This window comes from Dendrobates tinctorius, unplaced genomic scaffold, assembly GCF_039654945.1.
Source record: "Dendrobates tinctorius isolate UK_male_01 unplaced genomic scaffold, ASM3965494v1 ptg000059l, whole genome shotgun sequence".
Classification (NCBI taxonomy): domain Eukaryota; kingdom Metazoa; phylum Chordata; class Amphibia; order Anura; family Dendrobatidae; genus Dendrobates; species Dendrobates tinctorius.
In genome coordinates, this window is record NW_027361727.1 from 9,071,512 (window position 1) to 9,132,459 (window position 60,948).

Consider the following 60,948-nt stretch of genomic DNA (forward strand, 5'->3'; position numbering starts at 1 on the left):
CTGGCTACATAAGGCCTCGAATGCTTAGTTTTCTAGGAGTTGGCAAACCGCTTTTAAAGCCAGAGCATCAGGAAAAAGTTTTGTCTTACATTGCTGACTCAGCCTCCAGCTCTATCGCCTCCTCTTCTTCAGTTGTAAAAAGTAAAAGCACTGAGTCGTCATTGGAGGCTCATGTTCATGAACCACACCTTTCCTTGTGTCCTTCACCCCAACCAAGATTGAAGGATGACGCAGGCCATACTACTGATTACTCCATGGAGCTGTTTTCACATACCATGCCTGGATTATCAAGTGAAATGGTGAATTACCCAGGCCAAGATGAATCTGACATGGAGTGCACTGATGCACAGCCGCTGATGGATGATTCTGTTGGTACATTCACTCAGAGCACTACATTGTCCTCGCAGTGTACAGAGCCAGATTCTGACCCTGATGAGACTCAGGTGCCCCTTCCCGCACACTATACCACCATACACGGTGACACAGAGGAAGGTGCACATGACATAGAAGAGGAGGTGATGGATGACCCAGTTGTTGACCCAGATTGGCATCCATTGGGGGAAGAGGGTGCTGCTTCCAATAGCTCAGATGAGGAGCATCCACAGCAGACATCGACATCGCAACAGCTGTTATCTGGCAGGCCCGGAGCACTCCAAAGACAGGTTCCAAACATCAAAAGAGTTGCTGGACAGCGTGCTAGGCCGCAAAATGTCTGCCAAAGTAGGAAGAGTGCAGTGTGGCACTTTTTTGAACAAAATCCTCATGATCAGGCCAAGGTTATCTGTAAGAAGTGCGCAAAGACCTTTAGCCAAGGGAAAAATCTGAAAAATTTGAATACCAGTTGCATGCTTAGACATTTAACCAGCATGCACTTGCAAGCATGGACACAACACCAAACCTCAAGTGCCACATGTGCAACTGATCACAACGAAGGTAGTCAGCAATGCTACATTGTTTCCCCCACTGTAAGCCCACCGGTTAGCACAGCAGCAAATGTTGAGGTGTCGGTGCAATGCCACAGCAGTCAGGGAATCCCACTGTTATATCAACGAAAGACTGATTCTAGGCCATCAGAAAGAACACCAACTCCATCACCATCATCAACCCTCTCTCAGTCCGCCCTGTCCACCGCTACTTCCACCATATGCAGCTCTCAAGTCCAGCTCACCCTCCCAGACACTATGAGTAGGTCAAGAAAGTACTCAGTCTCTCATCCGCGTACACTAGGTTTGAACGCCCACATTGCCAAACTAATCTCGTTTGAGATGATGCCCTTTCGGTTGGTGGAAAGCGCAGCTTTCCGCGAACTCATGGCCTATGCAGTACCACGCTATGACCTACCCAGTCGCCACTTCTTCTCTCGCAAAGCCATCCCAGCCCTCCACCATCATGTGAAAGACCGCATTGTCCATGCACTCAAGCAGTCAGTGAGCGGAAAGGTGCACCTCACAACTGATGCATGGTCCAGTCGGCATGGCCAGGGCCGTTACGTGTCCATCACTGCGCACTGGGTTAATGTGGTGGATGCAGGGTCCAAAGGGGACAGCGGTGGTGGGACAGTGCTGCCTAGCCCACGGTATAGGAAACAGTTGGCTGTAGGCGTTCGACCCTCCTCCTCCTCCTCCTCCTCCAGAATCGAAAGCTCGTCCACAGAGCGCAGTCGTACGAGCACTCCATCTGCAGCTACCACTGTTGCACACGATGTGTCCCCCTATCGAGCAGCTAGTGGAAAGCGTCAGCAGGCTGTGTTGCAGATGATGTGTTTGGGCGACAGACACACCGCCGAGGTACTGGCCGAGTACTTGAAGAGACAAACTGAGTCATGGCTGGGCAGTGTACATCTTGAGGCAGGCAAGGTAGTTAGTGATAACGGCCGTAATTTTGTGGCAGCCATAGCCTTTTCAAAACTCAGCCACATACCTTGCTTGGCTCACACCTTGAACCTGGTGGTGCAGTGCTTCCTCAAAAATTATCCGGAGTTAACAGCCCTGCTCCAGAAGGTGCGAAGACTGTGCGCGCACATCCGCCGGTCGCCTGTACACTCCGTTCGTATGCAGAAGCTGCAGCGATTGCTCCACCTTCCCAACCACCGCCTCATTATCGACATTGCAACAAGGTGGAACACCACCCTGCACATGGTGGAGCGGCTGTGCGAGCAGAGGCAGGCCATAATGCATTTGTGGGAGGATACACGGCCAGGCACTTTGAGAGCAGACATGGAGTTGACAGGTGTGCAGTGGTCGAAGCTGAAAGACCTCTGTAAAGTCCTTCAGTGTTTTGAGGAATGCACACGGCTGGTAAGCGCAGACGATGCCATCCTAAGCATGAGCATCCCACTTATGCGTCTGCTCATGCAAACTTTGACGCACCTTAAGGAGCAGGCGTCTGCAGCCAATGTTGATGAGGAGGAAGAGGAGGAGGGAATCCTTGATGACATTCAGCCATTGTCTGCTCAGGGACCTCTCCTGGACGAGGTGGAGGAAGAAGAGGAGGAGGATGATGATGGGGATGATTACTTAGGGGAGGATGCATCTCGTGGGGCAAGTGAAAATGTTGGCGTGGCAAGGTCTGGTACAGGGTTTGTGCGTGACTGGAGGGATGTGGATTTGCCAGAAAGTGCTCCTCCAACCAGCACTCGCAGTGCATCATTGACACCGGGAACATTGGCCCACATGTCAGATTATGCCTTGCGGATCCTAAAAAGGGACCCCCGCATTGCCAAAATGATGAACGATGACGACTACTGGTTGGCCAGCATCCTGGATCCACGCTATAAAGGCAAATTACAAAACATCATGCCACAGGAGAACCTTGACCTAATATTGGCTAATAAACAAGCAACTCTGGTAAATCGGTTGCTTGAGGCATTCCCAGCACACAGCAGCGGTGATGGTTCTCACACGAGCCGTACGGGCCGGGGGCAGCTTGGCAAAGGTGTTCGTGGTGCACACAGCAGAAGTGGCGTTGGAGACAGGGGTTTCATGACAATGTTGTGGACTGATTTTTCAAATACCGCTCACACAACTGGTAATACTGCATCGATGGAAAGTGACAGGAGACAGCAGTTGTCAACTATGGTTACAAACTACTTTTCCTCCCATATCGATGTTCTCCCACACAGGTCATTCCCCTTTGACTATTGGGCCGCTAAACTGGACACCTGGCCTGAATTGGCCCAATATGCCTTACAGGAGCTCGCTTGCCCAGCTGCAAGTGTGCTATCGGAAAGAGTCTTCAGTGCAGCTGGATCAATCCTGACAGAAAAAAGGACCCGTCTGTCAACCCAAAATGTGGATGATCTAACCTTCATTAAAATGAACCATGCATGGGTTTCCAAGGATTTTGTCCCACCTTCCCCTGATGACACATAGGGTGACAGAAAAATGGCTTGCTTTGGTCCACCTCTTCCTGGGACTTGACCTATTTCGCCTTTTGCATCAGCTGAATGTCCAACATCAACATATGCCACTTTCTAAAACTCCCTAACTGTGCTGCCCCCCCCCCCATGGCCGGGGTCACCACCTAGCGCACGACACCGTGCGAGTGCCGTTGCCCTGGACAGGTGGGTAGGCCAACTCTTGGGCGCGGGCACTGGCACAGGGTCCCTCATAGTGCAATCAAGTGTCTCTGACGGTGGTGGTGCACACCCGCCGTCAGACACACCGCTGTACTATGAGGGGCCCAGTGCCAGTACCGACGCCCACGAGTGGGCCCCCCTTGCTTGGGCAGGGCCCCAGCATTTGCAATCTTTACCTCTCCCTGCTCCTCCGCTGTGTAATCTGGGCCGTCAAATCCATACTGTGCCTGACACCGTCTGAGCCTGCCTCCTGATGTATAGACATATATTTTGAATGTGTACGCTATCCATACATGTTATCCGGGGATACGGTACCCTTTCTCACCTTTGTGCAATCACGTGCAATCCATACTGGGCCTAACACCGTCTGAGCCTGCCTCCTGATGTATAGACATATATTTTGAATGTGTACGCTATCCATACATGTTATCCGGCGATACGGTACCCTTTCTAACCTTTGTGCAATCACGTGCAATCCATACTGTGCCTGACACCGTCTGAGCCTGCCTCCTGATGTATAGACATATATTTTGAATGTGTACGCTATCCATACATGTTATCCGGGATACGGTACCCTTTCTAACCTTTGTGCAATCACGTGCAATCCATACTGGGCCTAACACTGTCTGAGCCTGCCTCCTGATGTATAGACATATATTTTGAATGTGTACGCTATCCATACATGTTATCTGGGGATACGGTACCCTTTCTAACCTTTGTGCAATCACGTGCAATCCATACTGTGCCTGACACCGTCTGAGCCTGCCTCCTGATGTATAGACATATATTTTGAATGTGTACGCTATCCATACATGTTATCCGGGGATACGGTACCCTTTCTCACCTTTGTGCAATCACGTGTAATCCATACTGGGCGTGAGAACGGCTGGCGAGCTGTTAAGCAAGCTACAGCACCTGTGGTTTGCACACGTAAGTTTTTCATTTTTTCAGGAATGACGGTTAGGCCTAATTCCGGAACTGCGGTTGACCTGCACTTACTGGGAAATCATCGTTCGCGGGTAATAATTGTAATCAGTGATCCCCATCACTAACGTTGTTCAGCGGGTTATCTGCACCTGTAAGCGACAAACGCTGGCCTTTTCAGTGTAGCGCACATGCAGCCACGGACATGTAAGGGCATGACACACCAGTTATTGGCCAATCTCATGTGCCAGAGCCTCACGTGTCCCTCTAGTAAGCCGGACTCGGACCGCGGGGCATGACGGAGTCTCGTTCGTTAACGGAATTAAGCTTGCAATGTGTGCATCTGTTCTGTAGCTGGCATGGTTGAGGTTTCCCAGGTGGAGGCAAATTTAACCGTAGGCTCCACTCCTGGTGGTGCCCTTCTGGACATTCCTTTAAGGTTCAGCTTTGCAACCATACTGCCCACGTAAAACAAACACTTTGCCTTCATGAACGCTGTTTGGAGGGTCATGACTCGTGGGAATAACGCCGCCCAATCAGTTAACCTGCTAGAGAGATCCTTCGTTGCTCCCAAGCATGACATCACACTCCCTAGAAGGAAGGTAATGCCACTGTGGCGACCGTACTCCTGGGGGCGACACAAGTGCACTGATGCCCAGCCACTGCTCGATGAATCTGCTGGTACATTGACCCAGACCACTACATTCCCCTCGCACGCTACACGGCCTGAATCTGACCCTGATGAAACTCAGGTTACCCTTCCCATATACAGTTCCATCTTACACGGTGACAAAGAGGAAGCTGCAGATGAAAGTGCAGGTTCGGCCCACCCGCCATCAGACACACCACCGTACTATCAGGGGCCCTGTGCCAGTGCCGTCGCCAACGAGTGGGCCCCCCCTGTTTGCTCAGGATCACAGCACTTGCAAGGTTGAAATACTGTGCAGTGAGATGGAAGATGGGGACGAGGAGGAGTCCAGACTAGTACAGGGATTCCCTAGCGAGGAGACTTATTTGATTGTTTTCAATGTTGGGACAGCAATTTTTGGGGAGCACTATACTCTGGAGAATGATAGATGGGGCCCACCATACACTGGAACATTCCAAAGGTGGACATCAGACACTGGAGCAGCATTTACAGGGCCCATTATACACTAGAGCATTAGAAATGGGGCCCATTATGTTTGGAGCATTATTTGGGCCCATAAGACAGTGGAGCTTCATCCATGGGGACCAACATATACTGTAGCATTATGTGGAGCTCATCATATACTGTTTCAAACATTATATGGGACCAATGATTCTGTATGGAGAAATAGATGGGCCTCGTCATGAGATGTAAAAAGTGAAGTATTTTTCATTGTACTATACCGCTATTTCTCTGCCGTATCGGAGCATGATGAGTTGTGGTATGTGTTAAAGGGGCGCTCTTTCGCCCAGGGCACATGAAAACCTGCAGCCAGCCCTCCCCCCCCACAACTTTAGCCAAATAACCCCCATTTTTCAGTGCGTAACTTGTATTATGAAGTTAATTAAGGTTGACAAGCTTAAGTAAGAAGAATTGATGCTTTTGGCATTCAAATGGGCACTGTAGGTGTGTTTCCTGTCCTCCTCTCACTGCCGACTTTTATTCCCCATTGACTTACATTGGGTTTCGTGTTTCGGGACGACCCCGACTTTTCCCTATAATCGGACGATCTTGCTTGACCCGACTTTTGGAAAAGTCGGGTTTCACGAAACGAAACTCGACCCTAAAAAACCAAAAGTCGCTCAACTCTAATGTACACAGTGACTGCATCAGCAGAATATTGAGTGCAGCTCTGGAGTATAATACAGGATGTAACTCAGGACCTGTGCAGGATCAGTAATGTATGTACACAGTGACTGCACCAGCAGAATAGTGAGTGCAGCTCTGGAGTATAATACAGGATGTAACTCAGGATCAGTACAGGATCATTAATGTAATGTATGTACACAGTGACTGCACCAGCAGAATAGTGAGTGCAGCTCTGGAGTATAATACAGGATGTAACTCAGGATCAGTACAGGATCAGTAATGTAATGTATGTACACAGTGACTGCACCACCAGAATAGCGAGTGCAGTTCTGGGGTATAATACAGGATGTAACTCAGGATCAGTAATGTAATGTATGTACACAGTGACTGCACCAGCAGAATAGTGAGTGCAGCTCTGGGGTATAATACAGGATGTAACTCAGGATCAGTAATGTATGTACACAGTGACTGCACCAGCAGAATAGTGAGTGCAGCTCTGGAGTATAATACAGGATGTTACTCAGGATCAGTAATGTAATGTATGTACACAGAGACTGCACCAGCAGAATAGTGAGTGCAGCTCTGGGTTATAATACAGGATGTAACTCAGGATCAGTAATGTAATGTACGCGTATGTACACAGTGACTGCACCAGCAGAATAGTGAGTGCAGCTCTGGGGTATGATACAGGATGTAACTTAGGATCAGTAATGTAATGTATGTACACAGTGACTGCACCAGCAGAATAGTGAGTGCAGCTCTGGGTTATAATACAGGATGTAACTCAGGATCAGTAATGTAATGTATGTACACAGTGACTGCACCAGCAGAATAGTGAGTGCAGTTCTGGGGTATAATAAAGGATGTAACTCAGGATCAGTAATGTAATGTATGTACACAGTGACTGCACCAGCAGAATAGCGAGTGCAGTTCTGGGGTATAATACAGGATGTAACTCAGGATCAGTAATGTAATCTATGTACACAGTGACTGCACCAGCAGAATAGTGAGTGCAGCTCTGGTGTATAATACAGGATGTAACTCAGGATCAGTAATGTAATGTATGTACACAGTGACTGCACCAGCAGAATAGTGAGTGCAGCTCTGAAGTATAATACAGGATATATCTCAGGATCAGTAATGTAATGTATGTACACAGTGACTGCACCAGCAGAATAGTGAGTGCAGCTCTGGAGTATAATACAGGATGTAACTCAGGATCAGTAATGTATGTACACAGTGACTGCACCAGCAGAATAGTGAGTGCAGCTCTGGAGTATAATACAGGATGTAACTCAGGATCAGTAATGTATGTACACAGTGACTGCACCAGCAGAATAGTGAGTGCAGCTCTGGGGTATGATACAGGATGTAACCCAGGATCAGTAATGTAATGTATGTACACAGTGACTGCACCACCAGAATAGTGAGTGCAGCTCTGGAGTATAATACAGGATGTAACTCAGGATCAGTAATGTATGTACACAGTGACTGCACCAGCAGAATAGTGAGTGCAGCTCTGGGGTATAATACAGGATGTAACCCAGGATCAGTAATGTAATGTATGTACACAGTGACTGCACCAGCAGAATAGTGAGTGCAGCTCTAGAGTATAATACAGGATGTAACTCAGGATCAGTAATGTATGTACACAGTGACTGCACCAGCAGAATAGTGAGTGCAGCTCTGGAGTATAATACAGGATGTAACTCAGGATCAGTAATGTAGTGTATGTACACAGTGACTGCACCACCAGAATAGTGAGTGCAGCTCTGGAGTATAATACAGGATGTAACTCAGGATCAGTAATGTAATGTATGTACACAGTGACTGCAGCAGCAGAATAGTGAGTGCAGCTCTGGGGTATAATACAGGATGTAACTCAGGATCAGTAATGTAATGTATGTATACAGTGACTGCACCAGCAGAATAGCGAGTGCAGCTCTGGGGTATAATACAGGATGTAACTCTGGATCAGTACAGGATCAGTAATGTAATGTATGTACACAGAGCCTTTAATATTTGTGTAGATTATAATTGTATATCATACTCTTTATGCCATTAAATGTTTTGCTGCAGTTTCAGTCCCCTCCTGTTTCTTGTGTCTGAATATTTATCTAATGAAGCATCATCCCCCTCCATCCCCCCCATCTGTTCCCCATCATCAGACACAGTCCACATGTTGCTGCTGTCTCTACTAAGGAAAATCCAGCAACAACACAATGATGAGTCACTCACAGGATGGTTTCTTGTCTGAGCGGCTTGTGTACATATTGGCAGATATATTAGGGCATAGTCAGATACAATAATGTTACAATTAGCATAGACTTTCTCAATTATAATATGGGATGTATCACTATGGAGTTTTTTACAGTGCATTTCATCGGCAAAAGCCTTGCCAAAATCACATGAAAAAGGCACATTTTGCCTTTATTTACATTCGGAAAACACGTCATAGAATTGTCATACAGCTTTTTTTTCACACGATTGTAATAAAAATTGTTTAATTTCCATCCAGACCCACGTCTGATCTAAGTGTCAATTTTTACGATCATTTATGTGTCCGTTTTTCTCATATTAACTGAAAACATTTGTTCTCTTCTCCTGGCTGTTAAATGGTAAAATACGAATAGAATCCCATTGTCATCCTTTTGTTATCCATTTATATTTATCATGAGGCCACTGACTTGCAGTAGAGAGTTTGATCTGCCGCAGGGATCAATGTACAACTTGTCTCTATCTCTTCATGTATTCTTGTGGACTATCGGTCTGCAAAAAAAGACAGGTGAAAAGGCACATTCATTGCAAGGGGTCCGTGACCTAGCCGTAAAAATAATGGATAGCGCACGTGCCAAAAAAGAAAACCCGGATATGTGATAAAGCCTAAGGGTGTGTGCACACGTTGCGGATTCTGCTGCGGATCCGCAGGCATTGTACAGTACAATGCAAATCAGTGTGATTTCAAAAGCGCAGTGCACATGCTGCAGATTTTTCTGCGCGGATTTGCTGCGGTTTTAAATCCGCAGCATGTCAATTCTTTCTGCGGATTCCGCAGCGGTTTGACACCTGTTTCATTGTCCAGGTGTAAACCGCAGGCTAATCCGCAGGTAAACTGCAGGTCATTTTACCTGCGGTTTTACCTGCAAACTCCACAGCTCAGTTCGCACTTAAGGGTACGGCTCCTGTTAATAAAAAATAGATTGAGTCCATAATAAAAAGTATAAACCATAACGTTTATAGTAAAAATATGAGGGAGATAAATACAAATATGTCACGGTTTGTAATGTTCCAATTTTGTTCCAAAAAGTTGCCATCCATAGTGTTATATTTTGTCTGGTCTTATGTTAGGGGACAAGCCTCCAAGATTGGGGGATCAGCAGATGCGTTTATTAGGCCGGGGTCACACTGGCGAGGAATACGGCCGAGTGAGAGGCGCTAAAAGCACGCATTACACACGGACCAATGTTTCTCTATGGGGTCCCTCGCACCAGGCGTATATTTCTCATCCGTATTCTACACTCCGTACCAATCGCTGCATGCTGCGATTGTCAGCGTACTACGCCCGTAGTACGCCAATGCAAGTCTATGGGTGCGCAAAAAATACGGAGTACACACGGACCACACACGTGACTTGCGAGAAATACGCACCCGGTGTCTTTTAGCAAAGCCGGCAATTCAGTGCGCTATACAGTAAACTCACACTGACAGGTTTAATAAAGAAACGAAAGAATAGATATAGACACATAGAATACATATATATATATTATGCATTCTATGTGTCTATATCTATTCTTTGGTTTCTGTTATAAACCCTGTCATAGGGCTCCATTATATGTCCATTTTGCAAGCCTGCGAGAAAATCTCGCCATACGGATTACATACGGATGCTTACATGCGCAAAATATGCGACCACACCTTGATTACGGATGACATACGGAGCACTGTTTAGGGGCCATTCATCCGTATTACGCATGTAAAATACTGACCGTATTTTGCGTCGGTTAGTGTGACCCCGGCCTTAGTCACCTGTCTGTTGAATCTAAGGGGATTGAATCAGCCCTGAAACAGAGGAGGAAGCTGCGGTACAGAATGGGCCGCTCACCCCCTGGGGGGAATTTACCTTTTATGGTTACGCTGCACATATTTCCTAAACTTACAGTAAATCTGAACAGACCCGTCTACACACCCGTTTTGTCCTATCCTGGAGCAGAAACTGCACTGTACTCTGCAGGTGACATGCAATAAAAAATGCTGACAATCCAGGTCACAGGTGGGATGGGAGATGGCTTTGGGGCGGAATGATACACTGTATCAAAGTATAAGTATATGTGCACACGATGTTTTGTTTTTTTAGACTGAGTTTTTTCTAAGCTGTAGAGTTTTCGAGAGGAAGACTCTTGAGGATATGCCTTTATATTTATACTTATTTTGCTACTTATTGTAAGCATTTTTCCCAAACTTTTTGTGTTTTTTTTTTTTTTTGGGGGGGGGCATTTATTTTGCTACTGTTTCTTTTTAACTCCATTAAACAATTAAGAAATCACTAGCAGTTTCTGAAGGAAAGGCACCGGCGCGTCCTCCTGGCATATTTTCCACCTTCTCATTGATTAGTATTGTATTTGTAAATACAAAAGTTTATCAAGTACAGGTGATCTTTAGGCTAATGTCCACAAGTTGCATTCTTGCTTTTTTTTATGCAAATGCTCAGCTGCGTTTTACAGTACTGTGACATTTCCGAAATCTCATGGGCACGCATTGTTTTGTTTTTTTTCTGAATTGGAAAACTGCTCCGTTTTTGTAAACTGCAGCCTGTCACTTGTTTCAGCATTTTTTTTCAGAGTTTTTAATAAGTGCAAAAACTCCGCAAAAAACACAGCTATCAGGAGTTGCTGTGTTTTTGATGCTAAACCTAAGGAGATTGCATCATATATATATATTTTTTTTGGGGGGGTACTAAACTATCAGCATGCACAAAAGACAATAAAAATGAAAAAAAAAAAATCAGCAAAACCTTCTTTTTGTGAGCAGCTTCTTTACTGCCAAGTGAGCAGGTTTTGCCAACAAAAAAAAAAATGCAGTAAGAACGCAACATGTGAACATTGTCTTAAGGTGGAAACCACCAGGAGAATGGTCCACGCATGGTGCCTGGAAACCTGAGCAGTTAAAAGACGCTCAAAAGACTGAACATATTAATAGCAAGTAACTTTTACATAGAAATATGTTTTGAGCGTTTTGTTAACACTTTTTAATAGGCTTTCAACATGGAATCTGCCTGTAATAGGCATCGTGTGAACACGCCTGAAAGGGGTCAGGACAGGAGAGATTTGTGCCGCTGCTATGGTGGACTCACAGAGGATTGTCTAGACATGAACCCATTGTAACAAACCCTCAGCTGCGAGAAGTGTTCCATCTGAAGAAATGTAAGGATTTGTTTTCACTTACTAATATCAAGTGGTTTAAAAAAAAAAAAAAAAAGTATTGAAGTGTTCAATGAAGTCTATTGGAAAGTTTTTGTACTTCACAAAGAAATCGTTCAGTGACACTTGAGCTCTGCTACATCAGGGTAAGGCTGCACAGAATGAGTGTTGTGACCGTCCATGGGTTTCCCCCCAGGTCCTCCTGCCCTCCAGATGACGCCTAAAGCTCGGCTTTAAGGATCAGCCTATCAGGGATCAGTATGCAGATTGATGGGTGTGTCCTGAGTGCTTGAGGCTGCTGCTGAGGATTGTGCATCCAGGATCGGTCAGCTGCAGATTAGTGCGGAGATCATCATAGGAGCGAGGAGGTGCGTACGTGTGTGCTATAGATGTATATAAAAGTGTGCGTTGCATGTATAAACAGCTCTGGCGAAAATTAAGAGACCACTGCAAGATTTTCAGTTTGTCTGATTTTTCTTTTTTTAGGTATATTTTTAAAATGTAAATTGCTCTTTTATTCTATAAACTACTGACAACGTCTCTGAATTTCCAAGCACTAAATTTTGTATTTTCAGAAAATGAGAAATGGTCAAAAGAACAAAAAAAATGCAGATTGCTTGCAGACCTCAAATAATGCTAAGAAAACAAGTTCTTAATCATTTAGAAACAACAATACTAATGTTTTACCTCAGGAAGAGTTCAGGAATCAATATTTTGTGGAGTAACCATGATTGTTAATCACAGCTTTCCTGCGTTTTGGCTGCTTTCCACCAGTCTCTCACACTGCTTCTGGGTGACATTATGCCACTCCTGGTACAAAAATGTAAGCAGTTCTTCTTTGTTTGGTTGCTTGTGACTATCCATCTTCCTCCTGATTACATTCCAGAGGTTTTCACTGGGGTTCAGGTCTGGAGATTGGGCTGGCCATGACAGGGATTTGATGTGGTGGTCCTTCATCCACACATTGATTGACCTAGCTGTGTGGTATGGCGCATTGTCCTGCTGGAAAAACCAGTCCTCAGAGTTGGGGAACATTGCCTGAGCAGAAGGAATCAACTGTTTTTCCCGGATAACCTTGTATGCAGCTTGATTCATACGTCCTTCACAAAGATTAACCTGCCCAATTCCAGCCTTGCTGAAGCATCGCCAGATCATCACCGATCCTCCACCAAATTTCACAGTGGGTGCAAGACACTGTGGCTTGTATGCCTCTCCAGGTCTCTGTCTAACCATTAGACCAGGTGATGGGCAAAGCTGAAAATTAGACTAATCAGAGAAGATTACCTTTCTCCAGTCCTCTATGGTCCAATCCTTATGGTCTTTGGCAAACTTCAGCCTGGCTCTCCTTTGCTTCTCATTGGGGTTTTTTTCTAGATTTACATGACTTGAGCCCTGCCTCTAGGAGCCTGTTACGAACTGTTCTTGCCATGAACTTCACCCCAGCTGTAGGTGAAGTTCATGGCAAGTTGGAGGTCACTTGATGTCATCCTGCAGTTGCTGAGTGACATTCGAATAAGGTGACGGTCATCCTGGACAGTGGAGAGTGGTTTTCGCCCTCTGCGGGTCTGTAGCTTCGTTGTCCCCAATGTCTGCTGCTTGACCTTGTTGTAATGGACTGCCGTCTTAGAAAATTTAAGGATGGAGGCAACATGACGCTCCCTGTATCCCTCTCCTAGTAGAGCCAGAATTGAGCCCTTGTTTTCCTCACTCAAGACTTTTCTTTTCAACTCTTTGGCATGGTTAGAAGTTATTTTTTCATTCCTACTACTTTTGGGATATTACTAGCACTTGTTTTGCCATCCAGCTTGTCCTATTGCAAGAATATTGTGATCACCACAGCAGGGTTTTTTTTATACTTTCCTTTGTTAAATAAGATTTGGTTCAGGTAATTACCTAATCAGAAGCACATTAAGTAGAATGAGGTGTACTCTGGTTGGAATTCAACTGGAATGGCTGTCAGACATGTAAAGAAGCTGATTTTTATAAAACTGTGCAGTGGTCTCTTAATTTTTGCCAGAGCTGTATATATGTGTGTGATGGATGTATAGGTGTGTACATGTGTGCTATAGCTGTATATAAATGTGTACATGTGGGTAATATATATGTGTACATATGTGCGTTGGATGTATATATGTGTGTATAAAATGTATGTATATATGTGTATACCTGTGGGCAATGGATGTATGTGTATTATACATGTGATACGTGTGTTAAAGATGTACATAAGTGTACATGTGTGCAATGCATGTTTATGTGTGTTAGGCCGCTTTCAAACTTCAGGCTTTCGGTATCCAGCATGGGACGGCGAAAAACCGGACTGCCGGATCCGGCCGCATACGCAGACACCGGATCCTTCTTTCTGCCGGATATATTCCTGGCAGAGAAGGTTTCCGGGCATGCGCAGTGCGAAAAACCGGTCCGGCGTTGGGAATAAACGTTGCATGCAACGTTTTTTCCAGACGGCGGACTGGCTATTTTCTCCGGATCCGGAAAAAAACGGACACGCCGCATTGCCTTCTGGCGCAATGCGGCAGCAATGAAACAGCACGGGGAGAAAGCCAGATCTGGTCGTAACAGGCCCCAGATCCGGCAGTACGGTTTTTCGCCACACCATGCCGGATACCGAAAGCCTGAAGTGTGAAAGCGGCCTAAATGTGTACGACGGATGTATAGATGTGTATGTGAACAATCACACACTTGTATTAGTCTATGGGATGATACATGTACACATATGTGGAATATTGTGTGGGTATGTATACTGTGTGTGCATTTTGTATGTATGTGATATTCTGTGTATATTGTACATGTGTATAGCGTGCATGCAGTTTTGGTGCGTCTGATATTGTGTATGTACATGCTGTATGTGATCGTGTATGAACTGTATGTGTTTACAGTGTATTTTCCATCGTTGTATGAGTGTGTGTATATATAATACTAGCTGAAGAGCCCGGCGCTGCCCGGGCATAGTAACTAACTGTGGTTAGTTATAGCAAATTATAATTATCCTCCATCCCATAGTCGAGTGCCCATATACCCATCACACATATCCAACATCCCATAGTCCCATGCCCATATACCCATCATACATATCCTCCATCCCATAGTCGAGTGCCCATATACCCAACATACATATCCTCCATCCCATAGTCCCATGCCCATATACCCATCATACATATCCAACATCCCATAGTCCCGTGCCCATATACCCATCATACATATCCTCCATCCCATAGTCGAGTGCCCATATACCCAACATACATATCCTCCATCCCATAGTCGAGTGCCCATATACCCATCATACATATCCTCCATCCCATAGTCCCGTGCCCATATACCCATCACACATCCACCATCCCATAGTGCCATGCCCATATACCCATCATACATATCCAACATCCCATAGTCCCATGCCCATATACCCATCATACATATCCTCCATCCCATAGTCCCATGCCCATATACCCATCATACATAGCCTCCATCCCATAGTCCCGTGCCCATATACCCATCATACATATTCGCCATCCCATAGTCCCATGCCCATATACCCATCACACATCCTCCATCCCATAGTCCCGTGCCCATATACCCATTATGACATCATCATCACCATTGCAACCTATTAAGACATCATCGTCACCATGGCAACCATTGTGACAGCATCTTCGCCATTGCAACCTATTATGACATTAGCGTCTCCATGGCAACCATGACATCATAATGAGGGGTGGGGCTTGCAACCTATGATGACATCAGCGTCGCCATGGCAACCATTATGACATCATAATGAGGGGTGGGGCTTGAAACGCACACACTTTTTCCCCATTATGTAGATAGGGGCAAAATTGCTTGGTGAATTGGAACACGCGGGGTTAAAATTTCACCTCACAACATAGCCTATGACGCTCTAGGGGTCCAGACGTGTGACTGTGCCAAATTTTGAGGCTGTAGCTGCGACGGTGCGGATGCCAGTCCCGGACATGCACACACACGCACATTGAGCTTTATATATTAGATATACACTCACTGGCCACTTTATTAGGTACACCTGTCCAACTGTGTGTTAAGACTTAATTTCTAATCAGCCAATCACATGGCGGCAACTCAGTGCATTTAGGCATGTAGACATGGTCAAGACAATCTCCTGCAGTTCAAACCGAGCATCAGTATGGGGAAGAAAGGTGATTTGAGTGCCTTTGAACGTGACATGATTGTTGGTGCCAGAAGGGCTGGTCTGAGAATTTCAGAAACTGCTGATCTACTGGGATTTTCACGCACAACCATCTCTAGGGTTTACAGAGAATGGTCCGAAAAAGAAAAAAAATCCAGTGAGCGGCAGTTCTGTGGCCGGAAATGCCTTGTTGATGCCAGAGGTCAGAGGAGAATGGGCAGACTGGTTCGAGCTGATAGAAAGGCAACAGTGACTCAAATTGCCACCCGTTACAACCAAGGCAGGCAGAAGAGCATCTCTGAACGCACAGTGCGTCGAACTTTGAGGCAGATGGGCTACAGCAGCAGAAGACCACACCGGGTACCACTCCTCTCAGCTAAGAACAGGAAACTGAGGCTACAATTTGCACAAGCTCATCGAAATTGGACAGTAGAAGATTGGAAAAACGTTGCCTGGTCTGATGAGTCTCGATTTCTGCTGCGACATTCGGATGGTAGGGTCAGAATTTGGCGTAAACAACATGAAAGCATGGATCCATCCTGCCTTGTATCAACGGTTCAGGCTGGTGGTGGTGGTGTCATGGTGTGGGGAATTTTTTCTGGGCACTCTTTGGGCCCCTTGGTACCAATTGAGCATCGTTGCAACGCCACAGCCTACCTGAGTATTGTTGCTGACCATGTCCATCCCTTTATGACCACAATGTACCCAACATCTGATGGCTACTTTCAGCAGGATAATGCGCCATGTCATAAAGCTCGAATCATCTCAGATTGGTTTCTTGACCATGACAATGAGTTCACTGTACTCAAATGGCCTCCTCAGTCACCAGATCTCAATCCAATAGAGCATCTTTGGGATGTGGTGGAACGGGAGATTCGCATCAGGGATGTGCAGCCGACAAATCTGCGCCAACTGTGTGATGCCATCATGTCAATATGGTCCAAAATCTCTGAGGAATGCTTCCAGCACCTTGTTGAATCTCTGCCACGAAGAATTGAGGCAGTTCTGAAGGCAAAAGGGGGTCCAACCCCTTACTAGCATGGTGTACCTAATAAAGTGGCCAGTGAGTGTATATATGATGTCTTTATTCGCTCTGTACATATAATATACATATGATATACAGTATGTCACTGGTGTGTGTACATTATATATGTAATGTGTTGGATTGCTGCTCATTTATCGACAGTTTATCAACGACTTCAGTTTCTATAAGATAAGGGTGGACACAGTAGCAGGGCGCGGTGTGGACACAGTAGCAGGGCGCGGTGTATCGGTATGGAGAAGATGTACACTCGTGTGTCTACACTTGTGACGTGTGCGATGTATGGGCTGTGTATGTGATGTGTACGGGTGTCTGTGTGTGATATATATGTATTAGTGATGTAAGTGTGCATTGTGCTGTACCTGATTTGATGTGTATGACTATGCTGTACCCCACCATATACGTGTGTGATACGTTTTTGTTCGGCCATCCTCATGAGTTGCAGGTATCGATCTCCTGCGGACGTTTCTTTCTGTCGCTCATTATATTGCTATCTCTTCCCTCCTTGTCTTTCGATGTTTGCGGATATTAATACATGAGCTCGTGCGCTTATCACAGATTTTTCACTTTTTTTTTCACCTTGTGCAGATTTTCGCAGTCTCTGTTTCCCTTGAGTTACAGTTTGGAGATTGCGCCATGTGGATGAGTGACGCCACAATGCTCCTTGTGGTCCTGGCCATGACTGTTGGCCTTGTAGTCGCCTCTCCAATACAATCCACCCCATTCCCAGACCTTGATGATGATTATTTGGACACCGTGGAGCCCCCCTCTGTAGTTGACGGCAGCCTCATCGGTATAATGCAGGAGGTGGAGAAACTGATGAAGGACACGGATGCCAAGCTGAAGAATGCTGTGAAAGAGGTAAAATACAAAACTGCAATACCAGATACATCCATTGAGTGGCGCTGTTTATGGGCAAAAATAACCCCAAAAGTTCATTCTAATCTCTGACATCTCCTTTGATGACCCCATAATCAGTGCGGTCGCCAAAAGAAAAGGGGGCCCCTTAGCAAACATCAAAATGGGCCCCTGTCATGGTGCAGAGTTGAGTCACCTACAGTAGGACAGAATAGACTGAGCTTCTTTGCTCTCTGCACCCTTTCAGCAACCCTTGGGACTTTTGTTATACCGTTAGTTCTTCTAGAGAGAAGTATTATGCACAGGGAATGGGACCAGCCAGGTGCATGCCCCCCTCTTACTATGGTTTGCAGACTCTTGCCCACGATACAAGATATTTTGCTGTTATGGGTTTTCGATTGGACTGATCCTAAATACTGGGAACAAGGGTCCTAATTACAAGAAGAATAAGGCAACCGTGTTGTACGGGCTGGTGACACAACTTCCTTGGACTACTATGGGCCCATGCTGGATACGGGGGTAGCAATCGCACTGGGCCCAGGAGCAAAAGGCGACTTTAAAGTTCCGATAGTTGGGGTAGCGATTTGAAATTTTGCATTCGGATCCATGAGTTTCAAGCTTCGCCTTTAGGTGGCGTGTTTCATCAGATGCAAAAATACAAAGGTTTTCTTCCACGGAAGGATCTCTATTGCCCCTCAATCCCATAGTCAGGCCAGTCCACATATTACTAATGCAACTTTGAAATAGGAAAGCTTGGGGTGTCCGGGAGAGTCGGACCCCCTATATCTCTGTACATGCACAATGACACCGTTTACTGCTTGTATAGTGGAGATAAAGTTCTCGCCTGGGCAGCTGTTGGAGCTGCATGGTCTTATCAGATCCAGATCGGCTCTGCAACCTTGGTCAGGATGATATTTTCCCCTGTAACCGAGGCACCAGTGTGTCAGTTCTGGTCACAGGGACAAATTGGCAACGAAACTGATAATTTGTTGTAAAGGTCTCACATGACTATACTGTATCTAAAAAAACAATGCAAATAATTACAAGAAAAATCAAGAAAAATAAAGAAACAACTAGCACAAAATACAGATATAGATCGATTACCAGTGATCACAAACTATACATATCTTGTAATGGAACTTAGGCAATGCTCACATAGGAGCTGGAAACATCCATCATAGATCCGGACAAAACAGCCCGGAATGTTGTACTAACGATAACTCTATGTGGGAGCTACAAATATAACGATTAATCCTGGTATTCAGTTTTCTACCCTTATGGGGCTATGTGCACACACTGCGGAATCACCTGCGGGTTTTTCCCAGCGGAACCGCAGGTAAAGTGACCTGCGGTTTCACACCTCTACTATGTTAATGGTGTGAAACCGCAGCGGAATCCGCAGAAACAATTAACATGCTGCAGTTTATAAACCGCAGCAAAACCGCAGCATGAGCGCTGCGGTTTTGAAAACCCATAGGGTTACATGGTACTGTACCATGTCGGCGGAACTGCTACGGTTCCGCAGGGCCGGAACCGCAGCAAAAACCGCAGCGTGTGCACATAGGGTCTGTGCACACATTGCAGATTTGTCGCATTTTTTTTTTTCTGCTCAGAATTCTGATGCCAGCAAAGGGAGTGAGAAGCTCGATGTCTAAGGCACACGTTGCTCTTTTTTGACTTGCAGATTAGTGGGGCAAAATCTGCACCCAAAATGCGTGTAATAAACGTAACAACTATTTTACGCAGAATTTTTCCTGCCAAGAGATGCAGAAATTTCTGTACCGAATCCTTAACGTGTGAACAGACCCTTATGTCTGGTGTCCAACAAGAATGCTACCGTTCTCTGACAGCAAAGAGAGGTCTTGAAAATGACAAAGGACATTCGAACGTCTCATTAGACAATAATTATTGAATGGCGTATTAATGAATGGCCATGTGTTACATTTTGTATGGCCGTTAATGGGTTAACCCCGTCCTGACTTCTGCAGACTCTGGGTTTTCTGTGCAAGACTCCGGAATGTTATCTTTTCAGCTCTGATTTTGTCACGTGCTTCCATATAACCGCAGATCCTTTTTTTTTTTTTTTTTTTGGCAACGTGTTATATAAAAACATAGAAGACGTCTAGGATGAAATAACGGGGCTGAGAATTTCCAGAAAAATCGCCGCATGGAAAATAACCACAAAAAAACCCCCAGCTCATTTCTTTCCATGAAACAAAACCAAATGTCTGAAAGAAAAGTATGTCTCTTAAAGGGGCAGCGCTAACTTGACTTAAAGGAAGCCTTCACATTTATATAGCATGTTGTACTTTTAGGTTATCTGGTTAGACCTGCTATAAGATTTCCAGGGGTAAAATTGGGTTAGATGGGTTGGCAGACATACATTAGAAGCTGGCTTTGATTTATCTAGGGTCCTATGCTCCAGTCCCTACCAAAGCAGCTTCTGTTATTTACTTTTAATGACTTGTGAGCAGTGACTAGTGGTAGCCATATAAGCATTAGGTCACATATCGGGCAATGGGGTAAAACTTAGTCCATGTCAGTTTCCAAAGGATTATCTGTAGAACTGAATATGCAGCTTTGGATGTGATTGGAGTATAATACACAAAGCGTAAAATTGTATTAATTTCTCGGCGACTAGCAGTTATTGAAGGCATCACCCATATTTCTCATTATTGGCTTCTGGAAAAGCTGGGTGGACCTTGTTCCGGAAGTGAGCAGTGGCGTACTGATCGCAGTCGCAGAGGGTGCAACTGCAAGCCAGGCCTGAGCTGGAGGGGGGCCTGCTGAGGCCAGCAGCTATTTAACCTGGAAGTGCGTCCGAGTACTCACATTCACCTGAAATATAATGTGGAGCAGAGACCCGCCGGGTTCCTGCACTGCAATATAAGCTGCCGGCCAATCAGAGGCCAACAACTGGCCTTGGCGTGCAAGTTACTGGCGGTGCACCAGTGACGTCATGCATTGCCTGTTGCTTGCACAGTGAAGTCACCTGCCAGCTTCTGCGCCGGCTATAGAAGAGGACACTGCATGTCGTGGGAGCAGAGAAGGTGAGAAGAATTGTTTACATTTTAGTTTACATTTGTTGGAGATGAGATGCAGAACAGGGACATTATTACTGGGAGAAGTCCAGGATAGGGGTCATTGTTACTGGACGAGGCTTAGGATGGGGACATTATTACTGGAGGGGGACCGGGATGGTGGACATTGTTACTGGAGGGGGACCGGTATTGGGGGACATTGTTAGTGGAAGAGGCCCAGGATGGGGGAAATTGTTACTGGAAGGGGACCGGGATGGAGACATTGTTACTGGAAGGGGACTGGGATGGGGGACACTGTTACTGGAGGGGGACCGGGATGGGGGACCCAGTTACTGAAGGGGGACCAGGATGAGGGACATTGTTGCTGAAAAGGGCCCACAATGGAGGGCATTGTTACTGGAAAGGGCCCACAATGGAGGGCATTGTTACTGGAAGGGGCCCAGGATGGAGGGCATTGTTACTGGAAGGGGCCCAGGATGGAGGGCATTGTTACTGGAAGGGGCCCAGGATGGAGGGCATTGTTACTGGAAGGGGCCCAGGATGGAGGGCATTGTTACTGGAAGGGGCCCTGGATGGTGGGCATTGTTACTGGAAGGGGCCCGGGATGGGGGATACTGTTACTGGAGGGGGACGGGGATGGGGGACATTGTTACTGGAAGGGGCCCACAATGGAGGACATTGTTACTGGAAGGGGCCTACAATGGAGGACATTGTTACTGGAAGGGGCTCAGGATGGAGGACATTGTTACTGGAAGGGGACCAGGATGGAGGGCATTGTTACTGGAAGGGGCCCAGGATGGAGGGCATTGTTACTGGAAGGGGCCCAGGATGGAGGGCATTGTTACTGGAAGGGGCCCTGGATGGAGGGCATTGTTACTGGAAGGGGCCCGGGATGAGGGATACTGTTACTGAAAAGGGCCCAGGATGGGGGACATTGTTACTGGAAGGGGCCCACAATGGAGGACATTGTTACTGGAAGGGGCTCAGGATGGAGGACATTGTTACTGGAAGGGGCCCAGGATGGAGGACATTGCTACTGGAAGGGGCCCAGGATGGAGGGCATTGTTACTGGAAGGGGCCCAGGATGGAGGGCATTGTTACTGGAAGGGGCCCAGGATGGAGGACATTGTTACTGGAAGGGGCCCAGGATGGGGGACATTGTTAATGGAAGGGGACCAGGATGGGGGTCATTGTTACTGGAAGGAGACCAGGATGGAGGACATTGTTAATGGAAGGGGACCAGGATGGGGGTCATTGTTACTGGAAGGGGTCCAGGATGGGGGTCATTGTTACTGGAAGGGGACCAGGATGGTGAGCATTGTTACTGGAAGGGGACCAGGATGGTGGGCATTGTTACTGGAGGTGGGGGCCCAGGTCCAAATATTGCATTGGGTCCCATCAGATTCTAGTTATGATACTGGAAGCAAGGGTTGCACTACTACTGCCTAGGCATTAGGCAAGTTGGGTGACCGCTCCTGTGGGAGCACTTTTTGATTCTTCTTTGAAGAGACTGGTGACTCAGGAGCCTCAGAATCTTCATGTACTCCGTTCCCGGGAGCTGCTGTAGTTTTTAATGTTTATAAATTATGGATGAATCAGCGGATTCAGAGTATTTTAAGCTCAATTTCTCATCTGAGGCAGAATATAAATTACATGAGCTGATTGGCATGATGGCGGCACGAAAATGAACTTCTCACCCTCAATTATTACTGTTATTTCAAAAGTCGTCAATAAAAAAACCCACGAGTCTCCATCTTGGTTTCTGTTACTTCATTGTAACATATTCATGTTTTCTTTAGCTGGATGCAGAAAAACTCGCAGAAGACAACGTCTCCCTAGAAGACCTGCCACCCAATTATCACAATGAGACAGTAAAAGAAACAAAGGTGGGAAATGCCACTATTGTGACCAAGGAGGAGATCATCAAGGTAATGATATGGATAAACTGATACAATTTACAAGGGTGGGGGATCAAGTTTTAGTTTCTGCAGGAATCCACTGTGGCATTTTTGGGTTCTGCTGTAGTATCTTGAGTCTAATTTTGTTCTTTTACAGAAGTTTGGATCCTGCCGGTCTGTTCTACAATAGGTTGGGTCTTAATATGTTGTGTTGCAACATTTGGGTCCCTCTGGACTCCATTGTGGTAGTTTGATCCCTACTGGTTTCTGCTAGGTTGTGTTCTAATAGTTTGAGTCCTCCTAAACATTTCTCCATTAGATTGGGTCCTTCTGGATTTTTCTACAATAAGTTGGGTTCTAATAGGCTCTTCTGCAGTCATTTGGGTCTTGTTGAGCTCTCTTTTCATACCTTAGTTTCTGCTCGGTAATCCTAAATTCTGGTATGCTTTATTGGGATACTTCAGCCTTGCTGAGCTCTACTGATGTAGGACCAATGTTACTTTAAGTTTAACCCCCCCGAAATTCTTAGAAAAGTTATGGAAGAAAATGAAAACTTTATACAGCAGGATATTGATAATTAAGGTGTGTCCCCCCCCCCCCCCCCCCATATAGATTAGATTACACTTTTTATCAATAACTTATCCTTCAGGCTTTGTAAAATTCAGCATTTTTGTAATATGTCATTACCTTATTTTGTTTCCCTCTCTTCCAAACACTGTGCTGCAGTGCTGTTTCAATTCCCAGTTCATGCTCCTTTCCAAAGCTGCTCAGCAAAAGATCCGTACACCGTATTCAAACAATGAACCCCAATTTCAGGAGAAAATGCCTTGGTAATCTACAAATATAATCAGGGCTTAGACTGAAAGAAAATAGGACAAAAACCTACAGAAAAGATAAAAAGGGCAAAAAAACAATTGCAAAAATAATTATATTTGATATTTAAATCAATTTCTATATCTAGTTATAAATATGAAAAGAAAATTTCTGTACACAGAATGTTTGAATATTCTGAAAAAGAAAACTAAAAAGATATAAAATGTGTTGTTTTGCAGTGTTGCTTTGTCAGAGTCTTTGACAAAGTAACATATTGAAACACATGGAGTGGTGATGAAGGGGTTCAGGCCAGGTCAGTATTAATTGATTAACCTGAGTGTCATTTAATTCAGTTTTTATTATTTTTTCACTGTGAGCAATTACCGCTTTTGCTACTTTTCACTTTACAATCTTCAATCGGTGGTCTGTTATTAGTTTTGCACAGTGGCTCAGTGGTTAGCACTGCAGCCTTGCAGCGCCGGGGTTCTGGGTTCAAATCCCACCAAGGGATAGCGCTATATAAATGATTAAAATAAATATTTATTCAAATATATTCCTATGTCCAATTATACAGGTAGATGCAACTAGATGTGTGTGTGTGTGTATATATATTATATACTGTATATATTATACAGTATATACACTGTATATTGTGAGGCAGTGACTGGTGATGCGAGGATCGTTACGTGTCCCCCAGGATGATGATGGAGTCCTATTAGACCCCCTGAAGTGCCTTGTGTTCACAGCAGGATGCCTGTGAGTCACAAGGCAGAGAGAAAAGTGAGCATGGACCTGGTCAGGTTATTTGGCCAAGGCATTATTCAGTAAAAACCCAGCATGGTCTTTTATTTTTGGAGCGATCTACAGGATGGTAGTGGGCTGGGTCTTACAAGTGGCAATGGCCACAGATTCCTGTTTAAACCCTGCAGTATAGGGTTTTCGGTGTGTGAGTGTTGGTCTTGGAAGCAGACCGAGCAGGAGGCTTCTGCAGAACGCTTTCTGTGTGAGGTAATACAGAGCCAGCTGAGCCTGAAGCATGGCACCACGGCGTACACGGCGGTGCCATCTCTCACGACAGCGGTCCTGGACTGTATTTGATTTTCCCGGCTGCGATCCGGAGGATACAGCGTGCTGTGCACTGTGTGAGTTTTTTTTTTCTTTTTGGACATTAAAACACGTTTTGTTGTGGACTTGCTTTGGTCACTGCCTCATCACTGCACCGCGTGGACACCGCTGCACTACATATGGTTGGAGAATGCGGGCAGTGTGAATTGAGGCATACCCCAACGCCAGCTGCATGGCTGTCATTAGGACTGCCACGTTGCAACCCAAGGCCTGCAGACAAAATTTAGGAGATCCTGAGGCAGCTGGTCCTCAAACAGCAACAAACTACAGAGGTACTTTTTGAGCGTATTGCGATTGATCTGATAGGGCCAATAGTAAATCCCCCACGGGGTCACCAACACACATTAGTAGTCGTAAGACTACGCCACCCGGTATCCAGAGGCGATACCACTCCGCCACACCTCAGCTAAACTAATAGCCCGTGAACTATTTGCCATGTTTTGTCGCCTTGGGCTACCCAAGGAGATCCTGACAAATCAGGGAACTCCTTTTATGTGTAAGGTGACCAGAGAGCTATGCAAGTTGCTCCAGATTAAACTGCTACATACGTCAGTGTACCATCCACAAATGGATGGGTTGGTGGAGAGGTTTAATAAGACCCTCAAGGCCATGCTCAAAACGGTAGTCGCCAAGGATGGGAGGGATTAGGGCAGTAACATGTCCTATCTAATGTTCGCCATCCGTGAGGTACCGCAGGTGTCTACAGGGTTCTCCCTATTTGAGCTCTTGTATGGCAGGCACCCAAGGGGACTGCTGGATGTAGCCAAGGAGATGTGGGAACAGGAGCCCACTCCTCATAAGAGTGTCATCGAGCATGTGGCAAGTATGCAGGACCAGATTGCTGCCGTGTGACCCATAGTAAAGAAGCATCTGTTGGATGCCCAGGCCGCTCAAAGCCGCATGTATAATAAAAGGGCCACAGTCAGGACCTTTAAAGAAAGGATTGCGTGTTGGTCCTCGTGTCCACCACAGAGAGTAAGCTAATGGCCAAGTGGCAGGGGCCATTTGAGATACGGGGGAAGGTAAGCAAAGTGAATTATAAGTTGTACCAGCCCGGGAAAAGGAAACCCAAGCAAATGTACCACGTAAACCTACTAAAGGATTGGGAATGTTTGGTCACGGAGGCAACTCCGGTCATACCAACAGGGGTCCCTCTGAGTCTGGCCAAGGACACAGTAGGGAGTCAGGTTAAGATAAATGATGCTCTCGCCGAACAGCAGCGGCGGGAGGCTCGGGCCTTGGTGCAGCAGAATACGGACATATTCTCAGAGCTGCCGGGACAGACCACTGTGATACAACATGACATAGTCACCAAGCCCCATGTTAGGGTACGGATGAAACCATATCGAGTGCCAGAAGCCCAAAGGCAAGCCATCGCGGCTGAGGTGAAGCAAATGCTCCAGTTGGGAGTTATTGAGGAGTCCAGAAGTGAGTGGGCCAGCCCCATTATCCTAATTCCAAAACCAGACGTGTCATTACGCTTCTGTAATGGCTTCAGGAAGTTAAATGAGGTGTGAAAATTTGACCACTACTCCATGCCAAGGGTAGACTAGCTAATTGAGTGACAGGTGAAGGTCCAGTACTTCACCACGTTGGATCTCACAAAAGGTTACTGGTAGGTTCCCTTAACAGAGTCAGCGAAAGAAACCACTGCTTTTATAACACCAGAGGGGCCCTTTCAATATGTTGTCTTGCCTTTTGGGTTACATGGGGCTCCAGCCACATTACAGAGGCTGATGGACATTCTGTTAGCACCTCATCGGGATTACCCGGCAGAATATTTTGATGACAGTCATCTTTAGTATTGACTGGGATGCCCATCTGTCCAAGGTACAAGCAATACTGGAGTCTCTCAGAATCATGGGGTTAACAGCAAACCGAAAGAAATGCGCAATAGGACTCACAGAGGCCTGGTACTTGGGGTACGTGATCGGCCGCGAGGTTATCAAGCCCCAAGTAAACAAAATTGAGGGCATGCAAAACTGGCCTAAGCCCTTAAGTACCAAACAGGTAAGGGCATTCCTTGGCATCAATGGGTACTACGGCCGGTTTATACCCAATTTTTCTGGGAAATCAGCACCCCTAAAGGACCTGTTAAAAGGTAAGAAGACGATGGACAGCCCCGACTTCAAGAAAACCATTGTTGTCCAAACTGATGCCTTGGAGGTAGGCCTAGGAGCTGCGTGCTCACAAGAGGTGAACAGGGATGAGCATCCAGTCACCTACTTGAGCATGAAATTGACCCCGGCAGAGAGAAATTATAGCGTACTGGAGAAGGAGTGCTTGGCGATTATATGGGCCTTGGAATCCCTACGCTACTATTTTCTCAGACGTCAGCTTTGTTTGGTAACAGACCATTCACCCCTCGTCTGGATGACAAACGCAAAAGAGAGGAATACCCGAGTCACCAGGTGGTTCCTGTCCCTACAAAATTTCAGTGTCTCAGTTGAACATCGGGCAGTGAAATCAGAGGGGAATGCAGATGCCCTGTCACGGGCCCCCTGTATGGTGACAAATGTTCAACCCCACAATTTGAACAGGGGGGTATGTGAGGCAGTGACCGGTGTCATATGCAAGGGTCGCTATGTATCCCCCAGGATGAGGGCGCCTGGCGTGCCATGTGTTCACTGCAGGAAACCTGTGAGTCACAAGGCAGAGATAAAAGTGAGCATTGACCTGGTCAGGTTATTTGGAAAAGGCATTATTCAGTAAAAACCCGGCATGGGCTTTTATTTTTGGAGCGATCTACAGGATGATAATGGGGTTGGTCGCTCCACTCCAGAGCTGGGTCTTACAAGTGGCCATGGCCAGAGATTCCTGTTCAAACCCTGCAGTATAGGGTTTTGGGTGTGTCAGTGTTGGTCTTGGTAGCAGACTGAGCAGGAGGCTTGTGCAGAGCGTTTTCTGTGTGAGGCAACACAGAGCCAGCGTTGCCTAAAGCCTGGCACCTCAGCGTACACGGCGGTGCCATCGCTCGCGACAGCGGTCCTGGACTGCATTCGATTTTCCCGGCTGCGATCCGGAGGATACAGTGTGCTGTGCACTGTGTGAGTTTTTTTTTCTTTTTGGACATTAAAACACATTTTTTTGTGGACTTGCTTGGGTCACTGTCTCATCACTGCACTGTGTGGACACCGCTGCACTACAAAATATATACAGTATAGATATATACAGTTCCTTGCGAAAGTATTCAGCCCCTGGAACTTTTCAACCTTTTGCAACATATCATGCTTCAAACATAAAGATGCCAAATGTTAATTTTTGGTGAAGGATCAACAACAAGTGGAACACAATTGTGAAGCTGAATGAAATTTATTGGTTATTTTAAATTTTTGTGGAAATTTAAAAACTGAAAAGTGGGGCGTGCAATATTATTTGGCCACTTTAACTTAATACTTTGTTGCGCCACCTTTTGCTGCGATTACAGCTGCAAGTCGCTTGGGGTATGTCTCTATCAGTTTTGTACATGGAGAGACTGAAATTCTTGCCCATTCTTCCTTGGCAAACAGCTCGAGCTCAGTGAGGTTCGATGGAGATCGTTTGTGAACAGCAGTTTTCAGCTCTTTCCACAGATTCTCAATTGGATTCAGGTCTGGACTTTGACTTGGCCATTATAACACCTGGATACGTTTATTTGTGAACCATTCCATTGTAGATTTTGCTTTGTTTGGGATCATTGTCTTGTTGGAAGACAAATCCCTCCCCAGTCTCGGGTCTTTTGCAGACTCCATCAGGTTTTCTTCAAGAATGGTTCTGTATTTGGCTCCATCAATTTTAACCATCTTCCCTGTCCCTGCTGAAGAAAAGCAGGCCCAAACCATGATGCTGCCACCACCATGTTTGACAGTGGGGATGGTCTGTTCAGGGTGATGAGCCATAAAGGCCAGATTTGTGCAGTGTATGTCTGATTGTTGTCCTATGGACAGAATGTCCCACCTCAGCTGTAGATCTCTGCAGTTCATCCAGAGTGATCATGGGCCTCTTGGCTGCATCTCTGATCAGTCTTCTCCTTGTTTGAGATGAAAGTTTAAAGGGACGGCCGGGTCTCTGTAGATTTGCAGTGGTATGATACTCCTATTTCAATATGATCGCTTGCACAGTGCTCCTTGGGATGTTCAAAGTTTTGGAAATCATTTTGTATCCAAATCCAGCTTTAAACTTCTCCACAACAGTATCACGGACCTGCCTGTTGTGTTCCTTGGTCTTCATGATGTTCTCTGTGCTTCAAAGAGAACCCTGAGACTATCACAGAGCAGGTGCATTTATACAGAGACTTGATTACACACAGGTAGATTATATTTATCATCATTAGTCATTTAGGACAACATTGGATCATTCAGAGATCCACAATGAACTTCTGGAGTGAGTTTGCTGCACTGAAAGTAAAGGGGGCGAATAATATTGCACGCCCCTCTTTTCAGTTTTTGAATTTCCACAAAAATTTTAAGTAACCAAACGTTTCGTTCAACTTCACAATTGTGTTCCACTTGTTGTTGATTATTCACCAAAAATGTACACTTGGTATCGTTATGTTTTGAAGCATGATATGTGGGAAAAGGTTGAAAAGTTCCAGGGGGCTGAATACTTCACAAGGCACTGTATATATTATAGTGTGCATCTATCCCTCTCTGAAACAGTATAAAAAAGTAACTGAAGTAAATGACACCAAAAATAATCAATTCATACTGACCAGGTAGCATAGTATGGCCTGATCCACATCACTGCGATTCCCTACGTGTTTCGCCATGTTGCTTTGTAGGGGACTCTGATGAAGCATTGTAGCGAAACTCACATTCTTTAATTGAATATTCTAAAAATAAATCAAACAGTGTGTACAGGAATTTTCCATTCGTATGTATAATTAGATATAGAATTTGATTTGAATAAATAATAACATTATTTTTTGCGAGTGTTTTGTCTTTCATAGCCTATTTATTCACACTGCAGAATTCTTTTACCCAGACTGTGTGACTGTAGGGAATGGATCTTGCTGAGCAGCAAATGAAAGCCGCTTCTAAAGAAGTGTGAAGTGGGCATTGATACAGCGCTACATCATAGTGTTTGGGAAAGACGGAAGCAAAATAAGGTAATTAAATTAAATATATTACAAAAATTCATAACTATACAATGCTTAAAAGTTTAGTTAATCTTTAAAGTCAGTCTGCTTCCCAATATCCGCAGGATCGACTAACCATCTAATGTGTATGGGGGCTTCGCAACTCTGCCCAGAAAGAGGTTTTCTGTGGAGATTAAGAGATGGGCAGTGTGAATCCTAGCGCCTGACTCTTTGTTTTTTGTTTTTTTGCAGAAGATATAAGCAGCCGCCAGGTGTATCTGGCAGCGGCTTTCTCCTCTCTCCCCATTGCAATCACATTAGTGCTCAGTCAAGCGTTCATGTGTTTGGGGGAGCTCGGAGTGAGCATTGCCAGCTACTTGTGTTCAGCAGACCGCTGTCATATGCTTTGACTGCTAGAATTGTAAAAATTACTTGGTTTCCACCAGGTAAGGCTGGTTTCACATTTGCGTTTTTTAGCGCTGGAAAAAAACGCTAACCTGCGCATGCGTTTTTTCCCCTATCTTTAACATGGGTGCGCATACTTGCGCGCTTGTAAGCGCATGTATGCGATTTTCATGCGCTGCGTTTTTTTGGGGTGTGCGATTGGATTTTCCAGACGCATCATGTTGCATTTTTTGGCCCTGCAAAAAAGCGCATGCGCACATATGCGCACGTTTTGTGCTAAAAAGGGCCATTATAGCCTATGGATGCGCATATGTGCGCACTGGCATGCTCATGTAAGCGTTTTTTTGCATATGCGTTTTTTTTTTTTAACCATGGAATTTAGGGGTTTGAGTTAGAGTTAGGGTTAGTTAAGGGGGTTTAGGGTTAGGGTTAGGGTCAGGGTCAGGGTTAGGGTTGGGTTTTGGGTCAGGGTTAGGGTTTAGTATGGTTTGGTTAAGGGTTAGGGTCAGGGTTAGGGTCAGGATTAGGGTTAAGTATGGTTTTGTTAAGGGTTAGGGTCAGGGTTAGGGTTAGGGTTAGGGTCAGGGTTAGGGTTAGGGTCAGGGTTAGGGTTAAGTATGGTTTTGTTAAGGATTAGGGTCAGGGTTAGGGTCAGGATTAGGGTTAAGTATGGTTTTGTTAAGGGTTAGGGTCAGGGTTAGGGTTAGGGTTAGGGTCAGGGTCAGGGTTAGGGTTAGGGTCAGGGTTAGGGTTAGGGTTAGGGTTAGGGTTAGGGTTAGGGTCAGGGTCAGGGTTAGGGTTAAGTATGGTTTTGTTAAGGGTTAGGGTCAGGGTTAGGGTTAGGGTTAGGGTCAGGGTTAGGGTTAGGGTTAGGGTCAGGGTTAGGGTCAGGGTTAGGGTTAGGGTCAGGGTTAGGGTTAGGGTTAGGGTTAGTTAGGGTTTAGGGTTTGGGTTAGGGTTAAGTATGATTTGGTTAAGGGTTAGGGTCAGGGTTAGGGTTAGGGTTAGGGTTAGGGTCAGGGTTAGGGTTAGGGTTAGGGTTAGGGTCAGGGTTAGGGTTAGTAAAGTCATGGTTTGGGTAGTGTGAGGGGCCACCTAAAAATGTTGGAAAAAAACGCAAACGCGGTAAAAACGCGCTAAAAACGCATACAAACGCATAAAAACGCTGCGTTTTTTTCATGCATGCTCATAAAAATGCTTGAAAAAAACGCAGCAGTTGTATGCTTATGTATGCGTTTTTTCAATGCGTTTTTTTGCGGGAAAAACGCGCTGCAAAAAAAATCAAGTGTGAAACTAGCCTAACAGAGCGGATTAGAGGACAACTATGGAGCAATTAAGACCATTGCCTATCAGTCTCATTATACATTAATATTATTTCTTCCTGCAGAAAGTGGACAATAAAACCGGATCCATTTTCATCTCTGAGACTATTATATCATCACTGAGAAGTGGGGACAAGCCGCAGCATGTAAGTCTGTGTATGTGTGGACTGCACTATGGCGCTATATGAGGTGCGCAGCTCTGCGGTGATCATGGCCATTCCTATAATACTGCTCGGAGGGCACTGCCCGCTTCTGTCTGCATGTCTTAGTATGGCAGCCAATGGCGTATTACAGGTACAGTATCTATTATGGTGACGGTTTGGCACTTTTGCTACACGTTGGTGCTGTGCTGGGGGAGTAGGTTGAGCAGTATCTTGCCTTGTCAGTCTAATTTGAGTACCACCATTCTTTGAGGATGTAAATCTGGCACCATCATGGGAAAAGGTTGTCCTATATACTCTAGGCAATGCCCGTGTATACGGGGTACTGCCTGACTTCTGCTTATATACAGCTCTGGCAAAAAAAAAATTAAGAGACCACCACATCAAATCCCTATCATGGGCAGCCCAATCTCCAGACCTGAACCCCAGTGAAAACCTCTGGAATGTAAACAAGAGGATGATGGATAGTCACAAGCCATCAAACAAAGAAGAACTGCTTACATATGTGTACCAGGAGTGGCATAAGGTCACCTAAAAGCAGTGTGACAGACTGGAGGAAAGCAGCCAAGACGCAGGAAAGCTGTGATTAACAATCATGGTTATTCCACAAAATATTGATTTCTGAACTCTTCCTGAGGTAAAACATTAGTATTGTTGTTTCTAAATGATTATGAACTTGTTTTCTTAGCATTATTTGAGGTCTGCAACCACTCTGCATTTTTTTGTTCTTTTGACCATTTCTCATTTTCTGAAATTCAATACAAAATTTATTGCTTGGAAATTCGGAGACATGTTTATAGAATAAAAGAGCAATTTACATTTTACTCAAAAATATACCTATAAAGAGGAAAAATCAGACAAAATGGAAATGTTGCAGTGGTCTCTTAATTTTTTTGTCAGAGCTGTATACTGGGTACTGCCTGACGTTTACCTACGGTATATATGGTGGGTACTGTGTATCCTCTTCCGGGTAGTACCGGGAGTCTTGTACGTCATTGCTCTGTGCTGGTGATAGCTTTCTGTTTCCTCTGGCTTCAAAACAGAATAATGTTCTGCCATCTCATCAAATAAACCTCTAACTGTTTACGTCCACAGCTAATTTTTCCTAGAAGGAATTCCACTAGGTATGAAGATATAAGCTGGTTTGTACCCTTGAAAAGGTTCCATAAGCTGCTCTCTCACATCAGGAGACCAGGACTGCAGTGATGAGGAGTAAGAGAATATGAGACCTGGATAACGGAGGGACATAATGAGAACAGAAGCAAGGCCAAATAAAGCAAAATGCCTCATGCTTCACCAATAAATAGAGTGAAATGAAAACTGCGTCATCATCATTATACTGTATTTAGTATTAATGGTATAATGATATTATGGTGACAGATGTAGTTATATTCTTGTACATAGGAGCAGTATTATAGTAGTTATATTCTTGTACATAGGAGCAGTATTATAGTAGTAATATTCTTGTACATAGGAGGCAGTGTTATAGTAGTTATATTCTTGTACATAGGAGGCAGTATTATAGTAGTTATATTCTTGTACATAGGGGCAGTATTATAGTAGTTATATTCTTGTACATAGGGGGCAGTATTATAGTAGTTATATTCTTGTACATAGGGGCAGTATTATAGTAGTTATATTCTTGCACATAGGAGCAGTATTATAGTAGTTATATTCTTGTACAAAGGAGCAGTATTATAGTAGTTATATTCTTGTACATGGGAGCAGTATTATAGTAGTTATATTCTTGTACAAGGGAGCAGTATTATAGTAGTTATATTCTTGCACATAGGGGGCAGTATTATAGTAGTTATATTCTTGCACATAGGGGGCAGTATTATAGTAGTTATATTCTTGTACATAGGGGCAGTATTATAGTAGTTATATTCTTGCACATAGGAGCAGTATTATAGTAGTTATATTCTTGTACATAGGAGGCAGTGTTATAGTAGTTATATTCTTGCACATAGGGGGCAGTATTATAGTAGTTATATTCTTGTACATAGGAGGCAGTATTATAGTAGTTATATTCTTGTACATAGGAGCAGTATTATAGTAGTTATATTCTTGTACATAGGAGCAGTATTATAGTAGTTATATTCTTGTACATAGGAGGCAGTGTTATAGTAGTTATATTCTTGTACATAGGAGGCAGTATTATAGTAGTTATATTCTTGTACATAGGGGCAGTATTATAGTAGTTATATTCTTGTACATAGGGGGCAGTATTATAGTAGTTATATTCTTGTACATAGGGGCAGTATTATAGTAGTTATATTCTTGCACATAGGAGCAGTATTATAGTAGTTATATTCTTGTACAAAGGAGCAGTATTATAGTAGTTATATTCTTGTACATGGGAGCAGTATTATAGTAGTTATATTCTTGTACATAGGGGGCAGTATTATAGTAGTTAAATTCTTGTACATAGGAGCAGTATTATAGTAGTTATATTCTTGCACATAGGAGCAGTATTATAGTAGTTATATTCTTATACATAGGGGGCAGTATTATAGTAGTTATATTCTTGTACATAGGGGCAGTATTATAGTAGTTATATTCTTGCACATAGGAGCAGTATTATAGTAGTTATATTCTTGTACAAAGGAGCAGTATTATAGTAGTTATATTCTTGCACATAGGAGCAGTATTATAGTAGTTATATTCTTGTACATAGGGGCAGTATTATAGTAGTTATATTCTTGTATATAGGTGCAGTATTATAGTAGCTATATTCGTGTACATAGGGGGCAGTATTATAGTAGTTATATTCTTGTACATGGGAGCAGTATTATAGTAGTTATATTCTTGTACATGGGAGCAGTATTATAGTAGTTATATTCTTGTACATAGGGGTCAGTATTATAGTAGTTATATTCTTGCACATAGGAGCAGTATTATAGTAGTTATATTCTTGCACATAGGAGCAGTATTATAGTAGTTATATTCTTGCACATAGGAGGGAGTATTATAGTAGTTATATTCTTGTACATGGGAGCAGTATTATAGTAGTTATATTCTTGTACAAGGGAGCAGTATTATAGTAGTTATATTCTTGCACATAGGGGCAGTATTATAGTAGTTATATTCTTGCACATAGGGGGCAGTATTATAGTAGTTATATTCTTGCACATAGGGGGCAGTATTATAGTAGTTATATTCTTGCACATAGGGGGCAGTATTATAGTAGTTATATTCTTGTACATAGGGGGCAGTATTATAGTAGTTCTATTCTTGTACATAGGGGCAGTATTATAGTAGTTCTATTCTTCTATGTAGGAGACGGTGTAGCAGTAAAAATTAAGATATATATAGCTACATCACTGTCCTCCATGTTTATGCATTTTTAGTGTTTATAGTTTGACTTTTAGTAGATGATGAGATTTTTAAACATGAGTTTCCAGGCATAAGGCTGAGTGCAGACGGACTTTTTGGCCCTGCGGATCTTTCCGCGCAGAATGGAAGAAATCCGCAGGTCAAATGACCTGCATTTTTCCTGCGGATTTCTTCCATTTTTCATGCGGTTTTCTTGCGGTTTTCCATTGCAGTTTTCCCCCTGCGGATTTGGTGACAGGGGAGATGGAAAATCGCACAAAAGAAGTAACATGCTGCGGATTTTGTACCACGGGAAAACCGTGCGGAAAAATCTGCAGCGTCTGCACAGCGGTTTTTTTTTCCATTCATTTTAAGGCTACTGTACATCACAATGCGGATATGCAACGTTTCTGTGCGGTAAGATCCGCTGCAAATCTGCATCGTGTGCACACAGCCTAAACTACGGGCTGCTGCAAGGCGAGAAAGATGATTCTTTCTCCAAATCAGATGCAATGAAAAAAAAAAGTATAAAACATTCATGTGGACTAGAAATGATAAGACTCATGTTAATTTAAGTATTTTGAGATGATGATAATTTCAGTTTCTCACATATAGTGTCACTATATGTCAGGTATGAAGGTAACAGATTAGACAATGATCTCTTATCTCCAGACTTAGGTCATGATGTCCCTAGCTGTGATCACTTTGTAATGAGCCTTCAGGATGTGACCCTGCCATATGTGAAAGTAGTGACGGTAATGGGTGTGTTCTTTTTTCCCTTGGATATTCACTAGATGATACAGGAAAGATGTATATCTTTGTACCGTGTTAGCCAGTAGATAGAAAAATATTCAGAACTGAGAGTCCTCAGTGGTTGATACCTTTTAATGGCTAACTGAAAAGATGGGAACACATTGCAAGCTTTCCAGACTACTCAGGTCTCTTCATCAGGCAAATACTAATACAAAATCTGAAGAATCACATATATATGCACAACACAGAACAGAAAAAATGCAATAGATAAGACAAGTGATGTGAAGCAGCAGAACTATCATTATGGGAGAGGGAGAAACATAAATATTGGACCAGTTCATAGATAAGGCGTCTGGATGTTTTATTGTCCTCTGATTGGGATCTCCTAATGTGTTGTGATGCCCCCACAAGGTCTTAGGAAGAGAAGAGTCTGTGAGTACAAGCTCATGATGACATTTGACACTCTCAATCATGGAATGAATGTGTCGCATGGATTTATGTCTTTTTACATCAATTAAGGAATTTGCTCCTAAGACCTTGTGGGGGCATCACAACACATTGAGTCCTTTACCCCGTGCACAACAGACTAGAGTACTGGCCGCATCTTTCTGCTTAGATTTTAGGGCTCATTCAGACATCGGTGATTTCTTTCGTATGAGAAAATCTGTCCAAGTTTCAAAAGTGATTTTTTTTTTTTTCTTTATCAGAGTTTGGCTCGTGCGTCAGTTTTTACCGTATGAGTTTGGTCCAAATCTCATCTGCTTTTCTCTGATGAGAAAAAAAAAAATTCTGTCTTCTCCTTCCTAGCCTCCGTGAAAAATGGACCTATAGACTTGCATTGCCGATTTAGATCTGACACCTGTATAAAGATTGGGCATGTCTCTGCAATTTTGCACAAAATGTGGGTACTGTGAAAAATTACAGACATGTGAACGACCCCATCCAGTATTATAGGTGCGAGTGCTATCCATGAAAAACATGGATTATAATTGTACACAAAATTATGACGTGTGAATGAGCCCTTAGTCAGATCTGAGTGTAAGATACTACTTTATTCACAATTTGATCTTTTCTGATGGCTTTTACACGTGTGACCCCGCAGGGAAGCAAAGAAATCACATGAGAAGGTTTTCTATGGATCAGTTTGTGTGAGTTGGGCCGATGAAATACACTCCATGATGTACTGACTTTCCGCGGGTCTCCAGCCCAAAGCTAAACTGCCTCTGTGGGTAGCCAGACCTGCGGACAGTACATCATTGACGTAATGGTGGGGGAGTGACTTCTTGGCACAGCCTGGCTCCACCTGACACCTGTGGATGGACGATTGGACAGTAGGGTTCACCTTGGCTTTATGGGGAAAATAGTTCACCTTCATTGTAGCGGTTTACCCTTTGGAACAAGGACAATGCACCATGCCACAAGGGTCATATGGTCACGGATTGGTCACAGGAACACGTTTGAGGGTTTTCTTGATTCCAGGCCTTTGCGGTCCTCAGATCTTAGTCCTATAGAGCACACCTGGGATGACGTAGACTGAGCTCAGAGCTTGTCAGTGTTTCCATCTAATTTGCAATTGCAAGAAGTTCTCCTGTCCGCATGAGCCAATATGTGCCAATATTCCTGCAGAACATATTCTACACCATCATGTTACTCTGTTACGGGTGTCTCCAATAAAGTGGTCACTTAGTGTGGTGTGGTCCGCATTGTATGGGCGATCTGTGTAAGAATGATCACATCACTGTTCTTAGTGCCAGGCGGGTGACTTGGATGGTTTGTTCTTGCACAGGAAGCCCCGCAGCTGCTGCCAGGTTGTGTTTGTTCATCTCTTGTGACAAAGAATGACTGTCAGGGTTTTGCCTTTTTGTCTTTTTTTTTTTTTAGTTTGTTGCATTTCAGGAGCTCAGAAGAAACTCGCAGATCCAAGGAGACAGAGAAGCCGTGGATGATGCATGACAATATTCAGTGCTCCATTCCTCTTGTCATCCTAGCATATAATGTCTTTATATAATGTGGCGGATCTGTGCCAATACAGTGCTTTTCTGATCTTGAGTTACAGCTTGTCTAATACTCTAGTCACATACAGAGCAGCATTCACAATTACTTCTCAGGCTGCATTAACGTGTCATACACTGAGCTGAGCCCCATATGATCATTGCCCTGTCCTGCTCGGAGCCTCATCTAATCTTTATCCTGTCCTGAACCCCCATGTGAACATAGCCCTTCCCTACGCCGAGCCCTCTTGTGATCTTCGCCATGTTCCCACCCCAAGTCTCATATGATCATCTCACTGTCCTGAGCCGAGCCCCCATGTGATTATTGCCTTGTCCTGAACTCCCATGTGAACATAGCCCTTCCCTGCTCCGAGCCCTCATGTGATCATTGCCCTTTCCTGCGCCAAGTCCTCGCGCGGCCATTGCCCTTCCGTGCAACGAGCCCTCGTGCAATCATTGCCCTGTCCTACGCCGAGCCCCCGAGTAATCTTCTAACTGTTCTGAGCCCCCATGTGAGCATAGCCCTTTCCTGGGCCTTATTCTCGTGTGATCATCGTCCTGTCCTGCACTGAGCACTCATGGAATCATCCACCTGTCCTCCACCAAGCCTCCGTGTAATCATCGCTCTGCTCAGTGCACCCATGTGGTCATAGCCCTTCCATGCACAGAGTCCTTGTGTGTGATCTTTGCCGTGTCCTACACTGAGCCCCTCTTTGATCTTTGCCCTGTCCAGCACTGAACGCCTTTGTGATCTTCGCCCTATACTGCACTGAACCCCCGTGTGATCTTCGCCCTGTCCTACACTGAGCCCCTATGGGACTTTGCCCTGTCCTGCGCAGAGCTCCCTTGTGATCTTCACCCTGTCCTGCGCAGAGCCCCCGTGTGATCTTCGCCTTGTCCTGCACTGATCCCCATTGTGATCTTCGCCCTGTCCTGCACCGATCCCCTTTGTGATCTTCGCCCTGTCCTGCACCGATCCCCTTTGTGATCTTCGCCCTGTCCTGCACTGATCCCCTTTGTGATCTTCGCCCTGTCCTGCACTGATCCCCCATGTGATCTTCGCCCTGTCCTGCGCAGAGCCCCCGTGTGATCTTCGCTCCGTCCTGCACTGATCCCCTTTGTGATCTTCGCCCTGTCCTGCACTGAGCCCCCGTGTGATCTTCGCCCTGTCCTGCACTGATCCCCTTTGTGATCTTCGCCCTGTCCTGCACTGAGCCCCCGTGTGATCTTCGCCCTGTCCTGCACTGAGCCCCCGTGTGATCTTCGCTCCGTCCTGCACTGATCCCCTTTGTGATCTTCGCCCTGTCCTGCACTGATCCCCCATGTGATCTTCGCCCTGTCCTGCACAGAGCCCCCGTGTGATCTTCACCCTGTCCTGCACAGAGCCCCCGTGTGATCTTCGCCCTGTCCTGCACTGAGCCCCCATGTGATCTTCGCCCTGTCCTGCACAGAGCTCCCGTGTGATCTTCACCCTGTCCTGCACAGAGCCCCCGTGTGATCTTCGCCCTGTCCTGCACTGAGCCCCCGTGTGATCTTCGCCCTGTCCTGCACTGATCCCCCATGTGATCTTCGCCCTGTCCTGCGCAGAGCCCCCGTGTGATCTTCGCTCCGTCCTGCACTGATCCCCTTTGTGATCTTCGCCCTATACTGCACTGAACCCCCGTGTGATCTTCGCCCTGTCCTGCACAGAGCCCCCGTGTGATCTTCACCCTGTCCTGCACAGAGCCCCTGTGTGATCTTCGCCCTGTCCTGCACTGATCCCCCATGTGATCTTCGCCCTGTCCTGCGCAGAGCCCCCGTGTGATCTTCACCCTGTCCTGCACAGAGCCCCTGTGTGATCTTCGCCCTGTCCTGCACTGATCCCCCATGTGATCTTCGCCCTGTCCTGCACAGAGCCCCCGTGTGATCTTCACCCTGTCCTGCACAGAGCCCCCGTGTGATCTTCGCCCTGTCCTGCACTGAGCCCCCGTGTGATCTTCACCCTGTCCTGCACTGAGCCCTTGTGTGATCTTCGCCCTGTCCTGCACTGAGACCCTTTGTGATCTTCGCCCTGTCCTGCACTGATCACCTTTGTGATCTGCGCCCCGTCCTGCACTGATCCCCTTTGTGATCTTCGCCCTGTCCTGCACTCATCCCCTTTGTGATCTGCGGCCTGTCCTGCACTGAGCCCCCATATGATCTTCACCCTGTCCTGCACTGAGCCCCCATATGATCTTCACCCTGTCCTGCACTGAACCCCTTTGGAATTGGATGAGACTTGTGGCTTCAGATTCACATGTTTGCAGTGGCCGCCTTCCCTGGGGCCTATAAATGACTCAGTGTCTGCTCTTTGGATTCTCGCTACATCCTGCATGATCCTCCCAGCAGCTAATCATCTGTTGCCGGACAAAAATAGAAGGATATTCTCAAAGGAGAATGGTACCTGTCCCTGATATAAAAGTGTCACCCTAGTCATACTCCACAACTTAAGTCATAGTCAATCAAGAGGAAGTGGAGGCGATATATTATCAACCATTTCAGGATGGGAAGAGCTAGACAATAGGGCAGGCAAGACAGTTTACTGCTCCCTGTTATCAGCATTTTCAGGTTAGGTAAAGGTTGTAGGACTTGTCGGAGAGGAAACAATACAGAATACTCTTCCCTAAATACAAGGGGATTGCAGAGAATTATTCACCCTGGTGAATATATATATTTTCTCTTATCGGTTCCCTCGCGGGGTTTTTATCTCATCTCTGCGCTGCCACGTCCAAATAATAGGAGAATCGTAATCACATTACTGTGCCTGGTACATTGTGTACTTGGCGATTAGATAAAACCTGAGGGATATAGGAATCCTTTTATTTCACTGCTCATCCTTCATAATGAGCCGTCAGCTGCTCGCCTCTCATCTTGGCAGCGAAAGTGATGGATAGGACAGGTCTGTGCCGCCGCTGGAGCCAAAAAATGTAACGGATGGGACAAAATATGGAGCTGATAATGGTGGCACAGCGGGCAAGCAATGGAGCTGTGCGTTGTGCTGTGAGGCTTCAGGCCAATGGTAGCGAAACTTACAGGGGGCACAATCCAGACCCTCATTAATGCTTTATCGGAATCGAGGAGGAAGATGGTACCGCTGCCTCCTGGTGCCCGAGTTACAAAGTTGGGTTGCAACTGCCAGGCTCGGCGCCATAGCAGTGACTGCTACAATTTGTACTCCTCTACAATAAACTTAAAGGGGCAGTGCACTTCTGTGATATTGATCTGGAGATCTGACCACCAGTGCCCCCACCGATCAGCTGTTTTTTTCTAGCTCATTACACTGGTAACATCCGGAACAGCACTGACTAGTGGCCATTCCCAGGTACTGCAGATCAGATATTGAACACTGAAATAGGAGCTGAGCTGCAGTACCCGGGAACGGCCACTACGCAGAGTATGGAGCTGTGCTGTTGTGACTTCTTTCACCATGCACAGGACTGACTGACCTGGATTATAGTTGTGTGTGTGTGTGTGTGTGTGTGTGTGTGTGTGTGTGTGTGTATATATATATATATATATATATATATATATATAATATATATAGCAAAACAACACATAGACCAGCTAACCTCGCAGCTCTGGATGGTACAGTCATATGTAAAAGTTTGGGCAGCCCTATTAATGTTAACCTTTTTTCTTTATAACAATTTTGGTTTTTGCAACAGCTATTTCAGTTTCATATATCTAATAACTGATGGACTCAGTTATATTTCTGGATTCAAATGAGGTTTATTGTACTAACAGAAAATGTGCAATCTGCATTTTAACAAAATTTGACCGGTGCAAAAGTATGGGCACCTCAACATAAAAGTGACATTAATATTTCGTAGATCCTCCTTTTGCAAAAATAACAGCCTCTAGTCGCTTCCTGTAGCTATTAATGAGTTCCTGGATGAAGGTATTTGTGACCATTCCTGTTTACAAAACAATTCCAGTTCAGTTAAGGTTGATGGTCACCGAGCATGGACAGCCCACTTCAAATCATCCCACAGATGTTCAATGATATTCAGGTCTGGGGACTGGGATGGCCATTCCAGAACATTGTAATTGTTCCTCTGCATGAATGCCTGAGTAGATTTGGAGCGGTGCTTTGGATCATTGTCTTGCTGAAATATCCATCCCCTGCGTAACTTCAACTTCGTCACTGATTCTTGCACATTATTGTCAAGAATCTGCTGATACTGAGTTGAATCCATGCGACCCTCAACTTTAACAAGATTCCCGGTGCTGGCATTGGCCACACAGCCCCAAAGCATGATGGAACCTCTACCAAATTTTACTGTGGGTAGCAAGTGTTTTTCTTGGAATGCTGTGTTTTTTAGCCTCCATGCATAACGCCTTTTTGTATGACCAAACAACTCAATCTTTGTTTCATCAGTCTACAGGACCTTCTTCCAAAATGTAACTGGCTTGTCCAAATGTGCTTTTGCATACCTCAGGCGACTCTGTTTGTGGCGTGCTTGCAGAAACGGCTTCTTTCGCATCACTCTCCCATACAGCTTCTCCTTGTGCAAAGTGCGCTGTATTGTTGACCGATGCACAGTGACACCATCTGCCGCAAGATGATGCTGCCGGTCTTTGGAGGTGGTCTGTGGATTGTCCTTGACTGTTCTCACCATTCTTCTTCTCTGCCTTTCTTATATTTTTCTTGGCCTGCCACTTCTGGGCTTAACAAGAACTGTACCTGTGTTCTTCCATTTCCTTACTATGTTCCTCACAGTGGAAACTGACAGGTTAAATCTCTGAGACAACTTTTTGTATCCTTCCCCTGAAAAGCTATGTTGAATAATCTTTGTTTTCAGATCATTTGAGAGTTGTTTTGAGGAGCCCACGATGCCACTCTTCATAGGAGAATCAAATAGGAGAACTACTTGCAAGTGGCCACCTTAACCCCTTTCTGATATCAGACGTACTATCCCGTCCATGGGACCCGGGCCCCTATGCCCATGGACGGGATAGTACGTCTACCGCGATCAGCAGCGCCCACGTGGTGAGCGCCGCTAATCGCGGCCGGGTGTCAGCTGATTATCACAGCTGACACCCGGCACAATGTGTCAGGGGCGGTCACGGACCGCCCCCGACACGTTAACCCCTTGCACACCGCGATCAAACACGATCGCGGTGTACCAGGGGTTAAAGGGAAGCATCGGCAGGGAGGGGGCTCCCTCCGTGCTTCCCTGATCCCCCATGGCAGTGCAATGTGCAGCGCTGCTGCGGGGGGCTCCTTTCCTGCAGGCCCCCGAATCCAAGATGGCGACGGGGGCCTTCGGGGGCCTGCAGGAAGCTGGCTTCCTCAGTGCCTGCAAAGCGCAGGCAAGAGAAAGTCTTCTTCAATGCCTGTGACAGATTGCTGATCTGTCACAGGACAGTGATGTCCCACCTGGGACTATTTAATAAAGTTAAAAAAAAATAAAAAAAAGTGTTAAAATAATTAAAAAAAAAATCGCCAAATAAATTAGAAAAAAAAAAAAAATATTCCCCCAAATAAATCCATTTTTTGGAAATAAAAAAAAACAAAAACAATAAAAGTACACATATTGGGTATCGCCGCATCTGTAACGACCCGCCCTATAAAACTGTCCCATTAGTTAACCTCTTTAGTGAACCCCTTAAAAAATAAAAATAAAAAACCAAGCAAAAAATAATGATTTATTATCATACCGCCAAACAAAAAGTGTAATAACGCGCGATCAAAAAGACGCATATAAATATCCATGGTACCGCTGAAAACGTCATCTTGTTCCACAAAAAACGAGCCACCACACAGCATCATCAGCGAAAAAATAAAAAAGTTATAGCTCGCAGAATAAAGCGATGCAAAAATAATTATTTTTTATATAAAATAGTTTTCATAGCATAAAACCGTCAAAACATAAAAAAATGACCTAAATGAGGTATTGCTGTAACCGTACTGACCCGAAGAATAAAACCGCTTTATCAATTTTACCGCACGCGGAACGGTGTAAACGCACTCCCCCAAAAGAAATTCATGAAACGCTGGTTTTTGTTCATTCTGCGTCCCAAAAATCGGAATAAAAAGCGATCAAAAAATGTCACATGCCCGAAAATGATACCAATAAAAACGTCAACTCGTCCCGCAAAAAATAAGACCTCACATGACTCGGTGGGTCAAAATACGGAAAAATTATAGCTCTCAATATGTGGTGATGCAAAAACTATTTTTACAATAAAAAGCGTCTTTTAGCGTGCGACAGCCGCCAAACATAAAAACCGCCATAAATAGTAAATCAAACCCCCCGTTATCACCCCCTTAGTTAGGGAAAAATAATAAAATAAAAAAAATGTATTTATTTCTATTTTTCCGCTAGGGTTAGGGTTAGGGCTGAGATTAGGGTTAGGGGTGTGTTGGGGTTCGGGTTGGAGTTAGAATTGGGGGTTTCCACTGTTTGGGCACATCAGGTGCTCTCCAAATGCAACATTGCGTCTGATTTCAATTCCAGCCAATTCTGAGTTGAAAAAGTCAAATGGTGCTCCTTCCCTTCCAAGCTCTGCCATGCGCCCAAACAGTGTTTTACCCCCACATATGAGGTATCAGCCTACTCAGGACAAATTGCAAAACAATTTTTGGGGTCCAATTTCTCCTGTTACCCTTAGGAAAATAAAAAATTGGGGGCAAAAATATCGATTTTTTTATTTTCACGTCCGAGCGTTATAAACTTCTGTGAAGCACTTGGGGGTTCAAAGTGCTCACCACACATCTAGATAAGTTCCGTGGGGGGTCTAGTGTCCAAAATGGGGTCACTTGTGGGGAGTTTCAATAGTTTAGGTACATCAGGGGCAATCCAAACGCACATGACACCCGCAGACCATTCCATCAGAGTCTGCATTCCAAAACGTCACTGCTTCCCTTCCGAGCCCCGACGTGTGTCCATACAGTAGTTTTCTCCCACATATGGGGTGTCAGCGTACTCAGGCCAAATTGGACAACAACTTTTGGGGTCCAATTTCTCCTGTTACCCTTGGGAAAATGAAAAAAATTGGGGACTAATTGATCATGTTTGTGGAAAAAATAAGAATTTTTTATTTTCATGCCCTGGCATTATAAACTTCTGTGAAGCCCTTGGGGGTTCAAAGTGCTCACCTCACATCTAGATAAGTTCCTTAGGGGGTCTAGTTTCCAAAATGGTGTCATTTGTGGGGGTTTCCACTGTTTAGGTACATTAGGGGCTCTCCAAAGGTAACATGACACCTGCAGACCATTCCATCAATGTCTGCATTCCAAAACGTCACTATTTCCCTTCCGAGCCCCGACGTGTGCCCATACAGTAGTTTTCTCCCACATATGGGGTATCAGCATACTCAGGACAAATTGGACAACAACTTTTGGGGTCCAATTTCTCCTGTTACCCTTGGGAAAATAAAAAAATGGTGACTAAAAGATCATGTTTGTGGAAAAAATACGAATTTTTTATTTTCACGCCCGGGCGTTATAAACTTCTGTGAAGCACTGGGGGGTTCAAAGTGCTCACCACACATCTAGATAAGTTCCTTGGGGGGGTCTAGTTTACAAAATGGTGTCATTTGTGGGGGGTTTCCACTGTTTAGGTACATCAGAGGTTTTCCAATCGCGACATGGTGTCCGATCTCAATTCCAGCCAAAAACGTCAAATGGCGCTGCTTCCCTTCCGAGCTCTGCCATGCACCCAAATAGTGGTTTACCCCCACATGTGGGGTATCAGCGTACTCAGGACAAATTGCACAATAACTTTTATGGTGCTGTTACCCTTGGAAAAATAAGAATTGAGGGTGAAAAGATCATTTTTGTTGAAAAAATATGATTTTTTAATTGTACGGCTTTATGTTATAAACTTCTGTGAAGCCCTTGGGGATTCAAAGTTCTCACCACACATCTAGATAAGTTCCTAGGGGGGTCTAGTTTCCAAAATGGTGTCATTTGTGGGGGGTTTCCACTGTTTTGGTACATCAGGGACTCTCCAAACGTGACATGGCGTCCGATCTGAATTCCAGCCAATTTTGCATTGAAAAAGTCAAACGGCGCTCCTTCCATTCTGAGCTCTGCCATGCGCCGAAACAGTTGTTCCCCCCCACAAATCAGGTATCAGCATACTCAGGACAAATTGCACAATAACTTTTGCAGTCCAATTTCTCCTGTTACCCTTGGTAAAATAAAAAAATTGAACCTGAAGTATTTTTTTTGTGAAAAAAAGTTGATGTTCATTTTTTTTTTAAATATTCAAAAAAATTCCTGTGACGCACCTAAAGGGTTAATAAACTTCTTGAATGTGGTTTTGAGCACCTTAAGGGGTGCAGTTTTTAGAATGGTGTCACTTTTGGGTATTTTCTATCATATAGACCCCTCAAAGTGGCTTCAAATGTGATGTGGTCCTAAAAATAAAATGGTGTTGTAAAAATGAGAAATCGCTGGTCAACTTTTAACCCTTATAACTTCCTAACAAAAAAAAATTTTGGTTCCAAAATTGTGCTGATGTAAAGTAAACATGTGGGAAATGTTACTTATCAAGTTTTTTGTGTGCCGTATCGCTGTGATTTAAGGGCATAAAAATTCAAAGTTGGAAAATTGCGACATTTTCAAAATTTTTGCCAAATTTCCATTTTTTTCACAAATAAACGCAAGTTATTTGAATGAAATTTTACCACTAACATGAAGTACAATATGTCACGAGAAAACAATGTCAGAATCACCGGGATCCATGGAAGCGTTCCAGAGTTATGACCTCATAAAGGTACAGTGGTCAGAATTGTAAAAATTGGCCCGGTCATGAACGTGCAAACCACCCTTGGGGGTGAAGGGGTTAAATACCTTTTCTCATGATTTGATACACCTGGCTATGAAGTTCAAAGCTCAATGAGGTTACAAAACCAATTTAGTGCTTCAGGAAGTCAGTAAAAAGTAGTTAGGAGTGTTCAAATCTAGAAAATGATAAGGGTGCCCATACTTTTGCACCGGTTAAATTTTGTTTAAATGCAGATTGCACATTTTCTGTTAGCACAATAAACCTCATTTCAATCCAGAAATATAACTGAGTCCATCAGTTATTAGATATATGAAACTGAAATAGCTGTTGCAAAAACCAAAATTGTTATAAAGAAAAAAGGTTAACATTAATAGGGGTGCCCAAACTTTTACATATGAATGTAAATACCTGTTTCCTCTATGTTGCACGGACCAAGACTGGGAACAAGTCCAACAATGTAGAAATCAAGGCAGAAAAGTCCAGCAAGCGGAAACATCAGGTGGTATAATAAAATCCAAGAATTTATATTGCAGATTATATACACACATACATACAGGGAGCGCCCCCTGGCTGCAGCTACAATTATGTCTATCAGTAAAACAAAGCTCTGACTAATAAAGTGAAATATTACAAAAAATATTCAGTGCAGAATTCCGGAGCTATTTAAATGCAAAAAATAAATATAAAAAAAACTAAATTAAAAAAAAAATGTAACTTCTAGTCCTAGGTTAGCACAGATACCACCGCTATACTGTGCTGACAATGGAGGCATCCTGGTTGCCGCTACATGGATATGTCATTTATGTACAGTATGGAAGACTTATTTGTTTGTACTGGATGGCTGCATCATGTCTATAGCATGACAGGGTTATTTATGTATACTTTGTGGTGGTATTGTGTACAATATGGCAGCATTATGTATACAAGATGGTGGCATGTGTACAGTATGGCTGTGTTATGTATACTAGATGGTGGTATTGTGTACAATATGGCAGTGCTTATATGTACTGTATGGTGGCATGTGTATACCATGTACTGGATGGTTGCATCATGTGTATAGTATGGCAGTGTTATGTGTGTTGGATGGTTACATCATGTGTTAAGTGTGGCAGTGTTATTTAGTTGTATTGGTGGTAGCATTTGTACAATACGGCAGTGTTATGTAAACAGGATGGTGGCATGTGCACTGTATAATAATAATAATAATAATTATAATATAATAATAATACATTTTATTTCTATAGCGTCGACATATTCTGCAGCACTTTACATTATAGAGGGGACTTGTACAGACAATAGACATTACAGCATAACAATAATCACATAGATTATAACAGATACCAAGAGGAATGAGGGCCCTGCTCGCAAGCTTACAATCTATAAGGAAAAATGGGGAGACATGAAAGGTGGGTGGTAACAGCTGCCCTGATTGTATGGACCAGCCATAATGTTAAGTGTGTAACAGTACAGACCCAGAGGGCTAATGGATGCATAAAGCATGTGGGGAACATGATGCGGGGAACCTGGTTATGGTAAAACTTTTGGCTGTGCCACACAGGGATAGATTAGGTTAATGTGTTGAGGCGTTAGGCCAGTCTGAATAAATGCGTTTTCAGGGCACGCTTAAAATTGTGGGGATTGGGGACTAATCGTATTGACCTGGGAAGTGCATTCCAAAGAATTGGCGCAGCACGTGTAAAGACTTGGAGACGGGAGTGGGAGGTTCTGATTATTGAGGATGCTAACCTCAGGTCATCAGCAGAACGGAGGGCACGGGTAGGATGGTATACTGAAACAAAGGAGGAGATGTAGGGTGGTGCTGAGCCATGGAGGGCTTTGTGGGTGAGGGTAATAAGTTTATACTGAATTCTGGAGTGGATGGGTAGCCAGTGTAATGACTGTCACAAGGTAGAGGCATCGGTGTAACGACTGGTGAGGAATATGATCCTGGCTGCAGCATTCAAGACAGATTGGAGGGGGGAGAGTTTGGTAAGAGGGAGACCGATTAGAAGAGAGTTACAATAGTCCAGACGAGAATGAATAAGATAAACAGTATGGAAGTGCTATTCATGTACACTTTACGGTGGTATTGTGTACAATATGGCAGTGTTATGTATACTGGATGGTGGTATGTGTACAGTATGGCAGCAGTATTTATGTATACTGGATGGTGGCGTGTGTACAGTATGTCAGTGGTATTTATGGATACTGGATGGAGGCATGTGTACAATATGTCAGCGGTATGTATGTATACTGGATGATGGCATGTGTACAATATGTCAGCGGTATTTGTTTACTGGATGGTGGCGTGTGTACAGTATGTCAGCGGTATTTAAGTATACTGGATGGAGGCATGTGTACAATGTCAGCTGTATTTGTTTACTGGATGGTGGCATGTGTACATTATGTAAGTGGTATATGTATACTGGATGATGGCATGTGTACAGTATGTCAGCGGTATTTATGCATACTGGATGGTGGCATGTGTACAGTATGTCAGCGGTATTTATGTTCACTGGATGGTGGCATGTGTACAGTATGTCAGCGGTATTTATGTTTACTGGATGGTGGCATGTGTACAGTATGTCAGCGGTATTTATGTTTACTGGATGGTGGCATGTGTACAGTATGTCAGCGGTATTTATGTATACTGGATGGTGGCATGTGTACAATATGTCAGCGGTATTTATGAATACTGGATGGTGGCATGTGTACAGTATGTCAGCGGTATTTATGTTTACTGGATGGTGGCATGTGTACAGTATGTCAGCGGTATTTATGCATACTGGATGGTGGCATGTGTACAATATGTCAGCGGTATTTATGTTTACTGGATGGTGGTGTGTGTACAATATGGCAGTGTTATGTATACTGGATGGTGGCATGTGTACAATATGTCAGCGGTATTTATGAATACTGGATGGTGGCATGTGTACAGTATGTCAGCGGTATTTATGTTTACTGGATGGTGGCATATGTACAATATGTCAGCGGTATTTATGTATACTGGATGGTGGCATGTGTACAGTATGTCAGCGGTATTTATGCATACTGGATGGTGGCATGTGTACAATATGTCAGCGGTATTTATGTTTACTGGATGGTGGTGTGTGTACAATATGGCAGTGTTATGTATACTGGATGATGGCATGTGTACAGTATGGCAGCGGTATTTATGTATACTGGATGATGGCATGTGTACAGTTTGTCAGCGGTATTTGTTTACTGGATGGCGGTGTGTGTACAGTATGGCAGCGGTATTTATGTATACTGCATGGTGGCATGTGTACAATTTGGCAGTGTTTATGTACTGGATGGTAGCATTAATTATCGTACAGTAATCCAACATTGTGCTGTATAGTAGCATTCATTATGTGTACACTACTGCAGCATGAATTACATGTATGTATGGTGGAGGAGGCTGCGGTGTCCATCGCTAATTGTATCTACCTCATTCAGGTATTGTCACCTTGTTTGTTTATATCTAACTTTTTAATCACATTGGAGCGGTTTACTCATAAGGATGGATTAGGGGACTTAGACTGGTCAGTCATGTTGCCGCTACATCTTTATAGGCCTATGATGTTTTCAGCTATATGAGATCCATGATCTGCTTTGTGGCCTAGAATTTTTTGAATTTTTTGTATTTTCTAATATTTTTGGTATTAAATGGATATAGGGACCCAGACTTGCAGATCATGTTACCGCTATATGTGAATTTATGTGATCCTTTATTTGTGATTTTTGTGGCTTTGAATTCAAACTACCTGCATTAGTTATTTGGGAACACTGTGCCTTCTACTGGGCAGTTTTTAGTGGTTTGCATTTTTATGTGTATTTAATAAACATGATATTTTAATATTTTTTCTGGATCTCTTTACTTCATTTCGGCAAGGGTTTATATGTAAGTCCGGAATATTGTTGTGTTCATAAGCATGAATTACATGTATGTATGGTGGCACAATTTAGATATACTGCTATACTCCACATACATTTGGTGATATTTGTAATCATTTTATGTTGAGTGTATAATAATATTTTCGATGTGAAGTTTTCCTTTCAATAGACATAATTCAGATACAATAGAATAGTAACTTCCAACACTAGAGGTTGACAATTTAGCACTGATGGATGACATTTCGTCTCATGCTCCCCATGTACGTGTCGTTCTAGGAGTGCATCGTGGACGAGGACTGCAGGGCCGGAGATTACTGTCACCTATCAAGTGATAACTACAGGTGCCTGCCGTGTATGGAGGAGGAGGAGGCGGTAAGAATGAAGGAGTTCTGACAAGTTTTAAAAGGTCTTTTACTAAAATAGAAGCAGTAAATTGGAATACACCAGTCACTTCAGGAGCTGCATTCACAATTCTCCTGGCTCTTACTCTTTAGCACCCTAAAAACAACATTTTAATGTGCAGCTCTGGATGTGAGTATAGAGATGGGGAGAACAATTGATGTGGAACTCCAGATGCAGGAAATCTACTAATGTCAGATGGTTTTAAAAGAGAGAGAGAGAAAAAAGTGACGATGAAATAAAATTTGACATTTCTTATAAAGTAGCGTAAAATTAGTGATTTACGTATTTGCCGCAATCTGTGGTTGCTTTTCTTATGAGATGTTCTCTTGGTTCTGCAGTGCACAAGGGACGGGGAGTGCTGCGAGGGGCGGCTGTGTGTGTGGGGACAGTGCAGAAAGTCCCCCAAGGGTCAGAGCGGGACGATCTGTGAAACTCGGCAGGACTGTGGCCCTGGACTGTGCTGTGCAATGCATACAAGTAACTATATACTCCTGCCTGTATGTGTCGTAGGATGCTGTGCGTATACTGTATTCAGCCTAATCATCAGCTGATTAGTTAGTGATGAGTCTTTGTAAGGGCCCCGTCACACATAGCGACTCATCAGCGATCCCGACAATGACAGGACCTTGTCAGGATCGCTGGTGTGTCGCTACATGATCGCTGGGTACCTTAGATACCAGCACGCTGGTGCAAGGAGCTGATAACCAAGGTAAACAGCGGGTTTCTAAGCGCAGCACCTCACTTAAAAACCCGCTGTTTACCTTGGATACGAGCCATGAGCTCGCTGATCGCTGCTCTCCCGCCTGCCACACGCAGCGATGCGTGTTGGCCAGCGGGAGATTTTAAGAACAATCAGCGATACCCGGCAGGTCGCTGATAAGAGTCACACACAGCGATCTCGCTGGTGAGATCGCTGAGGCGTCACAAAACTTGTGACTCAGCAGCGATCTCCCTAGCGAGATCGCTGTGTGTGACGGGGACTTTACTTGTCATCCAAATTTGCATTCAGAGTTCCTGGGATACTTTTCTTTTATGTTTTATTTCTCCTGTTTTTCAAAGAGCCCCCAATCTTTTTTTTTTTTTTTTTTTTGCATAAACATAGCCGCACAAGGGCTTGTTTTTTTGCCCTTTTTATAAAGTGCCCCAGAAGTCACTTCTTAACACAACAACACCACGACGCATGTTCTAATGGAGGATGACAGCAACATGATTCTAATGTGATATAACCTAGGATAAAAGAAAATGAGCAAATACCCAGCAGGAAGCACTAAGTAAATGGCACAAGTAAATAATATATGGGACTCACCTGACATTATTTTGATCAAAAAAGCATAAAAGCCATCCCATCGCGAAAACGTGTACCCCCCAATCGGGAAGGTCCTATAATGTAGGATAAAAACAAAATGAATAAATAAGCAAATAACACATGTAAGTAAATAAATCAGCAGTAAGTAAATAGCACTTGTAAATAATATAGGGGAATTAGGTGACTTTATTTTGATCAAAAAAGCCTAAAAGCCATCCTACCGCGACAAGGTGACCCAATCGGGATGGTCCTATAATGTAGGATAAAAACAAAATGAGTAAATATGTAAATAACACATGTAAGTATGTAAATAAGCAAATAGCACATGTAAATAATATGGGGACTTGACACTATTTTGATTAAAAAAAAGAAAAAAAAACATAAAAGCCATCCCACCGCGACAAGGTGACCCAATCGGGATGGTCCTAACTCTTGTATGTGCCAACGGGCTGCATTAAATGGGGCAAAGCAGAATCCAGCCCTGATTGTTTAGACACCTGCCTGTGAAAAGTTATGCAATTTTAAATGTTGATGCCCTAGATCAACAACACCACCTAAATGGTTAAACAGGAGCAGGTTGCTGCTTTTAGTACTGCGGCTGCTTCATTCTGGAAGGGGTCTGAGACTGATCACGCTGATGGGGTTAGGATAAAGACCACAGTCAGTGATCTCAGGAAACCAGTGCTGTGTGGCCTCAAATGTCTCTGCTGCCCCCTAGTGGCCACTGACCATGCAGCGCAGGCTCTTGTTGCAAAATTTATGCTACACATAAGTATTTGGCCTTCGAAAAGTTTGTCGAAACAGATTAAAACGATTGTGATCCTTCTAGTCAGCAGCCAGAACAATTCTAATTGCAGCTTTGGATGTGAGTCTAGAAAAGCTGCAATAAATCTCAAGATAAGTAAGGTAGATGCATATTATAAATAAATGCAAACTGTGAAATAAGATACATAATGTTGTGCTTGTGGCAGCTTCACTGTCTCCGATTACTGCTCTGGTCTTCCTGCAGGTCTCCTGTTTCCTGTGTGCACCCCGCTGCCTGGTGAGGGGGAACAGTGCCAAAATCTGAACCCATTACTAGATCTCTTCGCTTGGGAGTTAGAATCTGATGCCCCTGCGAACCTTTGCCCCTGCCCACGAGGACTTGTCTGCCAGCCTCAAAGGTGACTAGCATGCAAACAGTTAATGCGACAGGCATGATGCTCACAGGGTCTCATTTCTTGTGTCTGTAAATGGTGGAACAGAAAGCAAATAAATTTGGCAGAAATACACACTGTAGGTCCGGCTAAGACCCGAGAGTTGATCCTCGAGAAGAAACTAAATATTGATTGATTGCTCTGTTATAAATTACTAGAATAAGGCCAAATGCTATCGCATCGGGAGTGCAGTGAAATTAACATCTGTGTATACTTAGTGATGCTGACAGGAGCAGCGCGGCTGTGACGGTTACTGCGCATGCGCTGGAATTGCGGCCACGAACTGCACAAGTGACATACACGTCACCACTATTCCCACGCATGCGTAGTAACAACGCGGCTGTTACTGCGCCTGCATGGGAATAGCGGAGACGTGTACCGTATATACTCGAGTATAAGCCAACCCGAGTATAAGCCGAGGCATCTAATTTTGCCACGGAAAACTGGGTAAGCTTATTGACTCGAGTATAAGCCGGGTATGCATTATCCCCTTGTCCTGTCCTGGTATGTGTGGCTCCCCCCATCCCTGTCCTGGTATGTGTGGCTCTCCCCGTCCCTGTCCTGGTATGTGTGGCTCTCCCTGTCCCTGTCCTGGTATGTGTGGCTCTCCCCGTCCCTGTCCTTTTATGTGTGTTGTACCCCCCGTCCCTGTCCTGGTATGTGTGGCTCCCCCCGTCCCTGTCCTGGTATGTGTGGCTTCCCCCGTCCTTGTCCTGGTATGTGTGGCTTCCCCCGTCCTTGTCCTGGTATGTGTGGCTCCCCCCGTGCCTGTCCTGGTATGTGTGGCTCCCCCCGTCCCTGTCCTGGTATGTGTGGCTCCCCCCGTCCCTGTCCTGGTATGTGTGGCTCCCCCCGTCCCTGTCCTGGTATGTGTGGCTCCCCCCGTCCCTGTCCTGGTATGTGTGGCTCCCCCCGTCCCTGTCCTGGTATGTGTGGCTTCCCCCGTCCTTGTCCTGGTATGTGGGGCTCCCCCCGTCCCTGTCCTGGTATGTGGGGCTCCCACTCTTGTATGTATGGCTCCCTGGTCCCATCCTGTATTTATGGCTTGCCTTGGCTCGGCTCCCCCGGTCCTCACTCGTCCTCCTCGCGCAGTGGCTGCAATGCCCCTGCATCTCTCTATGATTTCCTGGCTTCCAGCACTTCCTGTATTCAGGGTCAGGTGATACCGCTCATTAAAGTAAACTATTACTTTAATGAGCGGTACCACGTGACCGCTGAATACAGCAAGTGCTGCTGGAAGCCAGGAAATCAGAGACAGATGCAGGGACACTGCAGCCACCGCACCAGGAGTGGGTGAGTATGCTGTCACAGCTGCTCTCTCCTGTTGCTCCCCCTCCCCTGCTGGCTTATATTCCTGGTGGTGGCTATAGCAGCGATGCGGGGGAGTCGCAGTGGCGGGGGTCCGGCGGTGACCCGCTGGTGGTACTGCGCAAGGGCCTGGTACCACCAGCGGGTGCCATATGGGAACATTCATTACATGGGTGTTCCAATATGGCGGTCAGCGTACTTCTGGTTGGCGCGATGAATTATGGAATTCGAGGACATCCAAACGGAAGTGGATGACGGACAATTTTAGGTAAGTATATAATAGATGATTTTTGTACAAAACTGATATACACTGCTCAAAAAATAAAGGGAACACTAAGATACCACGTACATATCACTGAATGAAATATCACAGCTGCAAATCTTTATTCATTACATAGTGGAATGCGTTGAGAACAAGAAAACATAAAAATGATCAATGTAAATCAAAATTAATATCCCATGGAGGTCTGGATTTGGAAGGATACTCAAAATCAAAGTGGAAAATCAGATTACAGGCTGATCCAACTTCAGTGGAAATGCCTCGACAAGGAAATGATGCTCAGTAGTGTGTGTGTGGCCTCCACGTGCCTGTATGACCTCCCTACTGTACAGCACCTGAGCATGCTCCTGATGAGGCGGCGGATGTTGTCATGAGGGATCTCCTCCCAGACCTGGACTAAAGCATCCGCCAACTCCTGGAGAGTCCGTGGTGCAACGTGATGTTGGTGGATGGAGCAAGGCTTGTTGTCCCAGATGTGCTCAATCGGATTCAGGTCTGGGGAACAGGCAGGCCAGTCCATAGCTTCAATGCTTTCATCTTGCAGGAACTGCTGACACACTCCAGCTACATGCGGTCTGGCATTGTCCTGCATTAGGAGGAACCCAGGGCCAACCAGCATGTGGTCTCGCAAGGGGTCTGAGGATCTCATCTCGGTACCTAATGGCAGTCAGGTTACCTTGGCGATCACATGGAGGGCTGTGCGGCCCTCCAAAGAAATGCCACCCCACACCATTACTGATCCACTGCCAAACTGGTCATGCTGAAGGATGTTGCAGGCATCAGATTGCTCTCCACGGCGTCTCCAGACTCTCATATCTGCTCAGTGTGAACCTGCTGTCATCTGTGAAGAGCACAGGGCACCAGTGAAGTATTTGCCAATCCTGGTGTTCTGTGGCAAATGCCCAGTGTCCTGCACGGTGTTGGGCTGTGAGCACAACCCCATCTGTGGACATCAGGCACTCAGACCATCCTCATGGAGTCTGTTTCTAACCGTTTGTGCAGACACATGCACATTTGTGGCCTTCTGGAGGTAATTTTGCAGGGCTCTGACAGTGCTGCTCCTGTTCCTCCTTGCACAAAGGCAGAGGTAGCAGTCCTGCTGCTGGGTTGTTGCCCTCCTACGGCCCCCTCCATTTCTCCTGGTGTACTGGCCTGTCTCCTGGACACTACACTGACAGACACAGTAAACCTTCTTGTTACAGCTCGCATTAATGTGCAATCCTGGATGAGCTGCACTACCTGGGCCACTTGTGTAGGTTTTAGAGTTCATCTCATGCTACCACAAGTGTGAAAGCACAACCAACATTCAAAAGTGACCAAAACATCAGCCAGAAAGCATTGGTACTGAGATGTGGTCTGTGGTCCCCACCTGCAGAACTGCTCCTTTGTTGAGGGTGTCTTGATAATTGCCAATAATTTCCATCTGTTGTCTATTCCATTTGCACAACAGCATGTGAAATTGATTGTCAATCAGTGTTGCTTCCTAAGTGGACAGTTTGATTTCACCGATGTTTGATCGACTTGGAGTTATATTCTGTTGTTTAAGTGTTCCCTTTATTTTTTTGAGCAGTGTTATATTAAGGGTGGAATAGAAATGCAGAGTCTGATAGAAACGAGTGCTGCAACGTAAAATGCAGAGAGCAATTTACAATCATACATACAATGCTGAGAACAAATTAGCGTCAGCACTCTACTAATATACGACGTACAAGGGATCCCGATAGAAATCAGAAAGCTTTATATTGATTTATACACAATGCAAACACATTGTGGTCACGGATATACAAAACGATGAAACCGAGTGAATGCCCGATGCAGAGCATCAGATGTGTAATACGGAGCGTATTGTGCTGCCAAATATTCAATGCAGAGAGCTGTGAGCCGTCCAAAATATCATGTAGATGGAAACCTAGTGACTGACCTAATGTAGAAGAGATTCACGGGATTCTGGTGACTGATTTGCAATTGCAGAGAGCGATGTAATGTATCATATACAATCCGGAGAGCGATGTAATGTAGTATATGCAATTCAGAGAGCGATGTAATGTATCATATATAAAACAGATAGTGTTTTAGTGTTTAGTACACAAGGCATTAACTTTCCTTTGAATAATATTCTATACAGGGAACATTTAATGTATCTCTTAAAATAGAAGTATATAGAGCTTCATCGTAACCAATATACATTGCTCAAAAAAAATAAAGGGAACACTAAAATACCACATCCCAGGTATCACCGAATGAAATATTCCAATTGCAAATCTTTATTCATTGCATAGTGGAATGAAAACAATAAGACATAAAAATTATCAATGTAATTCAAAATTAATATCCCATGGAGGTCTGGATTTGGAGTGATACTCAAAATCAAAGTGGAAAATCAAATTATAGGCTGATCTAACTTCACTGGAAATGCATCAAGATAAGGAAATGATGCTCCATAGTGTAAATGCTCTCACCCCTAGAGGTACTGTACCGTAGCATGAGGCGGCATCTACAATCCACAGCAGTTGCTCAGGTAGTGCAGCTCATCCAGGATGGCAGATCAATGTGAGCTAAGGCAAGAAGGGTAGCTGTGTCTGTCAGCAAAGTGTCCAGAGCATGGAGCAGATACAAGGAGAGAGGCCAGTACACCAGGAGACATGGAGGGGGCCGTAAGAGGACAACAACCCAGCAGCAGGACTACCTCTTCTTTTGTGCAAGGAGGAACAGGAGGAGCAGTGCTACAGCCCTGCAACATAGCCTCCAGCAGGCCACTAACATCCATGTGTCTGCTCAAACTGTCAAAAAACAGACTCTATGAGGGCCCAACGTCCACAAGTGGGTGTTGCGCTTACAGCCCAACACCGTGCAGGGCGATTGGCATTTTCCAGAGAACACCAAGATTGTCAGATTCAAAATTGGCACTCTGTGCTCTAAACAGATAAGAGCAGGATCACACTGAGCACATGTGACAGAGATGACAGAGTCTGGAAACTCCACGTAGAATGTTCTGCTGCCTGCAACATCCTCCAGCATGACCGGTTTGACAGTAGGTCAGTAATGGTATGGGGACGTATTTCTTTGGAGGGCTGCACAGCCCTCCATGTGCTAGCCAGAGGTACCCTGACTGCTACTAGGTACCGGGATGAGATCCTCCAGCCCATTATGAGACCATATGCTGGTGCTGTTGGCCCTGGGATCCTCCTGATGCAGGACAATGCTAGGCCTCATGTGGCTGAAGTGTGTCAGCAGTTCCTGCATGATGAAGGCATTGGTGCTATCGACTGGCCTGCCCGTTCCCCAGACCTGAATCCAATCGAGCACATATGGGGGGACATCATGTCTCGTTCCATCCACCAAGGCTGCGTTGCAGCACAGACTTTCCAGGAGTTGACTGATGCTTTAACTCAGGTCTGGGAGGAGATCCCTCAGGAGAACGTCTGCTGCCTCATCCGGACGATGCCCAGGTGTTGTAGGGAGGTCATACAGGCATATGGAGGCCACACACTACTGAGCATCATTTCCTTGTCTTGAGGCATTTCCACTGTAGTTGGATCAGCCTGTAATTTGATTTTGCAACTGGAATATTTAATCCAATGCTATCTAGGATGTGCTATGCTTTTGTGTTTTCTTTATTTTTTTTTTAACAATGCCCGTCCCCTAGTTTCACCTGTCACAGGATCCCCTGCAGAGCTCTCATGGCTGCTATATTGCATTGATTTCTTTTTCTGTTTTCATAGTCACAGCTTGGCGTCGGTCTGTGAAGATCCATCTGCACTTAAGAGAAATAAACCAGACCTCGTAGACGAGGACTTGTCATTTTTCACCCCTGCACCTCAGGAAGGAATCGTCTATGAAGACAGCCTCATTGTGCCCACAGGATTTGGACTTGACCTCAGAGCGTCTGAAGAAGTCATTGACAAAGAGTCAGAACTTGCTCCTCAGATGCACTTCATAGATTATATTTAAAGGTCTTAATGAGAACCTTTGACTTTTTGCGCCTGTTACACTGGCCACGTCATGGAACAGCGGCTGCAGAGTGGAGCAAAACGTAGTTCTTATCTTTTAACTTCTTGACGTGGGGGAGATATTAGCTTATAAAGTTTAGGTTATAATTTATACTAAGCACGGGGGGCCTGTGCTTTTCTCCCTGCTTATCAGGAATAAATAAAACATCCATTTTCTATAGATGACTGGTCAGTAAAAAGTACGGGGGTTAGAAAAAAAAAATAAAACCGGCCTGCTTTCGCTACAGCGATCCCTGGGTTGTGTCTGACGGTGCAGCTGCACTCCATTGAAGTGGATGAGACTTCGCTGCAATACCATACCAAGCCTGTGCACAGGTGTGGCGTAGTTTTTATTTATTTATTTTTTTACTTTTTTGTACTCCACGTTAGATAGTTCAGACCCACAATTGCAAAATCTCTTCTGCAACCCTTATTCCGGAGCACAATAAAAACAGCGCTCTAGCATAAACACCCATCAGCTGTGATTAAGGGGTTAATGATTGTATCTGGGACAGTTCTGAAAGTTTGCATTATTCTTCACCATTTCAAGATCTCGGCTTTCTTTCAGTGAAAGGAAACAACGCATGCATCCAGAGACTGAATAAAGAGATCTTACTTCTCACAACTGAGGGTTTGTTTCAATTATTTCCAGTCTGGGAAATCTTCTTTGAGCTAAATCCATCTTGCTTCTCTCCGTAGTTTGTTACAATGTATCAGTGCAGGTAACTTTAGCGCAAAGAAGGTTGTTACAATTGCATCCCAAACTGTCAGCTACGAGAAGGATTACGTCAGGGCAGGTTTTCGGTCTCGGCAAACTGTCAGCTACAGTATACTATAATCCTCCCCCCCCCCTCCCCATCCCACACTGACTGCCATGAGGAAAGTTGCTGGCGGTGTTTGTAATCGCACTCAGCTCTGCACTGTAAGTACAGAGATCAGGGAGGAGAGCAGATCTGTGTGTCATTACATGTCTCAGACAGAGCTTGTCCTAAGCTTTTCCGGGGGGTCTGTTTCTTCTCCCACTGCATGATGCCTTCTGCTTATTAGTCAATGTCACCCAGGGGCAAAACGTACACCAAACACCCCCCCCCCCCCCCATAGAAGAATCTCTGTTAATGTCCCCTTGGGTCTTCGTATCTAATATCACCATTACTGAGAGAGGAAAAAAACATTACACTTCATTCAGCTCTGCAGCCGCTATTCCATGATGTGGCCAGAGTAACATGCTCAAACTGGTGACGGGCCTTCTGTAAAAACAAGTTTGCTTCCTTATTTAAGCCACAGATGATGGCATAGTCACCACTTTAATGTAGGTTGCATCCGATCCAGAAGTGGCAGCGCTTTGGACGCAGCACATGTATGCTGCCTCCAAAGTGCTGCCGTCTATTCAACGCAAGTGAAGCCGCGTGTGTTCACTGAACCATACGGATTCACCACGTCCTATACATTCTATGCGTGAAATTTCTCTTACGGAGACTCGCATCTCCACAAGACACATTGACATGCTGCGGTCTGGAAAGTCGCGCTGCATGTCAGTGTCCGTGAGTGATCTGCGGGCGTCTCTGGATGCATAGTGGGCATGGGATTTCATGAAATCCCATCCGCTATGCTGTAACACCTGGCCGCTGTGGGTTTGACGCTGCACAAGTACGCAGCAACTCCGGATTGTGGGCACGTACCCGAATACATTTGCCCAGTGGAAACCCTGATACAAGGCAGGACCTGCTGGAGGTCACCCTGCCAGCAATGTAAGGCTCTATGTAAAGGGTTTTACTGCTAGAAAGGAGTCATCTCAGTCGCCCGACTAATGATGAGAGGCACAGGGCGATATAACCGGGGGTGATCAGCTGCAGCAACCCAAAAATACTGCTGACTGACGCAATGACCGCGCCCCATATACAAGACTGACTCCAGAAGGAAAACTCTCATTTCGCAGAACAGCAGAGAATACATAACGACTCTCACATAAAGATGGCCTATAATTAGAGGGGCTTCTGGAAAATCCTTGCATACCGAAAAGTTCTGAAACTTTCTAACAACATCTGCATTTCCACCTTTCATTATTTGCAAGATCTCTGCTTGCCGTTGTGTCCATCCAGAGACCAGAAACCTGCCCTGACCTAATCCTTCTCTAGGTGACAGCTTGATACAATTGTATCCCGTAAAGA

General features: G+C 44.8%; 1 protein-coding gene across 1 annotated transcript; it reads left to right on the forward strand.

Moving 5' to 3' along the window:
• The first annotated feature begins 11,955 nt into the window (after window positions 1-11,955).
• On the forward strand, window positions 11,956-59,878 carry DKK3 (dickkopf WNT signaling pathway inhibitor 3). Its single transcript, XM_073578371.1, has 8 exons — window positions 11,956-12,063; window positions 17,497-17,769; window positions 22,607-22,735; window positions 31,492-31,572; window positions 50,576-50,671; window positions 51,040-51,178; window positions 53,017-53,170; window positions 58,514-59,878. The coding sequence occupies exons 2-8, from the start codon at window positions 17,545-17,547 to the stop codon at window positions 58,740-58,742; spliced, it is 1,053 nt and encodes a 350-aa protein (XP_073434472.1). The 5' UTR covers window positions 11,956-12,063; window positions 17,497-17,544; the 3' UTR covers window positions 58,743-59,878.
• The last annotated feature ends 1,070 nt before the right edge of the window (window positions 59,879-60,948 follow it).

What these genes read in the sequence shown, in the direction of transcription:
- DKK3 (XM_073578371.1), top strand. Translation starts at nt 17,545, where the DNA reads ATGTGGATGAGTGACGCCACAATGCTCCTTGTGGTCCTGGCCATGACT. An exon ending in GTGGGGACAAGCCGCAGCAT is followed by an intron (nt 31,573 to 50,575) that starts GTAAGTCTGTGT and finishes GTGTCGTTCTAG; the next exon opens with GAGTGCATCGTGGACGAGGA. An exon ending in GTGCTGTGCAATGCATACAA is followed by an intron (nt 51,179 to 53,016) that starts GTAACTATATAC and finishes GTCTTCCTGCAG; the next exon opens with GTCTCCTGTTTCCTGTGTGC.